The sequence below is a fragment of the Ranitomeya imitator genome, chromosome 7 (assembly GCF_032444005.1).
Source record: "Ranitomeya imitator isolate aRanImi1 chromosome 7, aRanImi1.pri, whole genome shotgun sequence".
NCBI lineage: Eukaryota > Metazoa > Chordata > Amphibia > Anura > Dendrobatidae > Ranitomeya > Ranitomeya imitator.
The window spans coordinates 16,301,038-16,369,608 of NC_091288.1; the positions used below are offsets into that span (position 1 = coordinate 16,301,038).

A 68,571-nucleotide genomic window follows, 5' to 3' on the forward strand; every position below is an offset into this window, starting at 1 on the left:
AAGAAATAAAAAGTTTAATACAAAATGTTGCAAAAATGAGCGCTATGCTTCCCTCTAGTGGTAAAACGTTGGTATTACACCCTGCAATATGAGCTTTTTGGACCACCTACATGTCCATTAGGGCTATCAATCGTCCAGAAATTCCAGGACTGTCTGTAAAAACATTTTTTTTTTTTTTTTCCCCGTCCATAAAAAAATAAAAATTAAAAAGGCGTCCATGATTTTATTTTTGAAGCTGAAGATTATTTAAACTGTAATTACAAGTTTACAGTGAATGCAGTGTTCCTCCTTGTTGACAAGCATCACTTATAGTCATGATGCTTTATGATGGTTTTCCAATGTGTCTGATTTTTTTTGATAACTTGTCGAGAGTGAAGTTGGCGACTCCAATGTACACATGAAGACGGCACAATGGCCACATTAAATAGTTACAAGATACATTCACTTGGAGGGGATTTGTTTTACGGCATTGGGTGCTTTTTTTTTTTTTTTTGCATAGAGTAAAAGTGAATGAGAGGAAAAGGCAACAGGGTTTGTTTTTTGTTTTTTTTTAAAATCCGAATCTGTTCTCATTAATCAAAAGGTAAGTTCTGCAAAGTAATAATCCGCCCACAGCATGGATTCTATACTTGGATGGACATTTTTTATGTTCCCTTTGAAAAAGGTACAAGGAAGGGATCCGTATACTACTATAGGCAATAAAGCCACGTCTAGATCAGCTCTCCGTGCACTTATCTTCTGTTGAGCTCAGCAGCTAACCTGGAAAGCAAGACTGCAGTGTAAAGCATGGCGACGTGGCAGAGCAGCAGTTTGAGATCCTGGTGAGGTGGACGTCAGACTACCTTTGGCTCCAGCTGACAGTGCAGCCATGTTGGAGCCGAGATACAGAACTTAGAATATATATAGCAGAAATGATAAAATTCTGCTTTAAATCCTGTTGTAGATTTCAGGACACAGCAAACTGCTAATAAGGATCAGATACAAATAATCCGGCGGGATCGGGCGAAATCAGTTCGTTTACAGATGGGAAGATTTAGCTGAACTTCACTCACTGGAAGCGACAAGCAGATGTCTGATACCGCAGATCCGATCCCAGCATCCCACCGTCCTGACTGCTCCGGGCACAAAGGCTCCGGTGCCGAAGGATCTGGGATATTGGATTAGTGATGAGCGGTAATTTAGGCCTCATTCACACGTCAGTATTTTGCATCAGTGTTTATTCGCCAAAACCAGGAGCGAAACTTACAGAGAAAAACGATAACCGAAAGATCAACTGACGCCTGTTCTGTGTTTTGGCGAATTACAATGTGAGAATAAAGCCGATTCCACCGTCCGTTCACTATGGGGTACAGGGAGCAGGAACCAGCAAGTGGCGACTGTCCGCACCCTGCAATCTCTCTACACGGCCTTGCACTGAGTTTTAGAGAGTGCAGCTTCTTTTCCTGCCCTTAGGCTGGAACTTTTCCTAAACTCCTCAGCTCTGCAGCTTGTCTAGATTGGTTCAGTATTCAGGTGGGGAGGAGGGGGACGCAGCTGCAGTTTGCGTCTCCTAGAGGGAAGCAGGAGATATCGGATTAGTCAAGAGAAATGTGAAAGAAGAGCAAGTGCGCCTGAAAGTGACCGTGCGCACCTGAATGAGGAAGCATGCATGCCTGAAAAAAAAAAAAAAGGAGTGCGCTAGCAAGCCTGAAAAAAAAAATAAAATAAAAAAGTGAGTGTGACAGAGTAAAGAGAGCAAGTGTGAAAGAGCAAGCATGGGTGGAAAAACAAAAAAATGAAGAGCTAGTGTCCCAGAGTAAAAGGAGAGAGAGCGAGCGTGCTACCCACCCACTGTGGCGCTTCCAGGGACCCCCTGAACCGACCGGCCGGGCCTTGGAAACCAATGGTTTTTCTAACTCACAGGTATGTCTGAAGAGGTTCACCAGTCAGGGACAGGAAACCAACTGATGCGGGAGAGAGGTGCCGCCCCTTTATGTCTGTAGGTTTCTTGTCCCTGGTGGGCAGATCCTTCTCTCTCATGGTTCTGTCTTGGGAGACCGAATAAATAACTTTCTTCTCGTCAGGCCAGCCGTACAGGGGACAAGGCTGCTCCCGTTTCCCTTTTATTCGTCAGAGTTGCAATGCCACACACCGCCCATATTAAGGGATGGCACAGTTTCTAAAATTAAAGCAGCCCCGTGTTTCTAATCCTGTACAACCCCTGGAATTTTCAGGTGCTCCCTTATCCCATTCACATGCTAAAGTGAATACATTGTGGAGATCAGATGATCACGGAGCCGTCGGAACGCTGGAGAAACGCGACCTGAGAGAATGGATCTTATATTACTATATACAGGAGAGATTGAGGAGGGTCCGTATAATGAAGACTCCCCCGACTGTATGACAAAATGTAACAAGAGAGCGAGACTCCGGGGAAATTTGTTGCATTTTTATTAAAAGTATATTGAAAATGAAAGACAAAAAAACAAACAAAATATTAAATAGATTTATAATACAAAAATGATTGTTCTAAAGACGAGGAGCCTTCATTGTCTGTAATAACTGAGAATGATTGTGCCCGGCGATCGGGAGGTGTAGACGACCCTCAATGCCACGCACAAGTGGCCTCCATAGACGGCGCCAACACGGCGGGCGGCGCAGTCTGCAGCTAATGGCGCTTCCATGGTATTGGGCACGCGGATATGCAGCAAAGCTCGGTTCACTGCACGGACGTTACCAATGAAAGTGCTGCAGTGATTTGCAAACCGCACCGATCGGCACGTCAGCACCGTTTGTGGCCGCACCATGTGAACACAACCCGAAGTAGAGGGAAATTACTGCGGAAGATGAAAAGGAGCAATAGGAACATTCAAGTTCTATGGAAAACACAGAGGAGCGAGGGACTCGTAAAAAGGATCAATTATATATAAAATGTCTCCAAACCAGATTCACTTCGTTCTATTTCCGGATAAAGAAAGTTCTGCAACTTTGTGCTTCAAATGTCCGATTGCGGCTTGTAATCCGGAAATGATAATGGCCGATACATTACAGTAACAGGTTATTCTTCTTGGAATGAGAAGTTATACACTGTTTCTATATCAATTCCTGCAGTCTGATCTCTGCTTGCTGTCAGTCCCATCATGTGATGGACGCTGGTGCAGAGATCTTTACATTACTGCTATCCGTCCTGCACGTGCTGGGAAGGGATCGTTACATTACTGCTATCCGTCCTGCACGTGCTGGGAAGGGATCGTTACATTACTGCTATCAGTCCTGCACGTGCTGGTGAAGAAATCGTTACATTACTGCTATTAGTCCTGCACGTGCTGGTGAAGAAATCGTTACATTACTGCTATTAGTCCTGCACGTGCTGGGAAGGGATCGTTACATTACTGCTATTAGTCCTGCACTAGCTGGTGCAGGGATCGTTACATTACTGCTATCAGTCCTGCACGTGCTGGTGCAGGGATCGTTACATTACTGCTATCAGGCCTGCATGGGCTGGTGCAGGGATCATTAGCAGTAATGTATCAGTCCTACACGTGCTGGTGAAGGGATCATTACATTACTGCTATCAGTCCTACACGTGCTGGTGCAGGAATCGTTACATTACCGCTATCAGTCCTACAAGTGCTGGTGCAGGGATCGTTAGCAGTAATGTATCAGTCCTGCACGTGCTGGTGAAGGGATCATTACATTACGGCTATCAGTCCTACACGTGCTGGTGCAGGGATCGTTACATTACTGCTATCAGTCCTACACGTGCTGGTGCAGAGATCGTTACATTACTGCTATCAGTCCTACACGTGCTGGTGCAGAGATCGTTACATTACTGCTATCAGTCCTACACGTGCTGGTGCAGGGATCGTTACATTACTGCTATCAGTCCTACACGTGCTGGTGAAAAGATCATTACATTACTGCCATCAGTCCTGCACTAGCTGGTGCAGGGATCTACATTACTATCAGTCCTGCACGTGCTAGTGAAGGGATTGTAACATTACTATCAGTCCTGCATGTGCTAGTGAAGGGATCGTTACATTACTGCTATCAGTCCTGCATGGGCTGGTGCAGGGATCATTAGCAGTAATGTATCAGTCCTACACGTGCTGGTGCAGGGATAGTTACATTACTGCTATCAGTCCTGCACGTGCTGGTGAAGGGATCGTTACATTACTGCTATCAGTCCTGCACTAGCTGGTGAAGGGATCGTTACATTACTGCAATCAGTCCTACACGTGCTGGTGAAGGTATTGTTACATTACTGCTATCAGTCCTGCACGTGCATCCATCACATGATTGGAGACAGATTTTAGTATTTCCTGGAAACATGTGATGAAAAAGTTCCTATTAACCCTCTCACTGCAGACAAACTTTGCTTTCTCCTCCCCATCTTTTTAGGTTTTCATTAACATCATTGTATAAGCTTTTTTTTCTTTTCTTTATCAGGCAAGTTGATGCCATTCAACATAAGAATTCTCTGACACCCATTACCTTTTTTTCGGCTTGAGATTGTCAGTGATGTAGTTTTTAGTGGCACCATTTGGCGGTAGAAGAGATGCTTTGGTGCCATTTACTGCATTTTCGGGCAGTGCGGTGTCAGCTCCTTAGGGCCTTTAACAAACTGGCTGAATAATTGTATATTATCATATCAGATGAGGCGATACAGAATAAACATTTTATTTCAGTATATAATCTAGATGACAATCTCCTAGGATTGGGCTTCCCAGGTGCCGGCCAATACGCGCCTACAATGATGCGCCATTTTAGTGGTATTTATGGGGTTAAGCAGCGACTGGGAATGCCTACATTCGTGGCAGATATCGGTGGTATAACAGCTCCACAAACACATACCCGCTACATGACAACCTAGTACATCATTTAGCGGGTCTGGAGCGGGCGCAGGAGCCGCGTTGTACCACCGATATCTCGCATTAAGGGACTTAAAAACCAATACTAGGCTCCAAGTGAATGACAGCAAGCAGAGATCTTGAAAACTGGGGAATCTTTACAAAAAAAGTATTTTACAATAAATCAATGTCCTAGAGGATGGACGTTAGTCTCCAACTGTAATTAATAGCATTACCACTGACTGACAGCAAGCGGAGATCTTGAAAATACAAAAATTAGATATTTGAGGCTTCCATTTTATAAAAATAAACTTTCATTTGTCCCAGGAGGGGTGGAGTGTATAAAACCTATAAACGCCTTTAGATGGCGCCGTACCGATCTCCAGCCCTTTCTACAGATCTATCCCCTTCCCGACCGACCAAGTGGCCCCATGAATAGGAAAACCAAACAGAGCGAGTGTGGATCCTGCACGACGGAAGGGCCTGGGGAGGGGACGGCCAGAAATTTTTCAGGCAAACTATAAATTACTAGACAAATGATGACATCACAAGACTCACATGACCACTGCAACCAATCACTGATCCAATGATGAAGGCCACATAGGCCAATGACTGGCTGCAGCGGTCACGTAAATTAAAAGACATCACGTGGACGGTGCTGGAACCGCAGAGGATTAAATAAGAGTGTGTGTGTGTGTGTGTGTGTGTGTGTGTGTGTGTGTGTGTGTGTGTGTGTGTGTGTGTGTATATATATATATATATATATATATATATTTAGAGTGGGTATGCATAAATGGTTCAAAATTGGGCTAAGGTCACATGTTGGAAAAAATAAATATATATATATATATATATATATATATATATATTTATTTTTTCCAACATGTGACCTTAGCCCAATTTTGAACCATTTATGCACACCCCCTCTATGTTTCCTTTTTCTATCACAGGACATCCACATCCCCAGCTGATTGGGGATTTTATAACAGTCGACCAAAAAAAAGAAATGAACAAAGAAAATGGCCACAGTCTTGGTGAGAGCCACAGATTACACAGCACAAGGATAGGACAACAAGAAGTAAAAATCTTATAAAACCAAAGAGACCACAGAGATAAATTAAAAGGTTCACAAAGATTTGACAGGTTGTGTATGCGTTTCCCCCTTTCCCCTCCAAGTGTTCTTTTTTTTGGGAAAATCAAACAAAAGAAGAAAAAAAAAAAAAAAAAAAAAACACAACTCGGGAGCCCGATGGGCCCCAGCAACGCGTCCTTCAGTTTGTGAGCAAGTAGTAGAAGCAGCAATGGTGGCGGAGTGCGTGCGGGAAACACCAGTCACCAGGCTTCTGGCGGTCCATTATTGAAGGGGGATGTCCCCTCGCGTCCATCCACACGTCAGTTTGTTCGCCAAGGCCGTAGACCTTGTACAGTAATTGGGACCTTACGGGAGGTGCCACAAAGGCCTTGTACCTGGCACCGGCTGCAGTGTCCGGGTCAAGCAGTCTGAGGGTCTCTGAGGTCCCAGGACCACACGTGGCCTCACAATTGTGGTCAGGTGCTATTTCCCTGTTCCTGCTCGAATAACAACATGGCCAGCTGGGACCGAGAGCCCAGTCCTTCCAGATTACTTTGCACGCACCGATGGTAGATTTCCTCGCTGAGCCGCGGGTTACAAGCCCGCGTGCGGTAGGGCTGGAGGAGTGCCGGCTCCACAGCCCGGAAAACATGGAGCCCAGAGTAGCGAATAAACATCTCGTAGATGTCTAGCATCTCCAAGATCTCCTCGTTCTCCTGGGCATCGGCAGCCATTTTTGTCCTGGCCGCCATGTAGTCAGCGTTGTAGAAACAAGCTTCGTCGAAAACATCTCTGTCAAAGCGTCCAGCGTCCCGGACGAGTTCCAGAATCCCCGATGGAGACTGCTGCCCGTGCTCTGACACTTCAGGGTTATAACCTTGGAAGTGAATGGGGAAGAAGACCTGCCAGTTGTTGATGGTGTTCATCCGGCAACGGTTGAGAAACTCTATGCCAACGCGGCTGCCGACGCCTGCGAGGAAGAAGAGAGTGTCCACCGGGTGTTTCTTGGAGATGATGTCCATGAGCCGAATCTGAGAAGGAGCGTCGGTCTTCACACTGATCCAGGGAATCTTGACGTTGTGGTTCTTGCGCTCATACTCCGCGATTTGGCTCTTGACTTGGCTGAAGATGTCGTTTTGACTGACCTGCTGAGCTTGGAAGGGGTCATAGATGAAGAGCAGGGTGAGAAGAGAGTTCTCGTTGCCTTGGATGTCCACGAAGGCCTGGAGGAAGCGTGCGGCATGTTCCTTGTCCTGTGCCGTCAGGGGGAGGATGATGTTGATGCGGCTAGCTTCCGTCACATACGGCATCGGGATGATCTCCACCTCGCTCAGCGGACGGACCAGATAGACCCTCTTGGTTATGGAGCGGCTGTGACCCTTCTGAGTCACCAGCTCCAACTGGAGATCCAACGTGTATTCCATGCCCCGTGTCGGGTCGAAGCGGCGGTAGCCATTCAGAAGCTGCTGCTTTCTCACGTGCAGCACCGGTTGGTATTTACGGTTTAACTCGTCGACGGCGGTGCTGATGACATCGGTCACATCGGCGAGGTCGACCCCTATGAGCTCACACTTTGGAGAGTCATCGATGCAAGAGAAGGTCTGGTCCTCGGTGAAGTAATCCCACTTCAAGACTTCAAAGCGTGTCCGGGGCTGGAAAGGACGATTGATCCCGAGGGGCCATGTGGCCGACTGCTCGCCCTCCACAGTCAGGCTGCTCGTGTTCTGGATCTCACGCTGCAAATAGAACAAGAGGCAGAGAATGAATAGATCGGTCCGAGCTACTCAAAAATCAAGCAAATCACATATAGGACGGTGCATGCACAATACAGGGCTAGAAAATGGCATCCTAAGGAGTATTAGACCCATGACGTAAAACCATATCAAGATTGTGTGTTTGCAGTACACACAGTCTGACACTAGTGGGCACTATTGCATAAATAATAAGATTAGAATTTATTCAAAACAGGGGAATAAATAAATAAATCTATATATAAATTAGATTACACCACAGATTAAAGTGATGATTTCTTATAACCACATCGTATAATGGAGGCAGAAGAAGACGTACATTTTTATTCATTATGTGGAACAATTTTATGGGCCGTGTGTACAGAGTAACGTACAGTCCTTAGTAAAATATGTAAAAAAACAAAACAATAAGTTTAGATTGTGAACGGCATAGATCGAGGGGGTGCACATGGTACAATTCTCAGGGTCTCCAAACAAAGGGCCGCCTATTAACTCTGCAGTAAATGATATTCTGGAGCCACCACTAGGGGGCGTTTACTGCAGGCAGACTTATGGGAGCTGTAGGAATCTGCATGGAGTGAGCTCCCTCTAGTGGTGGCTACTGGCATACCTCTCATGGCTGTTACAATGTATGCGAGGTTCTATATCAGAACATGTTAACCCCTCCCTCCCCAGCAGCGAGGCTTACAATCTAATTTTTACAGATCTGAATTTCTAAGACGGCGGGTGACTTGGGATGGCCAATGATTTTATTACACGATACGACGACGTTTCTGATGGCAGGCAGGATCCCTGGTAAGCTGCACAAGTATCAAGCTGATTAAAAAGTGAGAAGTGCTGGCATCCATCATCGCCGGCTCTGCATTCCATACATGGTGACAGCTGCAAAAACCGGTCTTACGGGTTGTTCGGGGACAGATTCGATCCCTTGTGTGTGATGGGTCGGAGGGCTCGGTATTGTATGGCAGCGCACTGGAGAGCTCCGCTTTATAGAACGGCACGGTGTGTGCAGCTTGCTCTGCCAGTTAACTCTTTAATGACCAATATATCAGTCACTGGAAGATGACATTTCTGCCATTCCTTGTGCCGTGACGGATAAATCCATCACAATGGGCTCATGGGAGCTTCCCATATACTCCACATTATGGAAAGAGAACAACCGTGATAAACACACATGGGCTCCTGCTGTCACTGCAGGGATCGGAGATCCCTCTGATCCTGGCAGGTTATGGTGTTATTCCCACAATCACATTTTTTCACCTGGATCTGACCCTCTGTGACGCTAGCCTCATACACCAAATTGCGCAGTCCTATGCTTACCTGCTAAAACCCACATTTCAGTAGCACCCTGCTTCTCCTCGGTGCTGCAGAGCTTCCCTCCCTTTCAGTAGCACCCTGCTTCTCCTCGGTGCTGCACAGCTTCAATCCCTTTCAGTAGCACCCTGCTTCTCGGTGCTGCACAGCTTCCCTCCCTCTCCTGTGCTCATGACCAGCCCCAACTCTGAGCTATTGTAAAGCTAATCTAAGTGAAGAATGTCTCTGTGCACTTCGCCTGTGAGGATTTACATCATTAGCCAGCTTCCCTCAGAGCTCAACTCTCCTGCACTCGTTCACAAAGGAGCTTGTAATTACCAAGCAATGCTAAGCACAGACACAAGAAGGGCTGTGGATTTTTTGCTTGCTGACGACAGATCGGAGTTGGGAAACTGGAATTGCTCTATTGATGCATACGGCAGAATATGGTCTTCTGTCATATGCATCAACAAAGAATATGGAGTTTCACATCAATGATCTCTCACGAGCCAGGAGTAAAGCATGACGCCTCTCAATCTCATCTGCGGTACCTCACTTTTCTCAGCCCCTATGTATACAGCCCCCTCCTGCAATATATCACTCCTCTCGGCCCCCCTGAATACATCCTCAACATGCAGTAAATCACACCTCTCTCAGCCCCGTGTATGCAGCCCATTTTATGGTATTAACCCACTGTACATACCCACACCCTGCAGTACTTGACTTCACACCCACTCAATATACAGCCCCATCCAACAGTACATCTCTCCTCTCAGTCCCATGTACAGAGCCCCATCCAACAGTACATCTCTCCTCTCAGTCCCCTATACACAGCCCCATTATGCAGTACATCTCTCCTCTCAGTCCCCTGTACACAGCCCCATCCAACAGTACATCTCTCCCTTCAGTCCCCTATACACAGCCCCATCCTGCAGTACATTTCTCCTCTCAGTTCCCTGTACACAGCCCCATCCTGCAGTACTTCTCTCCTCTCAGTCCCCTGTACACAGCCTATATTTTACATAATATATCTCATTATTATTCAATAGTCTGCATTTGCTGACATTGTGCTCAGTATTACATCTTTCCATGACCATCTTGAGAAATGTATGGCCGGAATTCTTTTTTTGTGCTTCCGCACATTGAAAAACAATTTCTAACCGAACTAATGACACCAAAAATCATCTACCAAAGGAGTCAAACTACTGTGCAAAAAAAAAAAAAATGTCTATGGAGTCAATGTTTGTGAAAAAAACTGTACGCAATGGAATTTTTTCGATATTTTTACCAAGGTCAGAAATCAAAAAGGATATAACAATCACCTCTTGCTTTTCAAACAATTTTTACCCTTGCAGAGCTGTGTAATTACAGAATCTAAGGGGTCTAAGGCAGCTCATTATGTAACACTCCCAGGCACTAATATTTGGAAACATCCCTGGTTGATAAGGGATAAAATACCTGTTATTTTAACAATTCACCAGTGTGGAAATGTAAATAGCTCCAGCGATTCTGCTCTCAAGTACAGGATATATTTCTACTACTGAGATCAAAATCCCCTGCACAGACAAGAGATATAATAAAATACTATCTGTCTGTAGTCGCCACTAGGGGGAGCACATTGCAAACAGAAATCAAGCTTGTATGCTCCTTATCACCACCTAGTGGCAACTGTAAGCAGCCCATATCTTTACCATCTCTCTTCATGCAGAATCAGCCTCGGAGGTCCCTACTGACCCCAGTGCTCACCTGTAGCTGCTCTATTTCTTGGTAAGTCTTCTCCAGTTCCAATTGAGCAAAGTGTTTATGCAGACGATACATCTGCACCGGGTCTAGGACGGGGTGGGCTGTGAAAGCGAGCTTGAGTCGGGGGTCACTCTCTTTTTCAGGGTCCATGTTCTTCCCCAGTTCGAAGTAACGATAGCGAATTCCCTGCAAACAAAGACAATGCGAGTCAATAAGAGCAGCTGCATATAATGCTACAACACAAGATTCCCAGTCTGAAGTATTATAGTAGTTATATTCTTGTATATAGGAGCAGTATTATAGTAGTTATATTCTTGTACATAGGGGGCAGTATTACAGTAGCTATATTCTTGTACATAGGGGGCAGTATTATAGTAGTTATATTCTTGTACATAGGAGGCAGTATTATAGTAGTTATATTCTTGTACATAGGGGCAGTATTATGGTAGTTATATTCTTGTACATAGGAGCAGTATTATAGTAGTTATATTCTTGTACATAGGAGCAGTATTATAGTAGTTATATTCTTGTACATAGGGGCAGTATTATAGTAGTTATATTCTTGTACATAGGAGCAGTATTATAGTAGTTATATTCTTGTACATAGGAGCAGTATTATAGTAGTTATATTCTTGTACATAGGAGCAGTATTATAGTAGTTATATTCTTGTATATAGGGGCAGTACTATAGTAGTTATATTCCTGTACATAGGAGCAGTATTATAGTAGTTATATTCTTGTACATAGGGGCAGTATTATAGTAGTTATATTCTTGTATATAGGGGCAGTACTATAGTAGTTATATTCCTGTACATAGGAGCAGTATTATAGTAGTTATATTCTTGTACATAGGGGCAGTATTATAGTAGTTATATTCTTGTACATAGGGGCAGTATTATAGTAGTTATATTCTTGTACATAGGAGCAGTATTATAGTAGTTATATTCTTGTACATAGGAGGGAGCATTGTAGTAGTTATATTCTTATACATAGGGGCAGTATTATAGTTATATTCTTGTACATAGGGGCAGTATTATAGTATTAAGTGCATTTTCTTTTACAGTAGGACAATATTTTTGGCAACCCTGGAGGGAATTGACCATTAATGAGCTACATGTTTCTGTATGCCAAAAGAAAAAGAAGTTTGAATTACCGTAAGTAGAAATATCCAGAAAAGCTCTTATGTTTCTGTGTATAAATCTTGTGCTTTCCCCGTATTACTAGGAGTGCGGCTCTTGCTCTCCCCCCGTGCAGCCGTCCCCATGTATGTGCTGCAGACCGCCCGTACGTCTTACAAAGCCGCCTTATAATCCTCGTACGGTGCAGCATCCAAGGCTGCGAGCTGAGAAAACAGCGGCTTTCTTCTCCTCCTACGCAGTGAGGGGCACGCACCTATAGTTCCTGACGCACGCAGACATTTACTTTATCTGCACCCATTCACATTATGTTAAACATTAACCGTGTGATTGCCAGGGCTCAGGCAATACCGGCTCTTGTGTACCCCGGACTGATCATATTGACGTCAGCGCTGCAGCCTTAGGCAATGTTTAATGTACTTTTTAACTTCTGAAGAGGAAATGTCAGCAAGTTTTGGCCGTGTTCATTCCTCCAGGTCTTACCTCATACTCCTCCAAGCAGTTGACGTGGGTGTAATCGATGATGCATCTCCCCAGCCACTCGTCAGGTCGGGCACTGAGGATATCATTTCGGCAGCTTTCCAAATGTGGCTGCAGCTTTTTCAGGAGACTTCTGGAGAGGAGATACCCGAATCCACCGTAGCAGTACCTGCCCTCGGTGTCACCGCCGATGAACTCCTCGGGCCGACCCAGGTACAAGTCCGCATCGATGCTGAGATGAGCGGCAAGCTTGGCGATCCGGTGAGCCTCGGTGTAAGTGTCGTCCTGCACCAGGAAGAACCAGTCGTACTCTTGGACGTAATGGTCCAGCAGATGCTTCACCGTCTGGTACATGTTCCAGATGGGCCGGTCATCTCCGTGGGTGACCACCGTCATGCCGTGTGGGAGTTTTCGGCCGCGCATGCCCGTGAAGTAGACGAGCTTCTCCAGCCGGTGGCCTAGGGTCCGGTTGACGGCTACCGCTAGAGTGTTCAGGGTGGTCTTGGAGGTCAAGACGCCAACAAAGAGTCGCTCTCGGATGCCAAGTTCTGTACTGATGTAGCGAGACCTAGAACCAGGGAAAAGAAAGAAGAAAAAATTATTTCAACTTTCCGACAGCCATCTCAACTTTTAAGTAAACTAAGCCCTTCCAGTAGTCCGGACCATTGGTGGCCACGGAAGCCACTCCTGAATTCCTTCCACTAATCCAGACAACTAATAAATAGGTTCCTCCTCCCAGTAGCTTCCCTACTAATGCTTCTCCTACTGCCGAGGCGGTGATAATGGGGGGCATCATCCCTGCAATCAACTCATTATAAAGCTTACACAATATTCATAAGTTTTGCGTGAAATTCTTCCTTCCACCTGCGGGGGCGCTGTTGCAAAGTTACACACTTCGTGCCACCGATCACTGGTGATCCAAGCGATTTTCTCCCAAAAGGATCCAAAGTGGTTAACCCCATTAAGACAAAGTTCTGATGTTTTGGAGATGGATTCCAGCCCTTCTCCTAAATGATTGACAAGAATAGAAGCCGCCGCTTATTCCGAGTGATCTTACAAGCCCCGAGAGCGGATTACCGCCTCTACAGTCCACGCTGTCAGGCACGGAGACCAATTATTTCAAGTGCTTGAAACGACCTCGGATCCTGACGGGAGCAGAATTAAGAATCTCACAGAAGAGCCGGACTGGCGGTAAAGTCCTGCTGACGGGAGCCTCAGATGTGGGATTGACAAGGTCGGACCCAAGTAGTAATTAGTTTACCCTGTAGGTCTCCGCTCGTTAATAGCTGGGGGGAGGCTTTCAGATATAAAAAAAAAAAAAATATGGTAAACGAGGTCCTGGAAGTGAAGTCTCCGAGGTGCCAGGAATACGATCAGGGGTCTCTACAATGATCAGGGGTCTCTACAATGATCAGGGGTCTCTACAATGATCAGGGGTCTCTACAATGATCAGGGGTCTCTACAATGATCAGGGGTCTCTACAATGATCAGAGGTCTCTACAATGATCAGGGGTCTCTACAATGATCAGGGGTCTCTACAATGATCAGGGGTCTCTACAATGATCAGGGGTCTCTACAATGATCAGGGGTCTCTACAATGATCAGGGGTCTCTACAATGATCAGGGGTCTCTACAATGATCAGGGGTCTCTACAATAAGTCATTGCGGTGAGAACAGCTGTTGGAAAAAGCAAAAATTTAAGTTTTGGGTTTTTTTTTTTCATCCCTAAATTGGTCATAGCAGGTAAGGACCCCAGAACATCGGACCCAGTTATCCAGGCTGGAAAATACGGGGCATCTAGAGGCTGCATATATATTGCAAAGTCATTATGTCGCCATGTTGGAGACCCTATAATTCGGGCTCTGCATGGCAGCATAATTCCACCTAAAAGTCAAAATGGGTCCAAGAAATACAGAACGCTTCCATCATCAGTGGAAACATTTACAAAATAGGATTTTTCCAGCTGAGGACCACCCCATCTGTGGACCACCCCATCTGTGAGCCCTTATATATGGGATGCAAAACATTTCCGGTGGTTTGTATCAAGATCAGGGGGTGCAAAGAACAAATAGGATAAATAATAGCGCCACTCTTGTCTGCAGGCCGTGTGTGGTATTGCAGCTCAGCTCCATTCACTTCAACTGAGCGGAGTTGTACTACCAGACACAGCCTGAAGATAAGAGTGGCGCTGTGCTTTTCTTTTTTTTGTAAGAAGGCAGCCATGGTTTTTCTAATCTTGGACAAGCTCTTTCAGCACCTCACTACTTCCAGATACTTATTAATTCTTCCAAGGTCTCCCACAATTGTACCCAAGAAAGGACGGCCAATGGCTCAAGAGTCCGACTGTTAAGTGTGATACATCCTGGCTCTGCTGGAAATTACCCCGTCGGGTGGAGTTTGCAGGAGTCACTCCCCTTTATCGGCGCCGTGCCTTTTCGTCGGCTCATGTCTGCGCTCACGTCTTGTTGTACCGGCGCTTATAAAGTCTTTTTGTTCCAGGATCGCGGCACGAACCCCAGAGAGAGGGAGGAGGAGACGGGATTAGAGCGCGCAGAGACAGCAACCGAAGTGTAAGATACCAAGACGTATCCGCGCCGCAGAACAACCACCTGTCTGTAATGAGAGCAGCACCTTGAGTAAACCCCACAGTTATATATAGACGCAGCTCGCGGGACGATAAAAAAAAAAAAATATATATATACATATATATATATATATATATATATATATATACACAGACAGAGAGAGAGAGAGAGAGAGAGAGAGAGAGAGAGAGAGAGAGAGAGATGGGAAATACTGAGACGGCCAATTATACCCCGAAAATACAGCATTACGGAATGTCCCTTTAAAAAAAATAAAAATAAAAATCATTAACCCTTTACTCCTGCCATTCAGAATACTCAGCCCTTTCTGGGTGATCTCAGTGTACCGCCAATACTAAAGCAGCTGTAATACCTCACTTCTCCTGTGGGGGTGCTACACGGACAGTCCCCTACAGAGTACAGCTGATGGGGGTCCGGCAGTGGATTATTCAGAGATTCCATGAAATCCTAAGAACAAAAAGGGGCCACAGTGCAGATTCCCTCATTGCACCGGGGGGTGGGACGCCGATTCCCCTTTATTCTTATGGTCAGCGGAGGTCCAAGATGTCAGCGCTGGCGCCACCATCATACAATATAGAAAACGTATGTGCGGCAGAGATCGCAAATACTACAGAAGCCAAATGAACATGCTGGGAGTTGTAGTTCTGCAATGCTGGGAGATCCATTCCTAGATCACCAACAATGGGACATCATTCCTAGATCACCAACGATGGGAGATCAATTACAAGATCACTAACGATGGGAGATCATTACTAGATCACCAACGATGGGAGATCATTACTAGATCACCAACGATGGGAGATCATTACTAGATCACCAACGATGGGAGATCATTCCTAGATCACCAACGATGGTAGATCATTCCTAGATCACCAAAGATAGATCATTCCTAGATCACCAAAGATAGATCATTCCTAGATCACCAACGATGGGAGATCAATTACAAGATCACTAACGATGGGAGATCATTACTAGATCACCAACGATGGGAGATCATTACTAGATCACCAACGATGGGAGATGATTCCTAGATCACCAACGGTGGGAGATCATTCCTAGATCACCAACGGTGGGAGATCATTCCTAGATCACCAACGATGGAAGATCATTCCTAGATCACCAACGATGGGAGATCATTCCTAGATCACTAACGATGGGAGATCATTCCTAGATCACTAACGATGGGAGATCATTCCTAGATCACTAATGGTGGAGATAATTACTAGATCACCAGCGATGGGAGATCATTGCTAGATCACTAACGATGGGAGATCATTCCTAGATCACTAACGATGGGAGATCATTACTAGATCACTTTCCAGCTGCAGGTATAAAGTTCCCATTACCCAAAGTGTAGATTCACTTTTATCTACTATCATATATTCAGACAATCGCTTAAATTGCAATTCCTCAATGTGGAGATGGACAAATCTCAGCAAATATCTGGTGAAAATAGCTATAATTCCGTTCTTCATGCTGCGGGGACCCATAGAGGACTGGTCCTAAGAGGCCGCTGCTGGCTGCAGATTGCTCAATCATCAGTCTGCGGAGACTTGATCATCTCTATTTTAAGGGATTGCAATTTAAGCAATTGTCCAATATTTATGAAAGAGGCTATAAAGTAAAATCATAGAGTCTTGTAAGCCAGTGGATCTCCTGCTGCTGGTGCAATACTACAACTCCCACCATACCGCCGATAACCTGCGGCTGTCAGGGCATGCTGAGACTTGTAGCTCTGCTACAGCTGGAACGTCCCTGTCTGGAGATGCTTAATGCAAACCCTCACCCTCTGAGAACGCTCCGCTCCACCAGTGTTAATGCCCGGCCCGGTGTGGGCTCCGCGCCCGGCGTTCACTACGTGGCACAGCTATTTATAGACCAGAAACCGCTCACGGCGACGTACGAGAAGGTCACATCTGACAAAAGGGATCTGGTCCGCGCCTCTGATCACAACAACAGGACGGTGCGGATCACGGAGAGATTATAACCGCGACCACAACACATCTGGATCGGCGCCGACGGGTGAAATTAAAGGGCCGGCGAACCCAAAGCTGACAACTGATTAATGCACATTGGTGTAATAACAGGGGCTGCTCATGACCCACCAAACACTGGAGAAATCATCCCACTGAAATGGCTGATAACAGGGAGCAATAGTTTAGCTGCATCTGCCTGTGTAATATGAGGACGGTGGAGAAGTTAGATTTTGAAGATCAGTGTCAGCCGTCTTATCTGTTGGCCGCTTATCCCTCCGTGTATTTGGGCACAATGATGGGGCAGCGCTGCGTTACGTCTGTGCGCACATTAAAGGGATTGCACAAGGGTAGGAAAACATGGCTGAGTATTTGTAGGTTCGCCATTTAGGAGCCCGGAATGATTGGTGCCAACATTGTCACGAAGGGCATCAATCATCACAGATTTATCCTGCAGAACAAACTGCAGTAGTCGAGGCATGCTGGGAGTTGTAGTTTTGCAGCAGCTGGACGGCCACATGTTGGAGGCCATTTTTCCTGCCACATTTAATTCTTCTGTAAAGCGATCAGTGGCGGCCTCCATGCATCTCTCCTCATCGTGTACATTAAGTGCTTCAGCGTCTTGTGAATAATTATCTTCAGCTAAGAACAGAAAATTTCTATCATAAAGTTGGACAAGAAGCGAAGCCCGAGGGTTCTGGAGGAAAATCTCCATCTTTGATCTTCAGGTTAATAGTTTATTGTTCCAATTAGCTGCAGGCGAAACAAGAAGCATCTGCCGGAAAACCAGAAAACGTGAGACCGACCGAACGTGGAAACCTCTGCACAGCAATATCCTCAAGTGTTAACGGGACAAATACGCACAGGAAGGGGTTAATCTAAGTCACTGTCCACATTACATTACTGATCCTGAGTTACCTCCTGTATTATACCCCAGAGCTGCACTCACTATTCTGCTGGTGCAGTCACTGTGTACATACATTACTGATCCTGAGTTACATCCTGTATTATACTCCAGAGCTGCACTCACTATTCTGCTGGTGCAGTCACTGTGTACATACATTACATTACTGATCCTGAGTTACATCCTGTATTATACCCCAGAGCTGCACTCACTATTCTGCTGGTGCAGTCACTGTGTACATACATTACTGATCCTGAGTTACATCCTGTATTATACTCCAGAGCTGCACTCACTATTCTGCTGGTGCAGTCACTGTGTACATACATTACATTACTGATCCTGAGTTACCTCCTGTATTATACCCCAGAGCTGCACTCACTATTCTGCTGGTGGAGGCACTGTGTACATGCATTACATTACTGATCCTGAGTTACATCCTGTATTATACCCCAGAGCTGCGCTCACTATTCTGCTGGTGGAGGCACTGTGTACATACATTACATTACTGATCCTGAGTTACATCCTGTATTATACTCCAGAGCTGCACTCACTATTCTGCTGGTGCAGTCACTGTGTACATACATTACATTACTGATCCTGAGCTACCTCCTGTATTATACCCCAGAGCTGCACTCACTATTCTGCTGGTGCAGTCACTGTGTACATACATTACATTACTGATCCCAAGTTACATCCTGTATTATACCCCAGAGCTGCACGCACTATTCTGCTGGTGCATTCACTGTGTACATATATTACATTACTGATCCTTAGTTACATCCTGTATTATACCCCAGAGCTGCACTCACTATTCTGCTGGTGCAGTCACTGTGTACATACATTACATTACTGATCCTGAGTTACATCCTGTATTATACCCCAGAGCTGCACGCACTATTCTGCTGGTGCAGTCACTGTGTACATATATTACATTACTGATCCTTAGTTACATCCTGTATTATACCCCAGAGCTGCACTCACTATTCTGCTGGTGCAGTCACTGTGTACATACATTACATTACTGATCCTGAGTTATATCCTGTATTATACCCCAGAGCTGCACTCGCTATTCTGCTGGTGCAGTCACTGTGTACATACATTACTGATCCTGAGTTACATCCTGTATTATACTCCAGAGCTGCACTCACTATTCTGCTGGTGCAGTCACTGTGTACATACATTACATTACTGATCCTGAGTTATATCCTGTATTATACCCCAGAGCTGCACTCGCTATTCTGCTGGTGCAGTCACTGTGTACATACATTACATTACTGATCCGGAGTTACATCCTGTATTATACTCCAGAGCTGCACTCACTATTCTGCTGGTGCAGTCACTGTGTACATACATTACATTACTGATCCTGAGTTATATCCTGTATTATACCCCAGAGCTGCACTCGCTATTCTGCTGGTGCAGTCACTGTGTACATACATTACATTACTGATCCGGAGTTACATCCTGTATTATACCCCAGAGCTGCACTCACTATTCTGCTGGTGCAGTCACTGTGTACATACATTACTGATCCTGAGTTATATCCTGTAGTATACCCCAGAGCTGCACTCACTATTCTGCTGGTGCAGTCACTGTGCACATTGGCAGTTTTCTGTCAATCATTGATGGTGGTGCGGTCACAGCAGTGGAGTAGGAGGCACCAGTCATTAGTCCTGTAGTGATAATCTCCTGCTGACAAAACACTGGATTTTGTTAAAACAGCAACACACAGACCAGAAAGTGACACATCACTGGACTCAGGGTCTCAGCCCCTGCATCATGCTGCCATCTGATTACATAGCAAATACCTACTGACAGATTCCTTTTGAAAAGGACGTTCCCTCGCCACAGTAATAAAGTGGTGGCATATTACTTATTTATGCCGCCACTCGTTGGTAGGTGTCCATCATGATTCTTAGACATTAGCCATGTGCAGTGACGCCTTCTCTTAATCTCACCGACACTTGACCTTTCCCGCACGTCACTATGCCCTGCACTGGGATGGGGCCGTGTGTTGCACAATGGCTCCTAACTTTCACGATCTGGCAGATTTCCCAGAAGTCGAATCTACAGTTTTAAGAGAGTTATGGCGATTCCGAGTGAATGCCAGAAAAATCTCTAGTGGCACTATCCCTTTAAGCTGATCAGTCCTGGCAGCAGATGGGCCCGGTACAGATTGTGGGAAGATCGCTGATCGCCCCATTCCGCATTGTTTCAGTGGGAGGGCGGACGATGGCAGCTCCACAACACGACCATTCAGCAGATCGGAAGCCACAGGCAGCTCCAACCAAGCAAAACTATGTGGAAACTCAGCGACATCTGCAAGTGATCAGCGCGCTGCCTGCTGCGCAGTGTCAGCCGGAGCCAGGAGCAGCTCAGCGGACTGCTCTTACAGGAGACAGGACCAATCCACCATTTACACTTATCGCCTTCCATCCTACACTTCCAGAATGACAGTATAGAGTCTATAGACGACACCAGTGACTGGCAGGGCTGGAACTTCCTAACCATGCAGATCTACGCCATCATGGATCTCAGACACGGGAGATATCCAGCACAATGATGTCTGGCAGCTTAGGGAAGATTGCTGGGGACAGATCTATTTTTTTTAATGTGGTTTATGGCCATATGTTCACAAACCACAAAACCAAAATCGATGCGGCTTCTTTCTCTCCGGAGGAGCGGGCACATCCATGGGCACAATTACAATGAAACGATGTAATGCCTCATTTCTCCTGCAGAGGCGCTGCTGGGAAACTGAACACTTGTTAGCAGAAATCCACCTTGGATTGTATTGCAAGATGAAGAACAGATTATGGATGTAGAGTTACATTGTATCTTATACTCCAGTCACCACCAGAGCAGCATCCAGCAAAGCCTAAGCAGACATTACCGGAGGCTTCAGACTGATCACACCACAAAGTCCCAATCTGGCGCCCACATGTAGCAATATTAGGGACCCCAACTACCACCCCATAATGCACAAGGAAACATAAAGCCAATGCCAGATCAGATAACTCCCTACATCTCCCAGGATGCAGTGCAGCAGACAGATCCAGGAGGTTTGGGGTTAACATTACTGTAGCCGTCAGTAGTTCTCTGCATTTCACCTTTTGTTCCCTGTGCCCAGTAGTCAGACTGGCAGGGGCAGCATGCTAACAACAGGGGCTGAGATTTCAGAGACGAGGGCAATGCCAGGTAAAGAGAAATTACAGAGAGCACAGCGGTGGTCAGATACAATGGGTTTAGGAACGGCTGCTGCAGCGCTTCGGCCTCCATATGAAGCGGGAACAGCAGGGCGGTTATTAAGTGACCCGATAAGTGCCAGGCGGTGAACTCAAAGGGGAGCAGCACCTTGTACAGGGGAAAGTACAGCTCCGCTTTATCACATAATTACCTGCCAGCGCCAGCAAATCTAAGGAGCCACATCAATCACAAGGGTTCAGGTGTAGGGGAGGCCAGATTTGTAAGATTTGGGCACCCTAACTGGGGGACTAGTTGTGGGGGCACTTGTGGCCAATAACTTGTATTACATAGAGCATCATCCTAAATCAAGAGGGATCCACACTGGTCTGGTACAAGGAAAAGCTGAGCAGATTTCTAATAAATGTTATGATCCAAGTTCTGCTTGCTGGGAGAGAATGAGAACAAACACTAAAGATTCCAAAATGTTCTTATGTCCTGAAAAGTTTGCAACAATGTATCAGTCACTGATCAGTACAATCATTAGAAACCTTGTAGCGATGCAGTAAGGTCATGGACAAATCACAGAGAGCTGAAATCTTTGCCACAAATGTATCAGATCTGATTCCAAATATTTCAACTAGACTGGATACAAAAGCTGCAATTGCTCAGCTGTGAAAAGTATTCACCTCTGTTCACATTAGGAACAGTCAAACTAAATAAAGGTACCGTCTCACAGTGGCACTTTGGTCGCTACGACGGCACGATCCGTGACGCTCCAGCATCGCTCCAGCGTCGTAGACTGCGGTCACACTTCGCAATGCACGACGCTGGAGCAATAACTTCACGACGTATTTGCGATGTAGAAGCCGTTGGTTACTATGCGCACATCGTATACAATATCGTGCACACCTTTGTTACACCATGCGATCATGCCGCCACAGCGGGACACTAGACGATGAAAGAAAGTTTCAAACGATCTGCTACGACGTACGATTCTCAGCGGGGTCCCTGATCGCAGGAGCGTGTCAGACACAGCGAGATCGTAAGTATATCGCTGGAACGTCACGAATCGTGCCGTTGTAGCGATCAAAATGCCACTGTGTGACGGTACCCTAAGCGATTCGCTGCGTCAGTTATGCAAACAGAATCAGAAGCAAAAAACTGACCCCAAAAGTGGGACCCCATTGTATCACTTCTTCCATTTGACTATCCTTAAACGAAACTGAGCGGAGACTTTTATCTGTAAAGGTTTTCAGCCTCTGGATGCAAATCATTCACCGACAACAAGCAGAGTGTTTGATAATAGTTAAAAATAGACACAAAGTATTACAAAGTTGCCGAAAGTGTTATTATAAGAGTGTCAGTACCTGCAGACCACCGCCACCAGCCACTGCCAATAATAAAGGATTGTGAATGAGCGCATTGCTCCCACGGCTCCTCTGCTGCAGGACGGATTCCTGGAATTACCTGGTAATCGCTCAGACACGTGTTCTCACTTAGACGTAAGCCCCTGACTAGCTGCTGGTAACAGATGACTGAGGGCCATTACTAATGATCAGCTCTCCATATGTAACCCATCATCCGCTGACTGTGAACCCGACCCCCAGAAGTGAGAGTCAAGGTCACCGCCAAGGGATAAGGCTGCCTGTACAATGGGAGCAGACAAGTACGGGGCGAGAGCTTCCCCTAATGGTCCCTATACCCATCACTACGGCACCTAGGACCTGGGCCCGATTCCAGGAATCAACTCCCCACAGACCGGTATCCAAATAGTTTTAGGAGGCCAGGCTGGATTGGTTCGCCTGCTTGCTGACAGTTTCTAGGTAAACCGCTTTCGAGGAGGCCCATAAATACACAGTCTATATTCTTAAAGGGCCAACTGGATTTTTGCTTAATCTGCTGCCATGTATTGCAAATCCAAGTTAAGCCTACTTTCACTAATGAAGAAGTTCTTCAACTTTCTGATGCAAGTTGGTTTCATTTCCTTACAACTTGTAAGATCAGCCTTTATACAATGAGGAAAAGGCTAAAATCATGTCCTTAGGGAATACTTATCACAGCTGAGGGGTTGTTACAGTTGTATCCAGTCTGACCATCTAATTACTATGTAAACACAAATCTTTAAAGGAAGATGCAGAAGTTTTCATTCTTCAAGGATTAAAGGCATATTCTCATCTTGTAACGCGGTGGAATAGCACTACAATATACCATCATCTTGAGATTGTTGGGGTCTTAACCCAGAGATAGGAGTCTAGTGAGCCCAAAACTGCTGGAGAAAGCAGTCCCATGGAAAATCACTGGTGTCACGCATGCGCCCAGACTGGTTGTTACAACTGGTAGTGAGGAGCCACGCTCTCAGGATCTTTAGGGGTCTCAATGGCCAGACCCCACTGATCAGCCATTTTTCTCCTATCATAAGGATAGGGGACAACTTGCTACTTGTGAACAAAGCACTCTAAACCCCAATCAATGCAAACAGTGCCGAACACGGATCAGCGGCACTCCGTCCTCATGGACGCAGCAGTTCTACTAATGCAGGGGCCCCTTAGCTCTTTGGTTCAGGGTGGGTTTTCTGGAGTTAGACCCCCTCTGATTATAGAAAAAATGGTGAATGCCATATACTTTGAGGTGGGAATACCCCTTTAAGACCTCCCAGATCCGGACCTGGAGCTATGTGGTTCCTTTGCTGCTTTAGGTAGAGGGTCTCTAGGAAATGTTGCCGTTTAGACGGATGGATGGGACCCCACTGTACACTAAGGAAACCGCCAGCAGGAAGTCATTAAAGCTAATAGGAAGCATCTTCATTGCACCAGTAGTTTCAGTGTAAATGAGGCCCCCCGACGACGAAGACACACTGTTCCCATTTACTAACACTACATCGGCCCACCCTCACGTTATAGCTCCTCTTAATCTCATGTGAGCATGGAAAGAGTTAATGCAAATAGTTACAAGGAAACTTATCCACAATGGCTGAAGTGCTAAGTACCTCAATGTCAGAGGTGCGGATGGGGCAAGCGACAACAAGACATTATAGTGCCGCCATGTCACAGCGCCGGATCTCTCCCCATCTCTGGGAAAGCCAGCGCCACAGACGTCCCTGAGCAGTCTTGTTATTGTTGCATCTTTGTCGAGGAAAGCTGGGTGACAAGCAATGTGGCTACCAATAACGCTAGCATCAAGGGAGCCACAAGAGTATTGAATAGCACGTGCCACAGGCTGAACCATCACCCGATTCTATGTAGTACACCGCTATTCAAGCAGCTGTTCAGGAATCTAGGAAAGTTGGGTAGATAATGAAGGAAGCAAGAACTGCGCTACATCCGAAAATAGCAGAGGAGAGCTTACAGAATACGGCAGGATCAACCCTCCTAAGCCGGATACATGGACATAGAAAGATGAAGAATGTTACGTTGATATCTGCGATCGGATATCTTATTCCAGAGAAGTACTCATTGTTCTTATATGCAAATAAGCTGTTAAGATCTATGGGCCGGACATAGATCTCCCTGAGAATCTGCCTCCAGTGCTTATTAAATAAAAGGCGGAGTTAACAGTGTGAGACATATATATCAAGAGAGCGGACTGTCAGTCACTACAGGTCTCACACTGGTAATGCCCATTTCATTTACAATAAGCTCTGGAGGCAGATTCTCAGGGAGATCCATGTCCGGCCCATAGATCTTAACAGCTCATTAACATATTAAGAAAAACAGATTTCTCTGGAATAAGACATCGGATCACAGATACCAAGGTAACATTTTACTGAAGTTTCTTTTACCTGTTGTAACTATATAGAGGTCTTAGGAGGGTTGATAGTTAAAATATCAACTTTGCAATTGGGTTTCGTTAATCATTTAGCACCTTTTGGCTTTTACAGGCTCTTTATTTTAATTTTCCTGCACAGTCAACTTAGATAGTCACAAACCAGCTGAGAGCAGCTCAGAAAAAAAAAAAAAAAATGATAAAAGTAGCAAAGTTAGGGCTCATTCACACGGACGATTATTCCACATGCAAGAAACATGGACTAGTTTGAGAAGAGTGGTCATCCATTTTTCTCGTACATGGAAAAATTAAAAAAAAAAAAATAAAAATAAAAGTTTCACGATCTTCTCCATTCTGTCAATCCGTGAATATTGGACTGCACTCAGGCCCATCAGAGTATGGTGCAATTTTTAGTTTCAAATCCATCGACTTGCCAACTTTGATCCAACCCTTGGATCAAAAAATCAGGACTTGTGATCCACTGAACACTCAGTCCAAGTAATAAAAAACAACAAAAAAAAAAACAAAACACATGACTGCTAGATTGATACAAGGAATTTCGTTCTTCACTTCTTATCGGTGGGGTCTCGGCATCGTAATTCCCACCCATATAACGCTGGGATATGCCATCACTTGATGATCCGTGGTAATCCACTGAGCCTGGAAATGAAGGGGTGGTGGCTCTGCTGTAGCACTGTGTCCCGTTTACAGCTGTGCTCCAGGTCACCACTGTGCAGGGAGCTTCAGCTGGCAAGACGCCTTGAGCAGTGCAGAACCGGGTCCAGGGGCACCACTGTTCATGGAAAGACTCAGACGACACAGACCCTAGTGCTGCATCACCTCTCAGAATCTACGGGGGAAGTTGTATCCCTATCAAAGTGACAGCTCAATTCTACCAATATGTCATCGGTGTAATACATGGAAATATCCCTTTAAAGAGTTATTCCCATAATAGAAAGTTTTCCTCTAGCTCAGTGATAACTTGCTAATCGCTGGGGGTCTGATTTCTGGAACCTGATGAGATCCAGAGACCAGGGATCCGTAGCTGCAGTCAGCTTTCTCCAGCAGGACCATAGATAGGCCAAGTTCACACTAAGCAAATTTTGCAGCTTTTTTAATGCAAATTTTCAGCTGAATTTTACAGTACCAGCAAAGTCCATGAAAGTTCAGAAATCTCATGCACACAGCTTGTTTTTTTTGTCATCAGGATTTTGTGCTTTGCATGTTATTTTTGCACAATGGAGCATGTCACTTTGTTTCAGTGTTTTTCACCCATTAAAATGAATGGGTGTAAAAAAAAAAAAAAAACACTGAGAAAATGCAGGTATCAGGCTTTGCTGCGATTTTTGTGCCAAAACCTGATTCTATAGAATAGGACTTTCTATTTCCCAACACTAAACTTTATCAGCACGAACAAGAGACAAATCTAGCATTCCAAAACCACAGCAAAAAAAATAACAAAACAAAAAAATGCAAGGAAAACATGCTTTTTCCTGCAGCTTCTTTCCTGCCAAAAGATCAGGTTTTCCTGCGGAAAAAAAGACACCTAGTGTGAACTTCGCCTAAATGGCAGCGAGGATCCCTGTGTCAGGATCGCTGGGGGTCTCAGCAGGTTTCCCCCAATCCTATGGATAGTGGATAGCTTGCCAATTTGTAAACATAACACCTTAGAACAGATCTGAAAATTGAGCCTGTTCCAGGATCTAGATCAGCACCAAATATTCATCTATGAGGTCCTTCATGATTGTGGCGGGTTTGGAGATACAGACCTAGGGCGCATCTGATGTTTTCCCGAGAAGCCATTTTACTTGGTCAGAGCAGCAGTGTCAGCTATTCCTTTGGTCACTCAGCTTTCCTGGAGCAGATAACTGATTTGTTAATACAGAGCTCTCTGTATGATGTGAATAACTGACCGGACAGGATCAGTGACTGCCTTTGTTCATTCACAGACATTATTCACAGGAAGCAGAGTGTTTACACGGTACACAGGGGAAAATTGCAAACACTCAGGAAAGTAGATACTGTTCCTGGGCCTTGTCAAAAGGTCAAACCTATACATTGTACGAGTTTGACCTTAAAAGGTCAGCCCTGGTTTCTGAGAAATAGTCTTTAAAAAAAAAAAAAAAAAGAAAACACCCTATGAAACCCTATCATTCCAAAAGACATACTGATAGGGAATTTAGATTGTGAGCCCCAATGGGGACAGCGATGATAATGTGTGTAAAGAACTGCAGAAAATGTCAGCGCTATATAAAAATAAAGATTATTATTATCAAACAATCCTATACAAAACAGGCCTAGACCCCCATCTCTGTGCCTGGGACCTCAGACTTGCACATGATGCCTTTGGCACACAAATATTCTTAAGCCCAACCCAGACCTTCTATACATCACGGTCCGACTACAGACTGCGGAGCTAGGACGGGCCACATGTTTCTATATCTGAACTCGACAACCTCATAAGTATATACCAGGCAGTCAAGTTCGAGGCAAAAGACCCCCGGTTACTCCGTGCATCTTAGTCCATACACGGATGTCGGAATTTAGCTTATAAAGGGGAGGGATAAAATTACAACAGGTTCTTGGATACAAAAAAATTTTTTCACTCAACATCTCCTTAAATTGAAGTTGTATCCAATCTATGGGGCTCCCAAGGTGTTAAAGAGGTTGTCCTGGTATATTGATGACGTGTTAATCATTAATATGATATTAGAAGGGTCTGACACCTAGTCGTCCCATATAATTCACAATATGATATCAGTGTGGGTCTGACACCTAACCATGCACATAATTCTCAATATGACATCATTGGGGGTATGACTCCTAGGCCCCCCCCGATATATCATCAATATGATATCAGTGTGGGTCTGACACCTACCCCCGATATAATTCTCAATATGACATCATTGGGGGTATGACTCCTAGGCCCCCCCCCCCCCCCGATATATCATCAATATGATATCAGTGTGGGTCTGACACCTACCCCCGATATAATTCTCAATATGACATCATTGGGGCTCTGACTCCTAGGCCTCCTCCCCCCCCCCCCCCCCGATATATCCTCAATATGATATCAGTATGGGTCTGACACCTACCCCCGATATAATTTACAATATGACATCATTGGGGTTCTGACTCCTAGGCCCCCCCCCCCCCCCCGATATATCCTCAATATGATATCAGTATGGGTCTGACACCTACCCCCGATATAATTTACAATATGACATCATTGGGGTTCTGACTCCTAGGCCCCCCCGATATATCATTAATATGATATCAGTGTGGGTGTGACACCTACCCCCGATATAATTCACAATATGACATCAGTCGGGGTCTGACACCTACCCCCCCCTTCCCCATGGATGGGAAATAAAGAACCGCATTGAGCAGAGGCCACTAAGCATTGTACGGAGCTGCGGGGTTTCACCCTGCACACCACTTCTATCCAGTCCCTGCCAAAGAAGTGTTCAGTTGACCAGTCCCCGGTGTCATACTGAAGACCTATCCTATGAATAGTGCAATAAGTCAGACCTGGACGAGCTCTGTAAAGACTACAATTTCCTGGAGAGTCGCAGGTTGGCCATTATTGACGTGGAAAACCCTAAGAGGCCAAAAAAAATAACAAACAAATAATAAACAGTTTGACGGAAGAATCATCTTCATTGTTTAGTTACTTCTTAGAAAGGAAATAAACAATTAGCAAACTAAAAAAAAACAAACACAACAACTCATCCTACAACTACAATGTCACTCAAAATAGTTATGAAACTACCACGACTGGAGGAAATTGTCCAACCCTATTGGACATATCTTTACTGGTGGGACCAATCATGCCAATAACATCTAACTGGTCGTCTACTGGCTACAAGACTAAGAAATGGGATTAATAATAACGAAATGTCTCAAAGTAAAAAGAAGATGAAAACAGATATAAAAACTCCGTCACACGTCTAGAAAACCAGAAGAAAAGAAAACTTGTAAAACTTCCTGAGCTTTCTAACCAGAAGTTGGGTCTGGCATTGGCCCCAGCACATGGCCGGTGCGTTCCCGGAGCCTAATAACAGGGCGCAGTCATCTCCCACCGCCACTTACAAGGCGATTACAGACTATTTGACTTTCCTTATGTAGAAAGTTACAAAGACTCAGAGACAGTGAAGAATGATGACACCGGCCCAGGGGGCCAGAGGTGGGGACCGCGCGATACTCACCGGACGGGTTTCTTCTGCAGTTTGTCGGGATCGGGTGGAGTGTACGGGATGATTTTGGGCTCGAAGTTCTCATTGTTCTCCAGGCCAGCTGGGAAGGAGTTGGGCTTCCTCACTACGCTCACGTCGTGCACAGAGTCTGTCAGTCCTCCGGGCAGCCTCGGGCCGCTGCCACAAGGTTCTTCCACCCAGGTGACACTAAGCAGACTGAGCGTGAAGCCCAGAGAGATGCCAATGACCACGGGGCCCACGGGCCGAAGCAAGGACAGGACCATGGATAGTCTCATTGCCACCTGGGTGCCAGGAAAAGGCAGGCGGCACCGGCGGGGCAGAAGCTGGACGGTGGCAATGGCCTCAGTGAGCCCAGGGCTGCTCCAAGGTTCTCCTCAGGATGGTGGGGGAGGGGAGAGAACACTGGGGGGGGGGGGGGAGAGTGGGAGAAAATGGGAGGATGCTAACAGGGCACAGAGGGGTTAATAGAGTAAAGGAGCAGAATGCAGAGTATATACAGAGTATATACAGTGTCCAGGAGTGTGAGGAGACCCCAGATAAGGGAATAATGGGGGGAGGGCGCTTGGTCCAGTCACTTTCAAGGGAGGTCTCCTCACAGCGCGGTTCGCCCCCAGAAAGGCTCCTTCTTCCAGATACCGTCTCCCCCTCCGCAGCCCGAATCTCATTCACTCCTCTTCCTCCTCCTCCTCTAGCAGCAGCTCCCAGCAGCCCCCTGACGTGTCACCTTCTCAGCACCGCCCCTTCCCGCCGCCGGCGTCACTCCGACCTGGTGACGTCATCACATTTCCTCGCCTACTGCTTCCCTCACACAGAGGCTTGGAACGCAAATGCAGGAAGCGCAGCGAGATGGATACTGCAATGTGATTGGTTGGGAGATGGATGGGCGTGGATAAAGGCAGAAAAGCGATTGATTTCTCAGTGGCGTACCTAACCGTGGGCGTGGCGTGAAGCAGCAAGGTAGGGTGGCCGGCACAGGCACATGTTGATATTGATACATTGTATCAGGGTTTTGGAACGTTCTAAATTCCAATCTCCCAGTAACAGCAGGAGCGGATCCCAGCACTGGGGAAGAAGAAGAGCGGACTATTTATTGTATTTATTTATGTATTTAAAGAGAAATTGCTGTGTGCCATGACTTGGGCTGACTTTGTTACAACAAATAATATTACCTGATCTGGGCACTGATGATCCAGGAATTTACACAATAGTCACCAATAATTCCTGAGGTCCCACTGCACATCTCAGAGCACAGTGCAGGGAGTGGTGGCGAAACCACAAGAAGCCCCCGCACCTCCCTGCAGTATTTCCAGTGATGACAGACTTTTGCCTTCATGGGACAACAGCTTCAGGTTGTAAGGAGCCGCACACCATCCATATACCAAAAAAAAAAAATTACTTTTGAAAAATTATTCTTTATTGCGTATATTAAAAAATAAATAATATAAAAAATACAATAACGGTAATGGACCACACTAGGGAAGCTGCTTGGAGTTCCAACACAAATTAACAATGTACATTCAAAGTAACTGACGCATCCTGTGACAACGCAGCGCAACGGGGGCAGCGTAAGCATTATTACAACGCATCCCCTGCCCCATTGTGAGTTGCTGGGAGGAGGGGGCGGAGTTCCAGCCGCGCATGTGCGGTCGGAAATGGCGGACACGACGCAAGCAACGCACAGGCATGTACTACAGAGGACAGATAATGAACCTCAATCCAATATTGTGGCCAGCATGCAGCCAGCGGGTAAAGAAAGGGTGAATCTAACACCCGAAAACTCCGCCCATATGACTGAAAACCGGTCCCGCCAAATTCAGGTGACAGGTTCCCTTTAAAGAGGATTGTCTGAACTTGCTATACTCGTAGCAAATCCTAAGCTTTGGGAAGTTTTGTGTTAGTTTTGCAGAAGTGGTGACGTGTTATACTTTTTCTCTGATTGTTCCACTCCTGATTTTGGTTTACAAATACTGAGGTAAAATACTAAATGTGGCCTAATTTAGGGGGTGCATGCTCCTTTAATGTGACTTTTTGTCCCTCTTTGCATCTTCCTGGTTTTCCCATCTGTTTCCAGGTGTGCAAACGCCATGGAAATTCCGACCCTACAGGACAGAAGTGTTTTTGTCAGCGCTGCCGGATTCTGCACTAGTGGTATGTATCTATTACCTTATTCTAATGTCATAACGTGCAGGTCCTGTCTGCCATAATCTATGCATTTGACAATGTCTGACTCTTCCTGCTAAATCTACTCAATCACAGATTTTAAATTATTGTCTCCAGGGAATACAATTGGGCAGTGAGGGGGTTAATTCTATTCACATCGAGATTATTGCATTGTAATTAGAATAACCATTTTATGCGGCTTTTGTTAATGTAGTTAGGACACAAAAGGGACCCCCGGAGTGTGGGGGACTTCTGCTAGGACAATGGATTTGCTAGCTGGGGACATCAGACATGCTGTCTCCTAGTGACACGTAGCTCAGATATTGTGCTTAGATATCATAATAAAGTCTATAATTTTAAAGGGATTTTTTAGAAATATGCATCAATGTCCTATCCAATGTGTCGTTGGTTGGGGTCCATCCCTGCGACCCATACGGAACAGCAGTAAGAAGTGGCCACTGCTTTTGCTGGAGTGTTGCCGCGGACTCCTGGCCCCTTCATTCTGCAGCATAGACCATGACCAATCAGACATTGATCATCCACCCTAAAAACTCCGTCAGGGGAAATTATCATTCAGCCCACAGTTATCTTAAGTGAATTGGTACAATACAATTATGCCATTAAGGGGGTTGTCCAGGATTGGAAAAAAAACATGGCTGCCTTATTCTAAAAACAGTGCCATCCTTGTCTACAGGTAGAGTCTGGTATTGCAGCTCAGCTCCATTATAGTGAACGGTACACAGATGCAATACCACATACAACCTGTAGACAGGGGTGGTGCTGTTGTTTATGCCAGAATGTAGCCATGTTTTCCTAATTCTGGACAATCCCCTTTTACTTACAACTTTTGGGAAATCACTTTTTCTAATAGGTGATACATGTAGCCCAGTGATTATATAATGTCTGAGACACAATCACTGAAACAGTAAAGGTTAATGATTAACTGCAGATATGATGTCAGACAATGCATACCTAGGGGTTCATTTACATCAGGGGTGGGGAACTTTTTTCTGTAAAAGACTGGTTGGATATTTATACTACCAGTCACGGCTGTATAAAATTTATAAACTTGAATCTTATCCTTCTATATTTGATCAAAGAATTAACCTACCCCTAATGTGATGGTGGAGCTGCTTCTTTATGGTGCAGTTGTGATGTTGGGTGGTATTGATGATGTGGCTACTTGTAACTGCTTTTCCAAGTTTGTATCAATCTGCAGCGCAGGCGACTCTGTGAGTTTTGTATAGAACTTGCAGCAGTACGTTTTTATGAATATTACAGATGAATATTACTCTGCCGGCCTCTTCACAGTGAGACATTTATCACTGCTCACGTTACATTTCTAGAACTGTAGCAGTGGGAAGACTGCGGTATACATCACATAATAGACACCAGGGCTGGAGCATATACATCACACAGGAGATGCTGGTGTATGTACATCACATAGGAGACCCTGGGGCCGCAGCATATACATCGCATAGGAGACACTGGTTCCGCAGCATATACATCGCATAGGAGACGCTGGAGCCGCAGCATATACATCGCATAGGAGACGCTGGAGCCGCAGCATATACATCGCATAGGAGACGCTGGTTCTGCAGCATATACATCGCATAGGAGACGCTGGGGCCGCAGCATATACATCGCATAGGAGACGCTGGGGCCGCAGCATATGCATCGCATAGGAGACAGTAGGGCTTGAGTACATTCATCACTTAGGAGGCACTGGGGCTGCTGCTGTCTTCATCTGTGGGTCAGGTACGCATCACGTGCCAACTCTGCCTACAAGTACATCCAGATGCTGGCAATGGCCAGCGTCGGGACGTAATCCTTCATTGCATGCGCCGAAGCGTTGTCCTGTTTGGACAATTCTCTGTGAGCTAAATCTACGCGCAGCACAAATTTCTCTCCAATTCAGATACATTGTACCTGAACTGTTACAAGCAATCATTCCACACTGGTTAGATTCCATGAGATTGGTAACACTGTCTACTATTGGATCCATCGCAATGTAATGTAAGCAGGATCAATGGCCCCTTACACACCCTGAAAATCGGCAAAAAAGTATTTGTGGGAATGCTGTTCCCAATTATCCTAAAAGTTCTCTATAGACTAAAGGCGGCCAAACTGGGCGATATTGGCAGGATCGGGGCACTCTATGCCGTACAATAGATAGCTGTCAGCTGTTTCCGTTTTTTGGTCTGAACCCTGTATGTATGGCGACTTGGGAGAGATGGATGGCTGCCAGATGAGCTGCAGTATGTGCAAATATGTGACCTGTTGCCTGGCTTCTTCATTAACATCAGCATGGCCAGAGATAAGCGTTTGCCAAATACACCTGATGCCACTTATCTTGGGGGATAAAAAAAGAGGATTAACCATTCACAAGCCATTCATGAGGGGGTGGTGGCCTGGTATTATAAGGCTCGTATAGGGCGCCAGTCACACAGATATGTGTGGTGCACTATTGGTCACGCCAGTACTATTGAATAGATGTTCTCTATGTTTGAAGTTTTTGCTTCCAAGTTGTGAATGGAGCTGTCCCTATAGAAGGTCTATGCCGGACCTCCAATTGTCCATGTGTCCAGCGCACACTGGAGGCTTTATCTGTCCATTGTAAGACTTTTCCCTTTATCAGTGGCCACTTTAGGCTCCCTATGGAGACCTTACTTTGACCCGATGCCAAGATGTCTGGTCCTCAGTGAAAGAACAAAGACCCCCCCCCCCCCCTACCTGTGATCAAAGCCTCAACTGTACTTTGGTCCTTGACTGGCATCCAGCACATCACCTTTGGCAGGTATGTGTGTAATGCCATCCTACTGCGCCAACCACTAATGGCAGCCATGAGCAATAGATATTAGCAACCATTGTGTTAGTCTTTATTGTTGTACTTGAACTTATGAAACAGAGTGATCAGGCTGAACAAGTTTCCACCGAGATAGAGGAGCCTGAGGGCGTATGCTGCCAGGCATGGAATTGTGGCAGCCGCATTTATAACTAGTTCATGGGGAAAGACTTCACTTTTCAAAAAAGTTGTAAAATGGGGGAAAGGAATGCGATTCAGAGATTGTTGTTGCGTGTGATACTAGTTGTCTTTTATCTAATCTCGTGCAGGCAAAGCATGCTGACGGAGCAAATACAGATGATACATTGACCTTACATGAAATATTAACTCAAAGCAATAAATTGAGCATTATATTTCAGTAATCAGCAGCAATAAACTGATCCCTGGCTGTAAATCTGTCCTTAATATACACTTAAGACCTTAGTAGGTACTCCGCATCTACAGAGGCTTAGATTAAAATGTTGCTTAAAGAGATGGACGAGGCCTTTTCCAATGACCTGTGAGGGTGCTGTGACTTATCGGGATTCTCTCAAGAGTTCAAGAGAGAAAGTCATGACATATACAGCATATCACAGAAGTGAGTACACCCCTGACATTTTTGTAAATATTTTATTCTCTCTTTTCATCGGACAACCCAACAGTTCTCACCCTGTGATACAATGTATCAGTGTACGGCTTGTATAACAGGGTAAATATGGTGCCTCTAAATAACCCAACACACAGTCATTAATGTCTAAACCACTGGCAACAAAAGTGAGTACACCCCTAAGTGAAAATGGTCAAATTAAGCATTTCCCCTCCCCGATGTCATGTGACTTGTTAGGGTTGCAAGGTCTCAGGTGTGAATGGGGAGCAGAAGTGTTACATTTGGTGTTATTGCTCTTATACTGGTCACTGAAGATGAACACAACTCCTCCTCGGGGGAAACAGCGCCCTGAGGATCTGAAAAAAAGAATTGTTGCTCTATATAAAGATGGCCGAGATTATAAGAAGAAGAAGATTACCAACACCATGACTAGGAGCTGCAGCACGGCGACAAAGATCATACAATGGTGTAATAAGAACCAGCCTCACCATGGACGACCACAGAAGGTGAGTGCACGTGCTCAGCGTCATATCAAGAGGTCGTCTTGTCATAATAGATGTACCAGTGTTGCCAGCATTGCTACAGAGGTTACGGGGGGGGGGTGTCCATCTGTCAGTGCTCAGACCATACACATTGCTGCAGAGGTTACAGGGGTGGTGTCCATCTGTCAGTGATCAGACCATACACATTGCTGCAGAGGTTACAGGGGTGGTGTCCATCTGTCAGTGGTCAGACCATACACATTGCTGCAGAGGTTACAGGGGTGGTGTCCATCTGTCAGTGATCAGACCATACACATTGCTGCAGAGGTTACAGGGGGGGTTCCGCCTGTCAGTGTTCAGACCATACACATTGATGCAAAGCTTACAGGCATGGGGGGGTCCGCCCATTAGTGCTCAGACCATACACGTTGCTGCAGCATTTGCAGTGGTGGGTTCCGCCTGTCAGTGCTCAGACCATACGCATTGCTGCAGAGGTTACAGGGGTGGGGGGTCCGCCTGTCAGTGCTCAGACCATACACATTGCTGCAGCATTTGCAGTGGTGGTGGGTTCCACCTGTCAGTGTTCAGACCATACACATTGATGCAAAGCTTACAGGCATGGGGGGGTCCGCCCATTAGTGCTCAGACCATACACGTTGCTGCAGCATTTGCAGTGGTGGGTTCCGCCTGTCAGTGCTCAGACCATACGCATTGCTGCAGAGGTTACAGGGGTGGGGGGTCCGCCTGTCAGTGCTCAGACCATACACATTGCTGCAGCATTTGCAGTGGTGGTGGGTTCCACCTGTCAGTGTTCAGACCATACACATTGATGCAAAGCTTACAGGGGGTGTCCATCTGTCAGTGCTCAGACCATACACATTGCTGCAGAGGTTACAGGGGTGGGGGTTCCGCCCGTTAGTGCTCAGACCATACACATTGCTGCAGAGGTTACAGGGGTGGGGGTTCCGCCCGTTAGTGCTCAGACCATACACATTGCTGCAGCATTTGCAGTGGTGGTGGTGAGTTCCGCCTGTCAGTGTTCAGACCATACACATTGATGCAAAGCTTACAGGCATGGGGGGAGCCGGGGGTCCGCCTGTTAGTGCTCAGACCACACACTGCATCACATTGGTCTGCATGGCTGTAGTCCTAGAAGGCAGCCTCTTCTAAAGATGATGCACAAGACAGCTGCAAACAACGTGCTGAAAACAAGCAGACTATGGACATGTGTTACTGGAACTGCATCCTGTGGTCTGATGAGACCTAGATAAAAAAAATTTGTTAGTGTTAATGATGTCAAGCGTGTGTGGTGGTAACCACGTGAGTACAAAGACAAGTGTGTCCTGCCTACAGTCAGGCCTGGTGGTGGAAGTATCATGGTTTGGGGCTGCATGAGTGCTGTTGGCCTCGGAAGGCTACAGTTCGTAGAGGGAACCATGAATGCCAACATGTTCTGTGACATTCTGAAGCAATGCATTGTCCCCTCTCTTTGGAAACTGGGCCGCAGGGCAGTATTCCAACATAACAACCCTACACACATCTAAGTCCACTGCCTTTCTAACCAAAACTTAGAGTAAAGGTGCTGGACCAGCCAATCATGTCTCCAGATCTAAACCCTATTGAGCATCTGTGGGACATCCTCAAATGGAAAGTGGAGCGCTGCAAGGTCTCTAGCATCCACCAGCTCCATGATGTCGTCATGGAGGAGGATTCCAGTGGCCACCGGTGATGCTCTTAGTGACCGCCATGCGTAAGAGAGTTAAGGCAGAAAATAATAGTGGCCATACAAAATATTGTCACTTTGAGCACAATTTGACCATTTTCACTTAGGGGTGTACTCACTTTTGTTGCCAGCAGTTTACACATTAATGGCTGTGTGAGTTATTTAGAGGGCACCAAATTAACACTTACACAAGCCGTGCGAGGGGTGTACTCACTTTTGTGATATACTGCAAATGTCTGATAAATAAGGACTCTACCTCGAGACCTGCACGTATCTCCAGAATAGAGGCCCCTGATCCCCCCTGGAATTTTTGGCATCCAATCACAAGTAAGTGGAGGGGTGACGGCACATGCGCCTGCTCTGTCCATTGATGACTATAGGAGTTCTGACTACAGCCGAGCAGTGAGTGGAGATAACCAGTGAATATGCCGCACTGGTGTTGGGACGCCACCTGGACCGAGGGATCAGGGGACCCCCATTTTGAGGATAAATGAGGGTAACACATCTGGGACCTGCTTCTATCAGACATTAAGGCATATTCTCCTTATGGATATGCTATAAATGTCTCTCATGAGACCACTCCTTTTAATTTCCAGAGTTGTCTGTTACAATCAATGGATGGCAATTAACTTGACAGTAGAGAAAAAAAAAAAAAATAAGACAGATAAATGAAATCTCCACTAGGATTGTGAGCAGGGCGGGAGCCCAGTGTCAAGATCAATGCAACCCGGGGGTAAACATCCGGGGGTTCATGAATTTTTTTATTTGAAGGAGAGAAATCGAGAGTAATACTTCCCTAAAACCAGTTCTAAAACTTATAAACTGTGCTCCTGTATCCTGCCATAGAATGCACAGTTAGGTCCAGAACTATTTGGGCAGTGACACAAGTTTTCCTCTCTGTTTTCCTAAGGAGTACGTCCCTCCGATAAGCTCCGAACCATTTCCATGACGTCACGTTTAGTCGTTTTCACTTTTCTTTCATTCTTCCTTTTTATTCCATGTAATTGAATATTCCGTCTTGTTTTGTGTAATCTTTGTATATTTTTATAAACGCTTCCTATCTTTCTGGATTGTGTAATTGCCTTGGTGCATGGAGGTAACAGAGTTGCGTATCCCTGACAAACTGGTGGCAGCGGTGGGATCTGCATGACCCGGTTGAGTATCCTTGACATGACAGAAGCCGCCAGATGAATCCTGTGTGTAGAAGGCGAAACTTCCTGCCCGAAATCGAGCAAATGCAGCGACGCTGATTGGACAACGCTTCACAAAACAGATGGACAAAGACCCAAAAGATCCCGAGAAAGCAAAGAAGGGTAATATTGTGCAATGGTGGGGTCGATCACCAGATCTCTGCTCCATCGAGCCGCATTTCACAGGCTGAAGACAAAAACTTATTTCATGAGTTTTTTTTTTTTTTAATTCTGTGGAAGCATGGATGAAAAGCAATGTCTGACTTTCATTTGTTAATTTTCATAGATTTTTTTATTTATTTATTACTTTTGTCAGATTCAAGTTATTTCTGTGACCATTGTGGGTTTTTCTGTCATTAAACGAGGGGGACCAACAATTCTGATTATAATACCACTATACTTGACATAATGCTGCTCTAACATTAGCACTAAACACATAATGTCGGAGGTCTGACTACACTGAGAGGTCAACAAGTCTGTACCATGGACATGGCAGGATGACTTATTGGCACCCAGACACTGGTCACATGCCCAGAGGCATCTATTCCATCATGTCTAGCTGATCCAGACCTTGAGAAAACTGTGAAAACATCCTGTTTATAAAGAAGTGAATGTGATACTGGGTGAAACATTGTATCTTCTGTTCTGTGTGTTCTCAGCAGAATTACAAGAAACTCTCTTAAAGAGATATTCCCATTTTATTACGTGATGTCGTATCTCTATGCTATGGAATCACTTAGTGTGTGGTTCAGTGCTATGTCCCCTTCTACATTTTCCTGCACTGTGAAGGGCCCAGCCATACTTTGCATGGATCTACTGAAGTAAATGGACCTGCACCGCGGGTGACGGTGCTGCTGCTCTATAAGGACAAACATTGGAGGGGACACAGATCCGCAGCCCCTTCATTTTCATGATTGCAAAGTTCCCAGAGGTCAGACCTCCACTGATCATGAAGTGATTAAAAAAGATTAGGATACCCCTTTACCAATATTCAATAGGGCATATTTATTAAACTTCATGTGTGAATTGTAGCGTAATTTGCACAAAAAAGCTTTCATGACTTGCATCATATTTAGACCCTTTTTTATTACTTGTCTGACTAAGGGGCCTGAACTCACAGAAAAGGGATATGCACACTATAGGCAGGATTCACTATAAATATGCCCACGATGTGAAAGATTCACTATAAATATGCCCCCTATGGACAGGATTCACTATAAATATGCCCACTATGGGCAGGATTCACTATAAATATGTCCACGATGTGAAAGATTCACTATAAATATGCTCACTGTGTGCTGCATTCACCATAAATATGCACCCTATGGGCAAGATTAAAAATAAATGGCAGGATTCAATATACACATATATACCCCCTATGGGCAGGATTCACTATAAATATGCCCACTATGGGTAAAATTCACTATAAATATGCCCCTTATGGGCAGGATTCACTATAAATATGCCCCCTATGGGCAGGATTCACTATAAATATGCCCCCTATGGGCCAGATTCACTATAATTATGCCCCCTATGGGCCGGATTCACTATAATTATGCCCACTATAGGTAGGATTTACTATAAATATACCCCCTATGGGCAGGATTCACCATAAATATGCCCCCTATGGGCTGGATTCACTATAATTATGCCCACTATAGGTAGGATTTACTATAAATATGGCCCTATGGGCAGGATTCATCATAAATATGCCCCCTATGGGCAGGATTCATTATAATTATGCCCCTTTGGGCAGGATTCTCCATAAATATGGCCTCTATGGGTCACAGGTGCCATTTATAATCCCGGTGTCTTCCTTTGGGCTCTTTCTGCCATAAGGCCCAGGTGTGACTGCTACGTCTGCATCCCCAAAACTTGCACTACTATAGGGGGTGTGACTATACATAGAGGCCAGTACACCCCCATTTCAGGCAGCTGTCTGCTATTTTACACTAATATATAATAAAATGTATACCGAAAAATACATTCAGAGATCAGAATAACTTTTCTTGTTGAGGATCGGTTCAGATTAGTAAACTTACCGGCTACGTTACTTAAAGTGAACCTGAGGTTGCATTAAAGTAAATATTTACAGAATTGCTTCCTTAGCGTTTACCTTATATGTTTTTATTACAGGAATTGCTACATTTTGCAGCATGGACTCCACCTCTTATTCAACGCTATTTTTTTTTGTTTGTTTCTGCCGTTGATCAAAGGTCTCCGGATAACTCTGCACAAAAGGAATATGGACTTGCTCTCGATGTTTCCAACCTGTACTGAACACGACCTCGTTGGGCTGAGCGGGGCAAAGGTTCATGGATCTGCGGATAAAGCTGTGCACAACCTACAGTGACCGCACGACGATCCTTACTGGTTGGAAATCGGCAGTGGGTTGGATCAGATGGGATGATTCTCGGCCAAGCCACGACTCGCTTCAGATTCTGTCATCGCGGGTGTTTGTCCAGGATCTTGGGACTTTCAGATTTCTCTCGGTGAGTACAGGTGTAAGGTAAGCGGATAATTAAACAGTAACTCTGTTTATGAATATCATTTTACTATTTAACTCTATACATAATGTAAATAACTTTTGACATTATAAACAATCAATAAACAGTAGTAGCACTCTTACAAGTATCCTAAGAAAGCTTCAGGTGGTGGGAGTGTATCTGCAAACTTGGTAAACTAATCAATTACCATCACTGGATTATCAGGGCTGTGCACCCGCACTAGCTATAACAATGCAATAAAAATCAGTAAATCATCACTAATGAACTGTTGAAAGACCTAGCAACCTGACCATATAAACTTTGTTTATGGCAGCGCAATGCTGTGTCTCTGGACAAAGTGTATATCAGTATGTATGACCAGTAGTAAAAGTAAAATAATGTACTGACATACATCAGCGAGAGGTCAATGAATGATAAGATCCTTACCTATGAGGCACGGTAACAGGATCTGGGAATGTTTAGCTTGCAAAAAAGAAGGCTGAGAGGAGACTTAATAGCTGTCTACAAATATCTCAAGGGCTGTCACATTGTAGAAGGATCATCTTTATTCTCATTTGCACAAGGAAAGACTAGAAACAATGGGATGAAACTGAATGGGAGGAGACATAGATTAGATATTAGAAAAAACTTTTTGATAGTGAAAGTGATCAATGAGTGGAACAGGTGGCAACGAGAGGTGGTGAGTTCTCCTTCCATGGAAGTTTTCAAACAGAGGCTGGACAGACATCTGTCTGGGATGATTTAGTGAATCCTGCTTTGAGCAGGAGGTTGGACACGATGACCCCGGAGGTCCCTTCCAACTCTACCATTCTATGATTCTATACCGGCAGCACATACAGTTCAGATAAACCGTGATTCAAAGGAGTAGCATTTCACATCTGAGGGGGTAGTAGTCCGTGAAAATAGAAATCTGGTTAGTTCAGTCCAGCCAGTCACATCTCTCCTATTCAGATCAGAATAGTTCACATTATTCCCTAGCTATTTTATGTACAGGATGGATTATATTTTTTAAAACATGAGGGACCGTAATGGGGACCAGGTTCACCCCAACCTACGCCAATTCATATGTAGGCAATTGGTTGGAGTCTTATCATATAACCTAGGGTGTAACTTGGTCCTCTGATAATGCTTCATCGACTGTTATTTTTATTAAGTCACTAGATGCATGACTAAATTAGGTCAGTGACAACTTTGAAATCTCACTCAGACCTATAGTAATACACAAAATATTATTTTGTATTTACTGTTTCATTTTTTTAAACCTCAATATACACTGCACAATAAAATAAAGGGAACACAAACATCCCACATTCTAGATATGAGTTAATTAAATATTCCAGTTGCAAATCTTTGTTCATTACATAGTGGAATGCGTTGATAACAACAAAACATAAAATGATCAATGTAAATCAAAATTAATATCCCATGGAGGTCTGGATTTGGAATGATACTCAAAATCAAAATAGAAAATCAAATTGTAGACTAATCCAACTTCCGTCGCTAAGACAAGGAAATATTTTCAATAGTGTAAATGCTCTCACTCCTAGAGGCACAGTAGCATGAGGCGATGTCTATAACCCACAGAAGTTGCTCAGGTAGTGCAGCTCATTCAAGATGGCACATCAACGTGAGCTGTTACAAGAAGGGTTGCAGTGTCTGTCAGCACAGTGTCCATAGCATGGAGCAGATACCAGAAGACAAGACAGGACACTAGGCGACCTGGAGGGGGCCGTAGGAGGGCAACAACCCAGCAGCAGGACCACAACCTCTTCCTTTGTTCAATGATGAACAGGAAGGGTAGTGCTAGAGCTCTGCAAAATGACCTCCAGCAGGCCACTCCGAGTGTGGTATGAGGGCCCAACATCCACAAGTGGGTGTTGTACATACAGGCCAACACCCTGCAGGGCGATTGGCATTTGCCAGAGAAGACCAAGATTGGCAGATTCGACATTGGCGCCCTGTGCTCTTCATGGATGAGAGCAGGTTCATACTGAGCACATGTGACAGACGTGACAGAGTCTTCAGACACCATGAGAACGTTCTGCTGCCTGCAACATCCTCCAGCATAACTGGTGCCCTCACTGCGATTAGGTACCTGGATGAGATCCTCAGACCCATTTTGAGACCATATGCTGGTGCTTTGGGCCCTGGGTTCCTTCTGATGCAGGACAATGCCAGACCTCATGTGGCTGGAGTGTGTCAGCAGTTCCTGCAGAATGAAGGCATTGAAGCTATGGACTGGCCTGCAGGTTCCCCAGACCTGAATCCAATCGAGCACATCTGGCACATCATGTCTCGCTCCATCCACCAACGCTGCGTTGCACCACTGACTGTCCAGTAGTTGACTGATGCTTTAATCCAGGTCTCGGAGGAGATCCCTCAGTAGAACATCTGTCGCCTCATCAGAACCACGCCCAGGCATTGTAGGGAGGTCATACAGGCACGTGGAGGCCACACACACAGCTGAGCATTTCCTTTTCTTGAGGCATTTCCACTGAAGTTGGATCAGCCTGTAATTTGATTTTCCACTTTGATTTTGAGTATCATTCCACATTCAGACCTCCATAGGATATTAATTGTGATTTACGTTGATAATTTTTATGTTTTATTGTTCTCAGCGCATTCCTCTATGTAACGAATAAAGACTTGCGCCTGGAATAGTTTGTTCGGTGATATCTAGGATGTGGGATTTTAGTGTTTCCTTTATTTTTTTGAGCAGTGTATATGTAGATAGGAAATTTAAAAATAAAACCTATTCTAAACCAACAGCAATAGTAATGTACATTTGGCAAGTTGCCACCTTCCCATTTGGTTGTTAAACATTAATAAAAGTCAGTTTACGATAGCTGGAAGATTATGATAAGGACGTTACCAGAGCAGAAAGGATACAATTCAGAATTAATGCAAAGGAAAAGTTAGGACATAAGTACTTTATATATGGACGCAATCAAATTGCAGTATAAATCGGACCAAGAAAGAAGTGTAGTGCAAAGAATGTCTGTCGCCTCTCCCCACCCGTGACGGCTACATAGAAATATATGCTCCCTATATGACGTATACAGGTGCTTCTCACTAAATTAGAATATCATCAAAAAGTTAATTTATTTTAGTTCTTCAATGCAAAAAGTGAAACTCGTATATTATATAGTCATTACAGAGTGATCTATTTCATGTATTTATTTCTGTTAATGTTGATGATTATAGCTTACAGCCAATGAAAACCCAAAAGTCATTATCTAAGTAAATTAGAATAATTAAGAAAAAACACCTACAAAGGCTTCATAAGCTTTCTAAAAGGTCCCTTAGTCTGTTTCAGTAGCTCTACAATCATGGGGAAGACTGCTGACCTGACCATGTCCAGAAGGCGTCACTGACACACTGCATAAGGAGGGGAAGCCACAAAAGGTCATTACTAAAGAAGCCGACTGTTCAGAGTGCGGTATCCAAGCATATTAATGGAAAGTGGAGTGGAAGGAAAAAGTGTGGTAGAAAAAGGTGCACAAGCAACCGGGATAACCGCAGCCTGGAAAGGATTAAGAAAAGGCCATTGGAAAATTTGGGGAGATCCACAAGGAGCGGACTGCTGCTGGAGTCATTGCTTCACCACACACAGACTTATCCAGGACATGGGCTACAAGTGTCACATTCCTTGTGTCAACGCCAGAAGCGTCTTACCTGGGCCAAGGAGAAAAACAACTGGACTGTTGTCAGTGGTCCAAGGTGTTATTTTCAGATGAAAGTAAATTTTGCATTTCATTTGGAAACCAAGCTGCTGGAGGTCTAGTGTGAAGTCTCCACAATCAGTGATGGTTTGGGGAGCCATGTCATCTGCTGGTGTAGGTCCACTGTGTTTTATCAAGACCAAAGTAAGCGCAGCCGTCTACCAGGACATTTTAGAGCACTTCATGCTCCCCTCTGCCGACAAGCTTTCTGGAGATGGAAATGTCCTTCTCCAGCAGGACTTGGCCCCTGTCCACACTGCCAAAAGTACCAATACCTGGTTTACAAACAACAGTATCACTGTGCTTGATTGGCAGCAAACTCACCTGACCTTAACCCCATAGAGAGTCTATGGAGTATTGTCAAGAGGAAGATGAGACACCAGACCCAACAATGCAGACGAGCTGATGGCTGCTATCAAAGCAACCTGGGCTTCCATAACCCCTCAGCAGCGCCACAGGCTGATCGCCTCCATGCCACGCCGCATTGATGCAGTAATTGATGTAAAAGGAGCCCGACCAAGTATTGAGTGCATTTACTGAATATACATTTCAGTAGGACGACATTTCAGATTTTACAATCATTTTTCAAACTGGTGTTATAAAGTTTTCTAATTTACTGAGATAATGACTTTTGGATTTTCATTGGCTGTAAGCCATAATCATCAACATTAACAGAAATAAACACATGAAATAGATCACTCTGTGTGTAATGACTTTATATAATATATGAGATTCACTTTTTGTATTGAAGAACTGAAATAAATGAACTTTTTGATGATATTCTACTTTAATGAGAAGCACCTGTATATATCGTCATGGTTCAAAGTGTTGATACTCTTGAAATTGTTCCAGAAAATTATTGCATTTACACGTTAGGTTGTACACATGTTTATTTCCTTTGTGTGTCTTGGAACAACACAAAAAAAACAGAGGCAAAAAGGCAGATTGGACATAATTTCACATAAAACCCCCAAAATGGGCAGGACAAAATTGTTGTCGGCTTTCCAAAATTGTGAGTAAGCAACTTTGTTTTAAGCATATAATGCTTGTTCACACTCACTTGTGGCAAGTACAGTGCCTTGCAAAAGTATTCGGTCCCCTGGAACTTTTCAACCTTTTCCCACATATCATGCTTCAAACATAAAGATACCAAATGTAAATGTGAATTTCAGTCTCTCGATGTACAGAACCGATAGAGACAGACCCCAAGCGACTTGTAATCGCAGCAAAAGGTGGCGCAACAAAGTATTAAGTTACAGGGGCCGAATAATATTGCACGCCCCACTTTTCAGTTTTTGATTTTCAACAAAAATTTAAAATAACCAATAAATTTCGTTCAACTTCACAATTGTGTTCCACTTGTTGTTGATTCTTCACCAAAAACTTACATTTGGCATCTTTATGTTTGAATCATGATATGTGGGAAAAGGTTGAAAAGTTCCAGGGGGCCAAACACTTTCGCAAGGCACACTAACAAGTGTGGGCAATAAAAAAAAAAAAAAAAACACCTGAAACCAGATAAAAGGGGGAGACTTTGACTCAATCTTTGAATTGTGTGTCTGTGTGTGCCACCGTAAGCATGGGTAACAGAAAGAGTAGAATAGAACCAAAAGAGAGGACTTGAGAACCAAAATTGTTGAACAATATTGACAATCTCAAGGGTACATGTCCATCTCCAGAGAGCTTGATGTTCCTTTGTCCTTGGTGCACAACATAATCAAGACGTTTACAACCCATGACACTGTAGCTAATCTCCCTGGATGTGGATGGCAGAGAAAAATTGATTAAAACTGGCAACGTAGAATAGTCTGGATGGTGAATAAGCAGCCTCAATCAACTTCCAAAGAAATTCAAGCTGTGCTGCAGGCTCAGAGTGCATTAGTGTCAGCGAAAAAGCTAGACTGTAGGTTGCCAAAATGTACGTGAGTAAGTCAAAATTCTTCTGGGAAAAATCATCTTGTGGACAGCTGAGACTAAGATAGAGCTGTGTGGTAAAGCACATCATTCTACTGTCTTCCAAAAACAGAAAGAGGGGTTACAAAGAAAAGAACACAGTACCTACAGTCGAATATGGTGGAGGTTCAAAGATTTTTGGGGGTTGTTCTCTACTGGGTGCCTTGACTGTGTGCAAGGCATCATGAAATCTGGAGATTACTAATAGATTTTGGGTCGCAATGTAGTGCCCTTTGTCAGAAAGCTGGGTTTGTGTCCTAAGTTGTGGGTCTGCAAGCAAGACAATGACCTCCAACAACAAGCACCCAAGAATTGATGGAAACAGAAATGCTGGAACGTTCTGAATTGGCCAGCAATGAGTCAGGATCGAAAGCCCATTGAACACCTGTGGAGAGATCTTAAAATTGCTATTAGGAGAAGGCGCCTTCAAATATGAGAGACCAGGAGCAGTCAGCAAAAGAAGAGCGCTCCAGAATTGCAGTTGAGAGGTGTAAGAAGCTTGTTGATGGCTATAGAAAGCGATTGATTGAAGTTATTTATTCCAAAGGGTGTGCAAACAAATATTAACCCCTTTCTGACATCGGGCATAATAGTACGCCGATGTCGGACTCTGTCCCTTTTATGTGGGCTCCAGCGCTGAGCCCACATCTGTTACGGCACATGTCAGCTGTTTTAAACAGCTGACATGTGCCTCCAACAGCCGCGGGTGTTAACTAGTTAAATGCCGCTGTCAAACTCTGACAGCGGCATTTAACACGTGCTTCCAGCAAGCGAGCCAGAAATCCCACCCAACCCGATGGGTTGGCATGACAACTAGAGGTCTCCAGCAGACCTCTATGGTTGTTACTGCCAGATTGCTATGAGCAAGTGAGCCATTCTGCTACATACAGGCGATCTTATCATCACCTGTATGTAGCAGTGCCGATCGGGTTATGGCAGCTTCTAGTCTTCCATGGAGACTATTGAAGCATGCCAAAAGTAAAAAAAAAAATGATTTTAAAAATAATAATCTTTATTTATATAGCGCCAACATATTCCACAGCGCATTACAGTTTAACAGTTTCAAATAATGTTACAATCCATTTTTGGATTTGTGGCAGCTCTGGTTCTACACTGTTTTAAAAGTAGCTTTTTTCCTTTCAGGGCCATCTGGGGTTAATGGCAGTTCCCCAACCGCCCCCCCCCTGCTGGCAATCAGGTGTAACTGCAGTGTTGCTGGGTCAGCTGATGTGGTGGTGACCACTCCCACCATCCTTTAAATGGTCACATTGTGCATCAGCTGACTGTTGATGATAGCGTTTCTCTACGGAGACCAGCCTTGCAGGAACAGCTCTCTGGTGTCAGCCACTTCTGGTGTTTGGAGTCCTGTTGCTGTCCTATTTTCGGTGTGGATCTTGGCAGAGGTGTCTGGAAGCTAAGTGCTGTGCTTCCTCCTTATCCCTTTTGTGTTCATCACTATCCCCTGTGTGGTACCATCTTCAGTGGTGAGGCTAGCTCTCCTTGCCAGCCAGTGCACTAGCCATGGCAGTGTGAGATGACAACTAGGGACGGGGTTCCTGATGGCGGTGGGGGGAAGGACCCACATAGGGCGTTAGGGGAGTGCAGGGACAGGCTCAAGATTCAACTGGAGGTGTCCCTTCCTTCATTTCCTTATTGATACGGCCTTTCTAACCCCTTTTCCATCCCATTGTGTCGTTTTTGTGCCGTCTGCTATCGATTACCCCCCCCCGAGGTCGCTATATATATATCGTGACAAATAAAATATCAACATTTAAATCGCCCCCCTTTCAACCCATTCAAAATAAAAGAATAAAAAAATAAAACTTACACATATTTGGTATCACCGTGTTCAGAATCACCTGATCTATCAAGATAAAAAAAGAATTAACCCGATCGCTAAATGGCGTAACGAGAAAATAAAAGTCAAAACGCCAGAATTACATTTTTTTTTTTTTTGTCGTCACAGCATTGCATTAAAATGCAATAAAAGGTAAAATATCATATCTGCACCAAAATGGTATAATTAAAAACGTCAGCTCGGGGCAAAAAATATGCCCTAACACAAACCGAAATCATGAAAAATGGAGACGCTATGGGTATCGGAATTTTTTATTTTAACAAACTTTGACATTATTGTTCACCACTTTGATAAATAAGAACCTATACATGTTTGGTGTCTATGAACTCGAAATGACCTGGAGAATCATAATGGCAGCTCAGTTTTAGCATTTAGTAAACATAGTAAAAAAGCAGAAGCAAAAGACAACTGTGAAATTGCACTTTTGTTGGCAATTTTACCGCATTTGGATTTTTTTTTCCTGTTTTCCAGTACATGATATGTTAAAACCAATGGTGTCGTTCAAAAAGTAAAACTCGTCCAGCAAAAAAAAAAAGCTCTCACATGGCCATATTGACCAAAAAATAAAAAAAGTTATGTCTCTGGGAAGAAGGGGAGCAAAAAATGAAAATGCAAAACCAAATATGCCTCTGGTCGTTAAGGTGTTAAGCTGAGTCTGCCAACTGAGTTGTCCAGCCCATTTTTGGAGTCTTGTGTGAAATTATGTCCAATTTACCTTTTTTTTTTTTCCTCTGTTGTTTTTTTTTTTTTTTCTGTTGTTCCAAGACAAACAAATCAAATAAACATATGTGTAACAAAACATGTGTAATTGTAGTAATTTTCTGGGAAAAATACTTCATTTTATGGAACAATTTCAAGAGTTCAAACACTTTAGACCATGATAAGACCAGGAGCAATATTAGGGGGCCAGGTCTGGAGGACCAGCCTGACTGGTTCCTGATTTTTAAACCCTTAAATATAGTCTATTGCCGTGTCATATGATTACATAAAATTGGTAATTTACTGTAAACTTTATTGCCTTAGGTCCCCCGTAGCATCTGATACCTCAATGGACTCTAGCGACTACCAGCCTAGGGTGGTTATCATTGGCGCCGGCTTTGCAGGACTTGGTGCTGCCACCACCTTGGTGAAACATGGTGTGAAGAATATCGTCATCCTGGAAGCCTTAGGTCGGGCAGGGGGAAGAGTATGGACACACAAACCTTTCGGAACTGCTGCACTGGAGTTGGGTGCCACCTGGGTCCATGGCCAGAAAGACAATCCACTCTACAAAATGGCGAAGGAAGGAGGACTACTGGCCGATGATGGGTTCAATATGGTGTCTTGCCAGCCAGTCTCTGTAACCCCACAGGATTATTTCTTTAATGAACAAGGAAAGCTGCTGCCTCCAACTGAGGTGGAAGAGGTAACTTGTTTTTTTGGAAGGTTAATGTCTCAAATCAACCAGAAAGACTATAAAACCGAATGTGAATCGTGGTCAGTGGGGGAATATCTTGATCGTGAATTCTCCTTGTCCAATCTTTCAAAGGCCAAGAGTCTGGAAGGAGTTTATGAGTGGTGTAAGCGAGCAGAATGTGTGGACGAAGCTTGTAACTCCATGTATGAGTTCTCGTTGAGTCAGCTCGGTTTGTATACCGCTCTTGAGGGACCATTTTTCAACTCCTTGGGCAGTAAGGGTTACCAGGCTCTTCTGGATGGCCTACTAGACCAGCTGCCATCTAATTCTCTCCGTTGCCATAAACCAGTTCAGTGTGTCCAATGGGAAGGATCCTCATCTTCCATTTCGAAGGTATCGAAACATGCGGTCAATGTGCTTTGTGAAGATGGTGAGAAGTTTCCAGCAGATCATGTCATTGTCACCATTTCTCTTGGATGCATGAAGGAACGGGCTGCCACTTTATTTGATCCTCCACTACCAAAGGGAAAAATGGAGGCCATCCAGCGATTAGGATTCGGCACAGTGGCCAAGATCTTCTTGGAGTTCAAAAAGCCTTTCTGGCCAGATGACTGTGCTGGGATACAGCTGGTATGGGAGGAAGGCCCGGAGAGTCCAGAGGGATATTCTGATGGGTGCAAACGACAATCATGGCGTTCGGAGTGGTTCAAGAAGATTGGGGGCTTTGACTGTGTTCCAATGCATAGAAGCACCCTCTGTGGATGGATCACAGGATTGGCTGCGGAGCATATGGAGACCCTCCCTGAAAGTGAAGTGGGGGAGGTCTGCGTCCGGTAAGAAACCAGTTCTATATATAAACGTTATGGTTAAAAGAATAGCAAAAAACCATCAGAACTTTCACTGTGGGGGGGAAAAGGTAATGGTCCATAAAACACATGGACAGGTTCATTTCGCCAAATTGGAAGCCTTTCCTTCTGATCATGGGGGTGGCTATCAACGGTGGTCAAAAAGATCGAAATCGACATTTATGAATGCGCCAACTGGGCATGTTCATATCCTGTATCAGCTCATATCTATGGGAAACTTGAAGGGTATGAATACATTTGCATACATTCTGTGATTGCTCCATTACCTCTAAGAGGAAACCTGAAACAAATGTGCAAGTAGGAGATTTTGAATCAAGGCGATCATTTAGTGTATACAGCTCCTATGCAGCGCTAGGTGTCTCCATTGCAGTCATGGGTTCCCCTCTTCTCTTTTTTTTTAACCTACAGACAGTAGAAAATGAGGCAGATGTAAGGAATTAATAAACGCCTGTAGCATCAGACAACAAAGAGTGTTCCTGGAGAGTCTCCAACGGAAACACATAGGTCCGCATAGGAGCTGCATACACAAAACAGTAGGAGGTTTCTGGCAGAGAATATTTGCCAAACTTCCTAATTTTCTATTTTGACTGTATTGGAGCAATTACAAAATGGTTCGTTCTTTCATACGTCATCCCAATTTTTATACTAATACTTAGTATATGATCATTTTTATTTATTTATTTTTCTTTTTCAAACTGATTTTACGATCTACTTTGTGCTTATTCTCTGCCCAGTGCTTTTAGCTAAATTACGGTATTGTTTTGTGTCAATTGTGTTACAATTTCAAAGGGAACGTGTCATGAGAATACGAGCCATTGTTAAAATCAAGGTTTTGTGTTATGTTTTTTTGGGGGGGGAGAATTTTTTGTTTTCATGTCATAATCTTAATAAACTGAGTAATGTTACAGTTTTCACACTGGCCACTGTGGCTTTTTTTTTTAGTCTCTTAAGCTGCAATTACACTGACAGATAATCGTGATGGAGTATTCTTAAGAACTGTCATTTCCCGATAGTGTTGCTGTGTAAACAGGCGCCGATCACCCGATGAACAAAAAAAAAGCTCATCATGGCGTTCAATAACCTTTTGTGTAGCCCAAAAGATCATGTGTTCTCGGCGGTGCATCGTCCTGTGTAATCTGTGAAATACGGCAACCTGTGAGCACTAAATGACCCGTGAACAGATCGCTCGGTGCGCATCATTTACTGGGGTCTGTGTAAACAGTGTAAACAGACCATTACACGACTGCCATAGATAGTCTTACCGATCGGCGGTCATTTAGTCCTGCCATCAGTCCATTTAGTCAGCCCCTTGCTTAGGCCGGGATCACACATGCGAGAAACACGTCCGTGTCTCGCATGTGAAACCCAAGCTCTGGCGCCGGCACTGTAGAGTGGAGCGTGCGGCCGCATAGCAACACATGAGGGGAAAATCACAATAGGTGATATCACAGCTCACCTCCTCCTCCTGTATAATGACTGATAACACCTCTATATACAGTAGATAACACAGGATCCACCATTCACAATACGTTATGTCACAGCTCACCTCCTCCTCCTGTACAATGACTGATAACACCTCTATATACAGTAGATAACACAGGATCCACCATTCACAATAGGTGATGTCACAGCTCACCTCCTCCTCCTGTACAATGTCTAATAACACCTCTACATACAGTAGATAACACAGGATCCACCATTCACAATAGGTGATGTCACAGCTCACCTCCTCCTCCTGTACAATGACTGATAACACCTCTATATACAGTAGATAACACAGGATCCACCATTCACAATAGGTGATGTCACAGCTCACCTCCTCCTGTACAATGACTGATAACACCTCTATATACAGTACATAACACAGGATCCACCATTCACAATAGGTGATGTCACAGCTCACCTCCTCCTCCTGTACAATGACTGATAACACCTCTATATAAAGTAGGTAACATAGGATCCATCATTCACAATAGGTGATGTCACAGCTCACCTCCTCCTCCTGTACAATGACTGATAACACCTCTATATACAGCAGATAACACAGGATCCACCATTCACAATAGGTGATGTGACGACTGACCCCCTGCCATGTTGATGCTCTCACAGCCCCCCCCACACAACTTTGCACCTGCTCTATAGATGCTCCAATACTACAGATGGGTCAGTGTCTGTTCATTGCAGCTAATGTACATGTGTTATTTTGTGAAACAACAGGAAGTTAGAAACTAAAAAAAAAGCCCAAGTGTGAGAATTGCAAGATTTATATACTTTTTAAATACAGATTGTGATATAGAAAAAAAAACATTGGAAAAAAAAAAAATAATTTACATGAAAACTTGATTTAAATAAGAGGTAATTTTCTAATGACATGTTCCATTTTAAAGCCTACACATACATTTATAAAGTGCTTTTTCAGAATAAGTACATGAGGAATAACACTATTTTTGGCCATTCTATGATTGTTATCCTGCCCGGGTGCCTCTCTGCCGTTTCCATCCCTAATTTTCATCTGTTATGGAGACTAGCTGGTATGATGTCTCCCATACACAGCACACACCGACATGACAGATTGCTGCTCTCCTGTCTCTATGTAGCACTTGTCTAGAAGCAGCAGTATGAACACATTTTACAGCAGTACTGAGCAGTGTAACTGTGATTCCTGCAACGGGATGAGATAAACACTTATAAGAAAGCATCAGTAGGAAGACATTGTACAAGGGTTATGGGCAGTGTAGATATGAATCCTGCAATGTGAAAGATAAAGACTTCCTAGAAAGCATCAGCAGGAGGACATGGTACAGCAAGTACTGAGCAGTGTAACTGTGAATCCAACACTAACTAGAATACAGCAGATAATCTGATTCTCACTCTACTCTTCCTTCTTTCCTCTGAATTTATAAACTTCAATATGCTGCTGTAATCTGATCGAGCGATCATTTTATTAGGATGGATTTTAGCAGTATTTCAGAGTGAATGACAAGATCAGAAGTCAGAGGGAGGAAAAATGTCTGATAAGTGGAGAAAGTAGCATATTTTTCTGATTACATATATTACATAGTTTCTTATATTTGCCTGTACTATTCATTTATGCAAAGTTAATTGAACCGACAGTGCTCATTTAGTTAATTGTAGTTTCTTTGTGTATCTGCAATACTAACACGTCGCCTCTCCTCGAGTCTAAACACCTTTATTATCTAATCTGTAGTCAGATCCGGTGCTTTGGGCAATGAAATCATGTAGTAAAGTCGCGGGAGGTGCTCTAATCGCAGGTTCATTTGCAGTTGTCGAAATTCCATGATATATTGTGCAGCGAGAAAACGAAGGAAAGCAACAATAAAAAAAAAACATCCATGCACATCTGCCAAGAAATCAATTGCTTCATATTTGTATCCCGTCCTGAGAAAGCTGGGTGCCATGTAATATTGCTTCCACCCAGCTTTCCTATACTCAAGAATGGCAACTTGGCCCTTCTATGCAGAGGTAAATGGGCTGCAGGAATAAAGGGTGGCCCAAACATAGGGATTTTTTTTACATAAAAAATGTAAAAAAAAAAAGTTTTACTCACTTTACTAACTTTGTTCTTACACTTCTCGGCCCAGTTCCGATACAGAGTGTCTACTGGTTGGACAATCCCTTTAAGCTACTCTATATGTCTGGCCTATAGATAAGGGTCCAAGCAGTGTGCCCACTTAAAGGTATCCTTATGCTCTATTAGAAACCCCATTTAAAGAGCAATTAAATATATGCATATAATCCACACCTAGTATTATAAAAGTCTCTAGGACATGGTGACATGATTATGGGAGAATTTTTTTAGACTTTTGTCAATCATCTCATTGAAAATAAAACTTGGTTGGACCCGCCCCTTTAAGAGTTTACATGCTTTAAGAGCTATTTCTGGACTATGGAACAACGAGGACCTCTCCGCATTTCCCGGACCCTAGAAGTGATTCCTGCCTTTCCCCTGGTTTATCTCGCCTTTCTATTAAGCACTTAGCTGGAAGCCGCAGGTTTTATCACGTATCCAGCGCTTTCCGCACCGCGATTATTCTAAATGTTTCCAGCCGCTATCTGGGGAACGTCGGGAGAGGGAATCTCTGCAATCAGACTATTAATAGCCCCACTTCCATTGTGATAGCTGCTCTCCCCAGTAAGCAGTTCACAGAATTTCCAGTTTGGCACTTGCTGCATCATTAAGGCTCTTGCCATACTTATTTTACATTGTATGCATCATTCTGTGAACTTTTGCAATTAATTAATTTCTTTCTTTTTTTTCCCACAGACTACTGAAGAAATTTACAGGCTGGCCAGTGACTGAACTACAAGGTGTGCTGCGCTCCACGTGGCACAGTAACCCTTATATACGGGGGTCTTACACTAATGTCCCTGTAGGAGTAGATGCTGTGAAGGAACAGATGGCCCTTGCTGAGCCACTGCCATCCACGTATCATAGGAAGACCCTACTGGTATGCAATGATATATTCATAATTCTAAGCTACATCATCCCTAGAAATCTGCTCCATGTGTTAAAGGATAATACTGTTATAATTCTGCCCCCAATGTACATAAATACTACTATAATACTACCCCTGTGTAGAAGTACAAGCATATAACTACTATAATACCGCCCCCTATGTACAAGAATATAACTACTATAATACTGCCCCTATGTACAAGAATATAATTACTATAATACCGCCCCTATGTACAAGAATATAACTACTATAATACTGTTCCTATGTACAAGAATATAACTACTATAATACTGCTCCTATGTACAAGAATATAACTACTATAATACTGCCCTTATGTACAAGAATATAACTACTATAATACTGCCCCTATGTACAAGAATATAACTACTATAATACTGCCCCTATATACAAGAATATAACTACTATAATACTGCCCCTATGTACAAGAATATAACTACTATAATACCGCCCCTATGTACAAGAATATAACTACTATAATACTGCACCTATGTACAAGAATATAACTACTATAATACCGCCCCTATGTACAAGAATATAACTACTATAATACTGCCCCTATGTACAAGAATATAACTACTATAATACCGCCCCTATGTACAAGAATATAACTACTATAATACTGCTCCTATGTACAAGAATATAACTACTATAATACCGCCCCTATGTACAAGAATATAACTACTATAATACTGCTCCTATGTACAAGAATATAACTACTATAATACTGCCCCCTATGTACAAGAATATAACTACTATAATACTGCCCCCTATGTACAAGAATATAACTACTATAATACCGCCCCCTATGTACAAGAATATAACTACTATAATACTGCCCCTGTGTACAGGAATATAACTACTATAATACTGCCCCTATGTACAAGAATATAACTACTATAATACTATGCATATATAGAAAGGAATTCAATATATTGATGATTATCATTACTATTGATTGGTGTTTTATTTGAATGCAGCCTTTGCAGGTTCTTTTCGCCGGAGAAGCTACTCATCCCAACTTCTACACGACTACACACGGTGCCTATATGACTGGAGTACGGGAGGCAGAAAGGCTCATAAAGCTTTATGAGTGTAAAGTGAACCCGCGCCTCTAATGCCGCCATCATCGACCATGTTTACAACAGAACCGGTTGTGGCATCGGTGCGTCCGTGGCTACATGTGTCTCCATTGACCTCAGATTCTGCACAGTGACACGTTCTCAGATCCTCCTGTATAAAACTTGTCACCAATTTTTGCCTAATTCAGGGGTCTTGTTTCTTGGTTCTGTGGTTCTCCAGCTTTTGTAAATCTACAGCTCTAATAACTCTGCAACTGTCAAGAATATGCTGGGAGTTGTTGTTGTTTGAGCCCACAAAGTCCATTATCACTTTGTATGTGGCCCCTTTTTAGGTCATTAAGTATTGCACAGCAAATAAACATGAGGAGGAAGCAGAATTGCACAGAATCTGTTATCGGGCCACTGGTGCTACACGGACGAGCAGAACATTGATGCCTATGGAAGTAAATTGGAGTCTGACTCGGCAAATGTGAATTCTGATAAACTTTACAAAACGTCCAAAACTTGATGGGGATGATGTGAATACTGATTATTAATCGAGTATTGCACTGATTCTCACTGAATAAATATCTATTATTTTATGATTTAAATTATATTAAATTCCTAAAATTTGAATAAAGATTTTAAAAATATTCCTTTAAAAAAAATAATGAACTTTATTTTATACATGTGGTTCCAAGTTTATATTATAAATTGATTTCGACAAATTCTTGTTTAAGGACTTGGTTTTATATGAGGTAACTAAACTAACAAGTTTATAGAAGAAACATTGTAGAATATGAACTAAACCTGGAAAAAAATGTTGACCCCCATTAGAAATATTACGAAAGTAACAATAAGTGTTTTGACCCTTCTGGTAATTTTTCAACATACTACACTTAATGTTAAAAAAATATATAAAAACTGTAATACTGCTACTATGTATCAGAATATAACTACTATAATACTGCTCCTATGTACTAGAATATATCTACTATAATACTGCCCCTATGTACAAGAATATAACTACTATAATACTGCCCCTATGTACAAGAATATAACTACTATAATACTGCCCCTATGTACAAGAATATAACTACTATAATACTGCCCCTATGTACAAGAATATAACTACTATAATACTGCCCCTATGTACAAGAATATAACAACTATAATACTGCTCCTATGTACAAGAATATAACTACTATAATACTGCTCCTATGTACAAGAATATAACTACTATAATACTGCTCCTATGTACAAGAATATAACTACTATAATACTGCCCCTATGTACAAGAATATAACTACTATAATACTGCCCCCTATGTACAAGAATATAACTACTATAATACTGCTCCTATGTACAAGAATATAACTACTATAATACTGCCTCTATATACAAGAATATAACTACTATAATACTGCTCCTATGTACAAGAATATAACTACTATAATACTGCTCCTATGTACAAGAATATAACTACTATAATACTGCCCCTATGTACAAGAATATAACTACTATAATACTGCCCCTATGTACAAGAATATAACTACTATAATACTGCCCCTATGTACAAGAATATAACTACTATAATACTGCCCCTATGTACAAGAATATAACTACTATAATACTGCCCCTATGTACAAGAATATAACAACTATAATACTGCTCCTATGTACAAGAATATAACTACTATAATACTGCCTCTATATACAAGAATATAACTACTATAATACTGCTCCTATGTACAAGAATATAACTACTATAATACTGCTCCTATGTACAAGAATATAACTACTATAATACTGCCCCTATGTACAAGAATATAACTACTATAATACTGCCCCCTATGTACAAGAATATAACTACTATAATACTGCTCCTATGTACAAGAATATAACTACTACAATACTGCCCCTATGTACAAGAATATAACTACTATAATACTGCCCTCTATGTACAAGAATATAACTACTATAATACTGCTCCTATGTACAAGAATATAACTACTATAATACTGCTCCTATGTTCAAGAATATAACTACTATAATACTGCCTCTATATACAAGAATATAACTACTATAATACTGCCCCTATGTACAAGAATATAACTACTATAATACTGCCCCCTATGTACAAGAATATAACTACTATAATACTGCCCCCTATGTACAAGAATATAACTACTATAATACTGCCCCTATGTACAAGAATATAACTACTATAATACTGCTCCTATGTACAAGAATATAACTACTATAATACTGCCTCTATATACAAGAATATAACTACTATAATACTGCCCCTATGTACAAGAATATAACTACTATAATACTGCCCCCTATGTACAAGAATATAACTACTATAATACTGCCCCCTATGTACAAGAATATAACTACTATAATACTGCCCCCTATGTACAAGAATATAACTACTATAATACTGCCCTCTATGTACAAGAATATAACTACTATAATACTGCTCCTATGTACAAGAATATAACTACTATAATACTGCTCCTATGTACAAGAATATAACTACTATAATACTGCCCCTATATACAAGAATATAACTACTATAATACTGCCCCCTATGTACAAGAATATAACTACTATAATACTGCCCCTATGTACAAGAATATAACTACTATAATACTGCCCCTATGTACAAGAATATAACTACTATAATACTGCCTCTATATACAAGAATATAACTACTATAATACTGCCCCTATGTACAAGAATATAACTTTTCTAACCTCCCTACTATGTGTAAGTGTGGTATGTTTGTGGGCATTGCTGAGTCCTGTATCTCCCTAACGTCTTGCTGGCCCGTGTGATAAACCGTTATTTAATGGGTGTATTAATTAGTTATTCAATAAATTAAATGTACCACAAAATAATGATGATATAAACTTGCTCTAGAAAAAATGTAACGCTCAGAGCCATTTTGCCATGAAAAAAACACCACCACGGCTTTCTGAATGCAGCAATGGAAACAAAAAACGTGTCCACAATAATCCAGTCCGTTGCGTTAAACTGTAGGAATAAGTCGTTATTTGATTCTATAGAGAATAAATGACATTTCGCATTCGTTTGTATCAGAAATCGGACAAAACGCGTCAGTCTGGCTGTTTGACAATAAGGATTGGTAGGCTTTGGAAATTATTGGGTTAATTTTTGCCCTCTGGAGGGCGAGCCGCGGGATCGGTGAAGCAAAACTCTGTAGTTTTGCCGATTTCTTTTCACACTCGGTTGAACTCGCAAACAGTAGAAGCATAAGTGTCAGGATTGTCCATTATGATAGGAAAGACATGGACGTCTGAGCCGCTTTCTTAATGGCTCTTCTGGGATTTCATCTTTTCTCAAAAAAAGGAGGGAGCTTTAAAGGGGCCATGTGCACACCAAGAACTGGGGGGCCTGGAAAGATTTTAACGATGCAGTGATCCAGATTGTTAATAGGGCGGAATTTGTACAAACGTCACCCAAAGGTTTGATCCAGGGTTATTGATAGTTTTGAACAGTTTTGATCGTGACTTATTTCGAAATTTCAGCATTTATTTCTTTTATGGTCCTTTACAGAATCCCGCATTATTTTTCTTTTCTTCCTGCTCCTCTCCGTTCCTGAAATATGACCTCCTCCTTCTTTGTATAGAAATCTGTTGTTGGCCAAAGGGGTGTGGCCTATCTTCTTTCAAGGCGTGTTCCCAAGGACCGCGCCCAATTAGCTGACAAACAAAATGTATCGTACAGGAAAGAAAGGGCCGTATCTGAGCCCTATCGAGTCATATTCACAACAGAAATAGAACTTTTAGGTCTTTATGGTTCTTTTTTTCAAAGGGTTAGTAGCATTTTTTTGTTTTTCAGAAAGATCAGCATGCTTTGTTTTGTTTTTTTTTTTTAATCCGGTATTTTTCATTTAGAATTTTCAGTAGAACTTGAAAAACACCAGTAATTAAAAAATACTTAAAAAAAGTTAATGCAAAAAATAATAGAATTTTTTCACCTTTTTAAAAATGTGGATGTTTCTTCATGCATTTGTTTTTAACTTAGATTATGTTCACATTGAGTTTCTGAAGGTGTTTTATTTATTTATTTTTAGTGGATCCTCTTAAAAAAAACTTTTCAAAAAATGCTTTTATTTAAATTAGAAATCCACTTTATCGTTCATGAGGATTTTTTTTCTCTCAAAAATACCAGGTGGAAAGATAATGGAATCTGCTCCACCTTGGCCCTGTCCAATCAAAAGGCTTCAGAGAAAAAAAAACATTTCAAAACTGCTTGAAAAAAAGAAATACTCTCTAAAAAAAATGTGTTTCCTGATGCAGATTCCACTAGAAAAAAATGTGTAGTTTGTGCTCGCCTCAAAAAATTCTGTGTGAACATAGCCTTAAAGGGCAAAGCACTAGAAAAAAAGAAAACAGTATTTACAATGCCTGAGCCCTAAAAACAATTTATATTTTAAAGATTTCTGCTTCTCATTGAATTTGAATATCTGTAAACGTCCATAGACTGAAAACCTCTTTATGTTTTACAGTTTTTCCAGTTACTGCGTCTCGGATCACATTCATTTTAATAGGAACTGTGCTGCAGTACCCAAAATGGCCACTATACAGTGTGTGGCGCTGTGCATTGACATGTATGGAAAACAGATCCATTAATAAGCCATGACTGTTTACAGATCAGTTTTCCATAGACTTCAATATAAAAAAAAAAAAAAAAAGATCCAGTTGAAATCATTTTTTTAGCTGGACAAAAAGATTTGCCTGAACAACCTTTTTCTTAATGGATTGCTGCTGGATCCATTCTAACTGATAATTACTGGACATGTGAACATATCCTAAGGGGGGAATGAACTCAGAGTTTACTTAGGCTACTTTCACACTAGCGTCGGAATCTCCCCGTCGCAATGCGTCGGGGAGAGATTCCGACGCTAGCGTTTAACGTACTGCACAATGGAGGCAGCGGATGCATTTCTCCGGCGCATCCGCTGCCCCATTGTAAGGTGCGGGGAGGTGGGCGCGGAGTTCCGGCCGCGCATGCGCGGTCGGAAAAAGCGGTCCGTCAGGAGCAAAAAACATTACATGTAGCGTTTTTTGCTCCCGATGGTCCGCAGAAGCCCGACGCATCCGTCGCTCGACGGATGCGACGTGTGGCAATCCGTCGCAAATGCGTCGTCAATGCAAGTCTATGGGGAAAAAACGCATCCTGCAAGCACTTTTGCAGGATGCGTTTTTTCTGCAAAATGACGCATTGTGATGGATTGCAGAAAACGCTAGTGTGAAAGTAGCCTAACTTGGGCTTGAACACAGATAATAGACTCTTTGTAAACTGATCAATGCAACTTTTAAGTCTATTAACGTGTAATTTCACTGCTGCTGGATGGTCATACTCTCAGGATATGCTCTGCGGGTACACGGAGACCCACCCATCCTGCTACTCTGTTGTTGTGGGGGAGGTGTAAAGTGTTTGTCACATTGGGGACCACTACATGGACCAACCGCTGTTGGGTTCATGGGGACAGTTCAGTATTTGTTTTATGCTATGTTCCCAAAATGACATTTTCACGCTGCATTTCTTCCGAATAACCCATTTTACTTAATGAGTGCAGAAATGGTGCAAAAAATTTGAAACATCAAATGGCCATTGTGGGAATAACAGTCACAAAGTTACTCTCTATTACACTTTTTGTATCAACGGATGGGAAAATTCTTGCTTAAAAAGCACAGTACATACCTCATACTTCTCAGAGCTGTAGATTTGTAACAAATGCTTTCTAGTCTAGCCAATCATTTATGAGCTTAACACATAATCAGCCCAAATCTTCCCAGCCTTGACAGTTTTCTATATTTTATTAGTTCCTTTAATAGATAGATAGATAGATAGATAGATAGATAGATCAGTTCACTCCAGACAAAACTGTGCAGACCTGATAGTTGTCACTGCTGAAGGTTTGCCTGCATTTTAGAGAATCCTCTGTGAGCTAAGCACATCATCAGTATATTTCTTTATCTCCAGTCTTGATAGTTTGCTACATTGTATCAGTGATACTATTGTTGCTCAGTTTCTATTTGTTTAGACCTTGGAATGTAAACAAGGACGTTTCCAATTACCTGCAGATGAAGCATGGTGAGGATGGGAAACAGAAATGAGCAGAACTTTTCATATGACTATGCAGTCTGATAAGTCAAACGTTTTCCATAAGTCTTTTTAGTGCAAACGTATATCAAACATTGGAGGTCTCTCACCAGGTACATCCCATTACATAGTCGGCATTTAGAGGCAGATACTCTGTGACGACACGGCATTTATTCTTGATTGGGTCAGATGTGTTTTTCTTCAGTGGTTCAAGAGACCTAAGCAATTCTTCATATGAGCCAGAACGATGAGTCTTGAATTGATGTTTGTTGCAACTTATTGTGCTACTATCCTTGGAAGACAGGGCCGCAGGGAAATTGAACAATTGAAGTTTGCTAATATGTTGATTACCCGTTGTAATGAAGCTTGTTAGTCTATTAAGCTTGTTGACCTGCAAATAGTAAAGGACAAACTATGCAGATTGATTGAATACTCTAACAATAAAAGATGACCTCATCCTATCTTCCCCCTGACCTGTGAATGCTGGCCTGAAGGACAGTTGTGAATTATAAAAGGGGATCTGCCTCTGTTTCCAGAGAGACTCTACATGAGAGCCCCCAATGCAGCATAGCTCCAACCAGAGTAATACAGATTTGAGAGATTCTACAGGATGCCAGCTTAAGGGACCACGGCTCTAGCTGGAGGAATACAGATCTGCTCAATTGACCATCACTGAACCCTAAAAAACTTTTGGAGAAGCCAGGTTAGGACAATCAGAAAGCCTGGCCTTATGGAGACGTTCAGAGAAGCCAGGTTGGGACAATTGGTTCACCTGGCCCCATGGAGACGTTTTGAAAAGCCAGGTTGGGACAATCAGGTCACCTGGCCACATACCTCAATGGACTGTTAGCTCCTAAGCTTGTCATTACCTCCTCTCTGTGGGTACCCGCCAAAAGTGGGGTGCCACTGGTGGGGGTAGCCGGACCTGGAAGCCACGAAGTCGCAGCTTCTCTAATCCCAGTGAGCCAGCGGAAGGGTGAGACTCTAATTTTCACCATCTTGTGTATTTGCTAGGATGGTACTATATGTTATTGTATATTGGTAGTTGAAGAAAGTATTTCACTCTGCTTTACCGTCACCCTGTGTTGTCTAAGTAGTATTATGCACACGGGAAAAGGAGAGCAGGCATTCAGTGGGATGAGCCCTGGTCCATGTGGTCTTTCTGAAGACAGCCGGGCCAGCAGACGAGAGCACTCGCTGACCCTCGTGTCTCCACATCAAGCCTGACCAGGGTAGTGCAAAGTCCCTCAGTCGACCCTCAAATGTTATCATCTGGGGCACCTCTTGCGATTGCTAGGCCCCTACAACATCATGGTGCCAGGCATTATGCGTTACATAGTTTAATAGTTTTTAAGGTTGAAGGTAGACTTAAGTCCATTGAGTTCAACCTAGGCCTAGCATACTGATTCAGGGAAGGGCAAAAATCCCATGGGGCAGACATTAATAGCTTCATAATAGGGGAAAATTCCTTCCCGACTCCATACAGCAATCAGATTAGTTCCCTGCATCAATGTCCCTTCACAGATTCTGGTGCCCATAGCCTGTAATATTACATTATTCAAGAAAGGCATCCAGGCCCTTCTTGAATAATGTTGTGATGTGTGCGGTCTAGTCTCAGGTCCCGAGGTCTGGCTTCAGAGTAAAGGGAGTCTCCAGCCTAAACTAACAGTACACGCTAAGCACACAGCCGTGTAGGGGAAGTAGTCGCTTTAGAAATCGCACTGTGACGCACCTGCCCCTGTCCGTTAGATTTTCTTGTATTCCACGTCGTGATTTGCAAGTAGCCCGGTGTGAACCATGCGTTGTATTTCCTAGACCTCTCAAGACTCACACCGGTGTCTTGGTATTGTATTAAGGCTTTCTAGTAGTTATTTCAGTTTGTTTGTGCACAGTTCCTGTCCTCCGGATCCAGGCCATCTCCGGGTTGCCTGTGGTTTCCAGTTCCGGAATTACTTGTCTGCAGCTTCCAGTAACTCTGCTGCCTGTCAGTGGTCTTCAGCACTTCACTTGATTGTGGCTTCCAGTAACTCTGCTGCCTGTCAGTGGTCTTCAGCACTTCACTTGATTGTGGCTTCCAGTAACTCTGCTGCCTGTCAGTGGTCTTCAGCACTTCACTTGATTGTGGCTTCCAGTAACTCTGCTGCCTGTCAGTGGTCTTCAGCACTTCACTTGATTGTGGCTTCCAGTAACTCTGCTGCCTGTCAGTGGTCTTCAGCACTACATTTGTTTGTGGCTTCCAGTAACTCTGCTGCCTGTCAGTGGTCTTCAGCACTTCACTTGATTGTGGCTTCCAGTAACTCTGCTGCCTGTCAGTGGTCTTCAGCACTTCACTTGTTTGTGGCTTCCAGTAACTCTGCTGCCTGTCAGTGGTCTTCAGCACTTCACTTGATTGTGGCTTCCAGTAACTCTGCTGCCTGTCAGTGGTCTTCAGCACTTCACTTGTTTGTGGCTTCCACTAACTCTGCTGCCTGTCAGTGGTCTTCAGCACTTCACTTGTTTGTGGCTTCCACTAATTCTACATCTTGTTTGTGTTCTTCGGGACTTCACCTGTTTGTCTGCGGCCTCCGGTGGCCTTGCTGCCTGTCAGTGGTCTTCGGGATGTCTCCCGTTAGTCAGCAGCCTCCAGTAACTCTTCTACCTGTGGTGTCCAAAACCTCTTTAAGAATATCAGTTTGTCTCTTTGTGTCCGCCTGCAGCTTCCAGGACTTCAGCTGTCTGCCTGCGGCTTCCAGGATCCGTTTATGACTTTTAGTTTGCCTCCAGTAACTCTGCTATTTGTTTCCTGCGTGCAACACCTGCCTGCTGCACCATCGCCCATGTGTCTACCCGGACCTTGGCCTTAGAGGATCCACCTCACCTAGTCAGCCCGCATCCTGTAAGAAAACACCTTTAGTATTCTTGTTGCTGCCTCTGTTCTGCAGAAATTGAGGTTTAATTAAATGTGCAAATTAGCGAGTTTGGTGCACCCTGAGTGTGATTAAGAAGCTCAGTGGACGTACCCCCTGTTGGTTTTACATGCCATACCTCCATCATTGGTGATTGACAGCACTTGATTACCTGGATGAGCACTGCGTGCAGAGAAAGCATGGCAGGCCAGCACCATCAATGACCAGCGAAAGATGCAGAGAAATGGAGAGCCAGTGGGTGCACCGAGCCTCTTGGCCACACTCAGGGTGCACTAATGACATGTACACCCCTGGCCATATCCCTACAAGGCTGTGTGATTAGTGAATACTGTCAGTCACACTCCCTTTAAAATAGGAATGGTTTGATCTTTAGAAGGATTTTCACTTATCCGCAGGACAGATCATAACTGAGAGTCCGGCTGCTGAGACCCCACTAATCTTAAGAAGGTCCCCTCTGTGTAGTACCGTTACTGAGCATGTGCGACCACCTACTATAGATGGATAATGGAGTGGTGGTCGCACGTGCTCAGTAACGGTTCATTCACACACTCTGGGTCATCCTCTAGTGATCGGTCCCAGCAGTTGGACCCCCAGCGATCACAGTTATCACCTGCCCTGTGGATAGATCATAAATGCTTATGTGTTAACCCCTTCAAGGCTTCATGTACAGAAGAAAATCCCTTTAAAAGGGGGATCACACAACCAATATCCATCCATTTGGGTAATGATAGATCTGGAGGGGGCGAGACCCCTGCAAAAAGCTTATCGAGGAATGTACAAGGTGAACTTCCCCTTTAAGTGACCCACTCCCATTATAGGTTTGTACGCGGATCCCATAGACAGACGCCTCGGCCCACAATCTGCGCAATTCAGGACTTTTTTATTTGTCAGTTCTCTCATCCGGTAAATTAGATGTAAAACAAAGCAGGTAACAAGCGCCATTTAACATATAGACGTGTCACATACGTGTGCGGCTATAGGCCCAGATCCTGCCATCTGCGAGCGCATAGGCACCGGATGGTATAAAAATAGTGTCAGAATGTAAATGTCTGTCTGTGGTTCTGATAATTCTACACATGCATTTATCCAATTAGGATCCAGCACTCGCTCCCCCCGGCCCATGTTATAAATACACTCTGGTGGGCTGTGATTGCTGGGAGTGCAGATGTCCCAGGGTGCTGCCCCCACAGCTGCTGCTCCTCTGCCATCACACAGGAGGTGTCAGGGTGCAGAGCTGCCACCCAGGAGCCACTGGGCAACCAAGTGGTACAGCCCACCCAGTGACTGCTCTCCCCCCTCCTGTCAGCGGTTGGTTTGTCCCGCCTGCTGCTTCTAGTCTAGGAGCTGTCCAGCAGCATCAGGAGGGAGAAGGAGGAGGAGGAGGAGGAGGAGGCTGCAGGGAGAAAAGAGACTGCCAGAGCAAAACAAAGGGGCAACACACAGGAGAGGGGGAGCTAGAGAGTGCAGGGGCAACAGAAGGCGTGAACTGCCAGCTAGGGTGCCAGGGGTAAGAGAGAGCATAACTAGCCGGGGTGCCAGGGGTAAGGGAGCATAGCCAGCTAGGGTGCCAGGGGTAAGGGAGGGCATAGCCAGCTAGGGTGCCAGGGGTAAGAGAGGGCATAGCCAGCTAGGGTGCCAGGGGTAAGGGAGCATAGCCAGCTAGGGTGCCAGGGGTAAGGGAGCATAGCCAGCTAGGGTGCCAGGGGTAAGAGGGCATAGCCAGCTAGGGTGCCAGGGGTAAGAGAGGGCATAGCCAGCTAGGGTGCCAGGGGTAAGAGAGGGCATAGCCAGCTAGGGTGCCAGGGGTAAGAGAGGGCATAGCCAGCTAGTGTGCCAGGGGTAAGGGAGCATAGCCAGCTAGGGTGCCAGGGGTAAGAGAGCGCATAACTAGCTAGGGTGCCAGGGGAAAGAGTATACCCAGCTAGGGTGCCAGGGGTAAGGGAGCATAGCCAGCTAGGGTGCCAGGGGTAAGAGAGTGCATAACTAGCTAGGGTGCCAGGGGAAAGAGAGTATACCCAGCTAGGGTGCCAGGGGTAAGAGGGCATAGCCAGCTAGGGTGCCAGGGGTAAGAGAGGGCATAGCCAGCTAGGGTGCCAGGGGTAAGAGAGGGCATAGCCAGCTAGGGTGCCAGGGGTAAGAGAGGGCATAGCCAGCTAGTGTACCAGGGGTAAGGGAGCATAGCCAGCTAGGGTGCCAGGGGTAAGAGAGCGCATAACTAGCTAGGGTGCCAGGGGAAAGAGAGTATACCCAGCTAGGGTGCCAGGGGTAAGGGAGCATAGCCAGCTAGGTTGCCAGGGATAAGGGATTATAGCCAGCTAGGGTGCCAGGGGTAGGAGAGGGCATAGCCAGCTGGGGTGCCAGGGGTAAGAGGGCATAGCCAGCTAGGGTGCCAGGAGTAAGACAGCATAGCCAGCTAGGGTCCCAGGGGTAAGGGAGCATAGCCAGCTAGGGTACCAGGGGTAAGAGAGGGCATAGCCAGCTAGGGTACCAAGGGTAAGAGAGGGCATAGCCAGCTAGGGTGCCAGGGGTAAGAGAGGGCATGACCTGCCAGCTATAGGGTGCCAGAGGTTACAAAGGGCATTGTAGCTAGGGTGCCAAGTGTAAGAAAGCATAGCTAGCTAGGGTGCCAGAGGTAAGAGAGGACATGACCTGCCAGCTAGGGTGCCAGGGGTTACAGAGGGCATAGCAAGCTAGAGTGCCAGGGGTAAAAGAGCATAGCTAGTTAAGGTACCAGGGGTAAGAGAGGGCATGACCTGCCTGCTAGGGTGCCAGGGGTTACAGAGGGCATTCCTAGCTATAGTACCAGGGGTAAGAGAGCATAGCTAGCTAAGGTACCAGTGGTAAGAGGGGGCATGACCTGCCAGCTAAGGTGCCAGGGGTTACAGAGGGCATTCCTAGCTATAGTACCAGGGGTAAGGTAAGTCATGGCCAACTAAGGTGCCAGGGGTAAGAGAGGGCATAGATAGCTAAGGTGCCAGGGATTACAGAGGCCATAGCTGGCTAGGGTGCAAGGAGTAAGAGAGGGCATAGCCAGCTAGGGTACCAGAGATAGGAGAAGGCATAGCCACCTAATGTACCAGGGGTGAGAGAGGGCATGAATTGCCAGCTAAGGTAACGGGTAAGACAGAGCATGGCCAGCTAGATTACCATAGGTAAGAGGGAGCATAGTCAGCTATGGTACCAGGGATAAGAGAGGGCATAGGCAGCTAGGAAACCAGGGGAAAGAGAGCATTGGCAGCTAGTTGAGTCAGTGGTAAGGGAATGTATGGGTAGTTTGTACCTAAGGGCATGATCTGATCCAAAGTTCTGAAATAGTATCCTAAAATGCTGGCTGGGGTGTCCAGGGGCATAAGCTTTTAATTAGCTGGGAATCTGGATACCCAGGAAACAGAATGGGCATATGCTGTTAGGAAATGCCATGCTAAGAGGGTATACATGGCTGCAATTGGGAGAAAAAGCATCAAACTGCTAGGATACACACAGGTAAGACTGGGCATGAGCTGCTAGGATACACCGAGTGATTGGGCATGAGCTGCTAGGATACACAGAGGGACTGGGCATGAGCTGCTAGGTTACACAGAGGGACTGGGCATGAGCTGCTAGGATATACAGAAGGACTGGGCATGGGCTGCTAGGATACACAGAGGGACTGGGCATGAATTGCTAGCTGGGATACACAGAGGGACTGGGCATGAATTGCTAGCTGGGATACACAGAGGGACTGGGCATGA

General features: G+C 44.1%; 2 protein-coding genes across 5 annotated transcripts; one reads left to right on the forward strand and one right to left on the reverse strand.

The window, feature by feature from the left end:
* Nucleotides 1-6,031: 6,031 nt before the first annotated feature.
* Nucleotides 6,032-29,666, reverse strand: CHPF (chondroitin polymerizing factor). The gene is made up of 4 exons (XM_069732820.1): nt 28,941-29,666; nt 12,308-12,872; nt 10,692-10,874; nt 6,032-7,637 (listed from the first exon to the last, which is right to left on the reverse strand). The coding sequence occupies exons 1-4, from the start codon at nt 29,222-29,224 to the stop codon at nt 6,378-6,380; spliced, it is 2,292 nt and encodes a 763-aa protein (XP_069588921.1). The 5' UTR covers nt 29,225-29,666; the 3' UTR covers nt 6,032-6,377.
* A 208-nt stretch (nt 29,667-29,874) lies between these two features.
* LOC138644444 (peroxisomal N(1)-acetyl-spermine/spermidine oxidase-like) lies at nt 29,875-56,492 on the forward strand. 4 transcript variants are annotated; one of them, XM_069732821.1, is made up of 6 exons: nt 29,875-29,906; nt 31,021-31,097; nt 40,152-40,444; nt 48,999-50,204; nt 54,523-54,706; nt 55,714-56,492. In XM_069732821.1, exons 3-6 carry the CDS (start codon nt 40,251-40,253, stop codon nt 55,849-55,851), a joined length of 1,722 nt encoding a protein of 573 aa, XP_069588922.1. In that variant the 5' UTR covers nt 29,875-29,906; nt 31,021-31,097; nt 40,152-40,250; the 3' UTR covers nt 55,852-56,492. The 4 variants fall into 4 exon arrangements, with proteins under 4 accessions (XP_069588922.1, XP_069588924.1, XP_069588925.1 ...); XM_069732823.1 differs by having other exon boundaries at nt 29,883-29,906; nt 40,152-40,427; nt 55,714-56,489; XM_069732822.1 differs by lacking the exons at nt 29,875-29,906; nt 31,021-31,097 and adding an exon at nt 34,516-34,531.
* The last annotated feature ends 12,079 nt before the right edge of the window (nt 56,493-68,571 follow it).

Coding starts and splice junctions, on each gene's coding strand:
- LOC138644444 (XM_069732821.1), top strand. CDS start 40,251: ATGGATCTGCGGATAAAGCTGTGCACAACCTACAGTGACCGCACGACG. Junction 50,205..54,522: donor GTGGGGGAGGTCTGCGTCCG/GTAAGAAACCAG, acceptor TTTTTCCCACAG/ACTACTGAAGAAATTTACAG. Junction 54,707..55,713: donor ATCATAGGAAGACCCTACTG/GTATGCAATGAT, acceptor ATTTGAATGCAG/CCTTTGCAGGTTCTTTTCGC.
- CHPF (XM_069732820.1), bottom strand. CDS start 29,224: ATGAGACTATCCATGGTCCTGTCCTTGCTTCGGCCCGTGGGCCCCGTG. Junction 10,875..12,307: donor ACTGCTTGGAGGAGTATGAG/GTAAGACCTGGA, acceptor CTTTGTTTGCAG/GGAATTCGCTATCGTTACTT. Junction 7,638..10,691: donor AAGAAATAGAGCAGCTACAG/GTGAGCACTGGG, acceptor TTCTATTTGCAG/CGTGAGATCCAGAACACGAG.